Raw genomic sequence first — 69,309 nt, 5'->3', positions numbered from 1 at the left:
CGTCCCTACCTGGAGATACTCTTCTGGCTGCTTTCCCCTTGGATTAGTTTTGCTTGCTCTTGAACTTTGCATAAATGGAATCCTACAGTGCCTACTATTTTGTATCTAGCTTCTTGCAAAGATCTCCTTTATTCCTTTTAAGTGGCTACGTAGCATCTCAGTGCTGCTATTCTAGAATATATTTTGCCAGTTCCTATGGTTTGGGTATAAATAATGCAGCCTTGTACTTCAATTTCCACAAAATGGAGTCCTAGAAGTGGGATCTCTGGATGCATTTTAAATGCTGGTAGAGTTGCCAATTGTTTGGGCTTTCTTTTAAGCCAGCCCCACGTAAGAACATGCCAGCAAAGAATACAGGGTCACTAGCAAAACTGATCCTAGACAGAGCAAGAACAATGCTTGGAATTCATGCTCCAACTGGGCTCTCAGGGATTCTCAGGGTGGAGCCCAGACTCAGCAGTGGGCAGGGCCTATGGTCATCCCACCCTCACATCCCCTCTGGATTCCAGCATCTGCCTGTGGCCACAGTCTCCTCAGTTCCCTAGAAGCTGTCTTTTGTCTTGGGGCCCCAGTCCCAGGATGAGTGGGTCTGCCTTCTGCTGGATGATGTGAACATTGCGCAGCAGCCTGAGCATGTGCCAAGGTTGGACTGAGCTCTGTGCCCAGAAGAGTGACCATAATTGATGGAGGAATTTCATCAGCATCTTGCTGGACGAGGTGCCTCAGGGCAAGCAAAATCTTCTGCATTTGTGTCTGACAGTGTTCATAACATACCATTTGGCTCTACCAGCTCCAGGTAATTATGGTGACACCATTTCATCATTAATGAAGCAGTGCTTTGATAGAGCAGAGAAAAGCCTGGGTTTCATAGGGCCTGCAGACAGAAGATCTGTGATCTTTGCTCCCAGCCTTTCCCCTGTATCTGAGTAGCAAATTATCACCTTCACCTCAACCTCCCTCAGCTAATAAGATTTCTCCACCCCCATAACCCTCCTCTGGATGTCTTTCGTCATTGTTCCTTTTAGATTGAGCCCCTGACTTGGATCATAATATTTCTGCTCATAATTGGTCAGCCTCTCACCTCCTCAATCCTGTTTACTATGCTCCTAGTGATACAGTTCCAGATCTCATTAGTCCAGTAGTTTTCAACCCTGGCTACTCATTAAAATCACTTAGGGGGTTTTTAATAATGCTGGTGTCATGATTGCTTCTCCAGAAATGATGACACAATTGGTTGAGATCATTACTAAGTATTTGATGTGCATATCCTGGGGGCTCTAGCCTGACTTTCAAGTTAGTACAAAATAGAATTCAGAGGGACAAACCTGAGCAGAGACCGTTGAGACTAGGCACCTGAGACAAACCAGCTGTTCTTAGTCATCACTGTATCAGACCAAAAAATGTGATCAAGTTTAGCCTGGAGAAGAGGAGGGCTCTAGTCACAACTTGGGTCCAGGGGAGAGCAGGAATCCCAAGTTCCTGCTGTCAGGTCAGACACCAGGCTCTGGGAGAGCAAGGATGAGTGCCACAGGTGACAGCTCATTTCCTTCCAGCTCTCGTATAGGAAATTGGGGTCCCTCCCCACTCCTGAGTGTCGCCTCCTCCCTCTTCCACTGCTTCCCTTTCTTCCTCTGTGCCTCTCTCATGTCGCCCCTGGGCCTCCAGATGTGCAGAGTCACGTGGCTGGTTCTGGCTTCCTCCTCCCTCCAGCTCCATGGAGGGAAGGACCATCTGTCTTGCTCCCCCCGTAGCTGTCAGTCTGTGCATTTGTGCCAGCCTCAGAGGGAAACAGCCTTCTCTGTCTTCCTGCCCCCTCCCCACATCGTAGATGTGCTCCCCACCAGAGTATCCTGGGGTCTCCACTGTCCTATCGACCTAAAGTATCCAGAGCAACCAAGCACAGCATCTGGAGCTCCTCTACCACTGTCTCCCATCCCACTACCTCCTGAAGGTCTCTGGCCTCTAGTTCTTCCTGTTTCAAGACTTACCTACCTGGAGTCTACCTCCTGGTCCCAGGATTCCCTGGGTCTGGGTCTACACCCTGTTCTGTTTCCTTCCTGACCTTGGTTGTCAGCATCCTGCTCAGTGTGACCCACCTCCCACTGTGGGGGGTGGGAGAGGGCAACACGTCTTTGCAGAATGCCAACCACTTCTCTGATGTTTTGCCTTACTGGCTAAGATAATTGAGTGTAATTTGCTGCTAATGAATGAACGCACTTCTTGTTCCTACTGCTTTTGTAATTGCATCGAGGTCCATTGCTTGCTGATGGCAGTTTTAGTGGACATTCTGGGAACTGAAGCTGGTCAGGTTACTTAGGTCGCTCAGCCTTCTTAGGTGACCTGGTCAGGGGCCTTGGTGACCTGAGACGCATGGCCAGGGTGCTGATTTTCTTGGTGCCTCTCCATGCTGCCCTTCTGAGTCTGCTGCAGTCAGGAGGATCTGGGTCAGCGTAACAGGAGAAGGTGCTGGCGGTGGGGGTTCCAAACCTAGGACACGGGTGGAATGAACTCTGCAGGGCTGAGGAAGGAGAAAGCCTTTGGAGGACAGGTGATGAGGAAGTCGGGTGGTGTATAGAAGGGGACAGAGAGGACTGACTGAGTGGCACAAGTTGCATGTCCCCTCTTTATGTCTGTAAACGTGTGCTCAAGTTCCTCCTCCAGGGCTGGCCCTCTCTTTGCCTGTGCTCATCCTTCACTCTCCCTCTCCTTGTCCTCAGCTCTCAGCATCTTGGTGTTTCACAGCCACATGAAACACTTGCTTATTCCTCGCTCCTTGGGAGAGTCACTCCCTCTCCCCAGAGAGTGGCAGCTCTGAGCTGTCTTCCCCAGCTCAGTCCTGGGCACAGAGCAGTTCATCCTTGTATTCACTGCAGGCAGGGAAGGACCAGAACCACATTAATTCAGGTCTTTGAATGCAACTGACTATAGCTGGAGTTTACTTCTGCACTTGCCATGAAAAAAGGATTTCCCAGCAAACGAATAATGTAAATGATGCTGCCAAAGGGCGCTTAACCTATTTAAAGGAATAATCTATTTAAAAAATCTTTTAGAAGCCCCTATTTACCCAGAAACAATTGATATGGTAATTGCAAGTCATTCTTTTTTCCTTTTTTCTTTTATTTACCAGAGAAGATTACTTAGGCTCTGTTGGCCCACTCCCACGCTCTGTGGCTCTGTGGTGGGAACGCTCTGTGGCGCTGTTGGGGAAGACTACCTGCCAACCCTCAGGGAGCTGGGACTGAATGTTGTGTATCCTCGCAGGCTGCAGGTATAAAATAGGGTCAAGAGTACCGCCCTCTCCTGGTTGACTAAAGTGGAGAGAGATTTCCCAAAGGACAAAGCATTCATGGGGTCACCTCACCTGCACTTCCAGGGTGTGAATTGACAGGTCTATGCAGATGGCAGTAGACTCAGCTAGGATGAAGGGGCAAGATTTGACCTGAGCCTGATAGCAGGGGATGGATGGTCAGATGGAGGTGTGTGTGTTAAGGGGCAGGATAGAGATGGAGGCAGGGATTGTCCATTGCTTGGCTCAAGATGGCACTCGAAGGAGCCCCAGGCATCACGGGGGAAGCAGCGGCCCCCTGAGTGCCAGTACTGCAGATCAATGTAATTTCTTGGCCTACAGATGGATTCTGCTTCCTTAGAGTTTAATTGGCTTGTTGGCTTTGGCTCAGGGAAGAGAAAGAAGTTCTTTCTCAAGGAGAGGAGCTGTATTAGAGATGGCCACCATGTTTCCATCCCTGCTACACTCCCCCCAGAGGCATGATGGGTCAACAGACAGGTCATCAGTCTTAGCCCTCCCCAGGCCCCAGCAAGGGCACTCCCTGCCTGGTAGTGTGGCACGAGGCAGGCCAAGATGGCTGGGTTGAAGGGCTCCTAAGGATGGTGGTCTGGCCCTGTGTGCCTATTCTGCTTCTGCTCTGGTGGCCCTGGAGGGTGGTGGCCCTGGATGAATGTGTGCATTGGGCGGTGAGGAGGGAAGGGAGAGAGTAAGAGGAAGAGGACAAAGAGCGCCCCCCACAAATCTGGAAATGTCAGCGGCTGTGGAAGGGATTTCCCAGTCTCTTCTCCACTGTATTGTTGAACTCAGATGGGGAGGAATTGCCCAGCAATTGAGAACTAAGCTCAGAGTAGTACCCAAGAGGCATCTTCCCCAACTCAGTGCCATGTCCTAAGGATTCTGCTATATACCTTCATGGGGTTCCATCTTAGGATAAGAGCACGGGCATTGGAGGTACCCTACCACGGAGGGAGGGACATCTCAACAAACTGGGGTTTTCCTCTTTGCATCCCCCACAAGACCAGTCTCTCCAAGGGGGTTATAGGTGGTAGTGGTAGCTGTGGTGGCAGCTGAAACCTTTCCTCCCAGCCTCGCTAACCTCCTCTCTGCTCCTGTGGTTTTCCTAATAAACACCTCTAAAATATTTATGAAGGCAACTTCAATGAAGTAGCACAACATTGCTTTAAAGTGATCTTCTTTCAATCGGTAGTTGAACATGGACTCAAATTCCCAAGATCCTGAGGGCAGCCCTTCAGGGTTTGAAGCTCCAGGGTAGGCACTCATGTTAATGAGCTTTCTCAGGGAAGGGGGCTCCAGGCCTGGTGGTAGGGGTGGAAGTGTGACCCTGTGACAGAGGGCAGGAACTGGACTCTGGATTAGTGTTGAGGTGGTCAGGGAGGCAAGTGAGCTTTCTGGAAGAGCTTCTGACAAGGGAGAGAGCTGAGGATGGAGTTACTCTAGAACCATGGGCAGCATCCAAACTCTGCCCTGGGAAACAGAAGCCCAGAAGCTTGGGAGCACAGATTCCTGGGTCAATGCCCCACCTTGTTGATAGGAATGGGAAGGGCTGTACTCTAGGAGAAAGTCATGAATGTCATGGGTTGGTCGGGAGGAGCCTGGGGTGCCTTGACTCCTGAAGAGCTGGTAGCTGAGCAGGGCTACCCCAGCAGCCCTGTGAAAAGTCATGATAGCGAAGCCTTGAACCTAGGGGCACTTAAACACCGAGCCTACCCAGCCCTTTTTTTCTCTTTGGTACTGGGGATTGAATTTGGCTTTGAACGTGATCCTCCCGTCTCAACCTCCCGAGTACTAGGATTACAGGCGTGTACCACCACGCCCAGGGAGTAATTTCAAAATATGCATGTGAGCCCAGATTTGTATCTCTGGCCTGTGAAAGTCCAAGCGACTCCTTCCTGCCCTCCTTGCACAACTCCTGAGCTGTCTTCTCCTGTCCAGCTAGGATGGCACCTGTCCTGGCATAGGTGGGGAAATCGAGGTTCTTCCCTACCTCCTGCCTCTCCCTTGCCAGAAGGAAAACCCTGTCCATATCTCTGTGGCAGGCAGAGAGAAGGGAGAACTTCATGGAGAAATCTGGGAAGGAGGGCTCTTCCTTCACCTGTTGGTCCCCAGCAAAGTCTCTTTCTAACAAGAGCTGTTTTCATCCCCATCACCTAAAGCCCAGAGCAGCTCTAATTAGGTGTCAGCCTGGAATCTGACAGGAAGCATTTTAATTATTAATTTGAAGTGTGCTGAGCATCAGGATGGAGGAGGGCTGGTTCCTGAGCTCACACCAGCCCTGTCTGCTGGGACCTCATTAGTGACACCTCACACCTCTGGGCCTTCCCTTCCCAGCCAGGGCCTCTTTGCTACCTGCCCCCCAACCCCAGCATCCTATCGCTGATCTCTTGACCTTCCCTGCCTCTTTTTTCCTAAGCTCTTTGGCACAGTGTCTTTTCTTCCCATTAGTAGATGGAGGAGACTGAGACCCAGGGAACGCAGGGGTCTGTCCAATGTCACAGTGTGTACTAGCCACAGTCAGAGTAGAACTTTGGGGTTTCTTTTTGGGGCTCTTTGGTTCTTGCCTGCCAGTGAAGGTAGACTTCTGCAGGGCTGCCCCTAACCTATTGTGTGCCATCTTCATAGCACACCATCAAAAGTGACAAAGTTTCTTCAATTTTTTTTTTGTTTTTGTTTTTAGGTTTAAATTTTTTTATGCATTTCTTCAATTTCTTACATGCATCTGACATTTTAAGGAGTGGTTTACTTGCTCCATTTACACCCATGCCTTCTGGGTTCTGGGGTCCCACTGCTTATCCTGTCCCAGGAAAAGTATAATCAAGTCCTGTCAAGGACTAAGAACATCATAGTGCCTGTTTTCTTTCTTGCCTCCAATCAAAAAAGATCCATCCTCAGCTCACTGGTTGTTTTCTGGATTTAACTCCTGACACTTTCCTGTGGGGGTCTGTCTCTTCTGTCACGTGCCATTGTTTCTGCATTCTGGATTCAGGGCCACAAAGTCCTAGATTGGAATGTAACCCAGGGGCTGAAGAATGCCTGGTTTCACTTGTGTCCAACTTTGATATGGCTGGTGAGGTCGAGGTGACTTTCCAGGCTTCCTTCCTTGTGTGGTTGGCAGACCTCCACCTTCCTAGGGCATCACTGCCTCTGCTTGTATCCAAGGCTTCATGCTTAGCAACCTGCATGCAGCTGATGGCCTCTAGTTCATTTCTGCATGCAGCCTTCCTCAGTGTTAGATTCCATGCTATAGTGCATACGGAGTCATAACCCGCTAGTAGAGATAAATATTTATGCTAATTTTATCTAGGAGGAAGCAAGGAATGTTAGAGAAACAGGAGAAGACCTTCCAGACATGGTGATATTTGAGTTGCAACTTGGAGAACTCTTGGCATATCAGTTATGGTGCAATCAATGGAAGCTGCTGTATTTTAAGCAGAAAGGAATTGAAATCAGTGTATTAGATGCTTATAACATTGTTAGATGGGCCAAAGGAGCCATCTTGAGGTTGGGTCTCTAGCAATAACTACAGACTCCTATATTCTGGAACTAACTAGAAATGACTAGCCATGGGGCAGCTTCCTCGGCAATGGTAGCCTGAATAGCGGCCCCCAAAGATGTCCATGTCCTAATTCTTGGAGACTGTAAATGTTACCTTATAACTAAAAGGACTTTACAGATGTGATGAGGTTAAGAATCTTGAGCTGGGGATTATTCCAGAGTATCCAGGTGGGCCCAATAGCATCACAAGTGTTCTTATAAGAGGGAGGCAGGAAAGCAGAGTCAGAAAACAAAACAAAACAAAAATTGGAGATGGGATGAGAAAGCTGGAGCTGGCCTGAAGATAGGAAGGGGCCATGAGTCAAAGAAAGCAAGTGGCTTCTAGAAATTAAAAGGTAAGGAAACTCCAGAAAGAGCACAGTGTTGCCCACCTTGACTTCAGCCTCGTAAAATTGCTCTGAACTTCAGGCCAATTGAGTTGTAAAAGATATTCATGTTGTTATAAGCCTCTAAGTTTGTGATAATTAGTTATAGTAGACAAAAGAACATGGGGTGTAAGGAATTGCTGGAACCATGGGGTTCAAGAACACTCTTCCAGAGCCTGGTCCAGGGATCAGAAACCCATTGCTGCTTTCCTCTCCACACCTGGGAATCAGAAGACTCAACAGGGAATCGCTGCTGCATTTCCATGGTCAGTTTTACCAGCTGAAAATAGCCAGAAGCAGCCATCCATAGCCTCCAACTCTCTTCCATGTCTTGCCAAAGTGCCTATAATTGCTAGAACCTGATTCACATACAGAGCCTCAGCTGAAAGGCCCCCACATTTTTAGCTTTCCAGTCACCACAGTCTAACCAGGCTTGAGGACATGGTAGGAATGGAATACTGAGTCATAGTCAAAGGTGACAAACCCAATGGGGAATAACTAATGATTAAAACAAGCAACTATGTGTTCACACCTTTCCAGGAGATCATGGTGGAGAGATCGCACCAGACAAGGCACAGGTGTTGGAACAACCTTCTGTGTCAAGGTGAGGCTAAGCTATTTGCCCAAAGACCCCCAGCAAGGAAGGGATGGAGATATGGTTTGAATCCGGGTTTCTAACTACTCACAGTACTGAGGAGGGGCAGGGACAGGGGAAATCCTATAGGGCCTTGGAGAATAGCACAGCACAAAGGAACTGTGTGCCTTGAACAAGAGCTTTGTGGTAGGGGCGCAAGGAACAGGGAGGGCATCAGACACCAGAGAGAGCTGAAAGTGTCCTGCTAAATGTGGCAATAAAGGCCACAAGGAACCACTGAAGTTTCATTTTCTTTCTTTCTCTTTCTCTTTCTTTCTTTCTTTCTTTCTTTCTTTCTTTCTTTCTTTCTTTCTTTCTCTCTTTCTTTCTTTTTTCTTTCTTCCTCTTCCTCTCTCTCTCTCTCTCTCTCTCTCTCTCTCTCTCTCTCTCTCTCTCTCTCTCTCTCTCTCTCTCTCTCTCCTCTCTCTCTCTCTCTCTCTCTCTCTCTCTCTCTCTCTCTCTCTCTCTCTCTCTCTCTCTCTCTCTCTCTCTCTCTCTCTCTCTCTCTCTCTTCCATTAAGGGTTTTAAGGCAAAAGAACTACAGGCTGTTTGCATTTTGTAGTGAAGAAGATTTACAGTGAGATCAGAAAACTGAAATGGGGAGAGAAGACTGACCCCTGACCCTGGTCATACACTGAGCCCCACTCTTGCCCTAGACTGACTCCTATTCTTAGGCACTAACTCTGGTTTTAGTCAGGGCAAGTCCTATCGCAGAATCCTTCTCTCATGCATCCTGGGCAGGCAATCAGAATAGTTCATTCAAGGCAGCCCTTCTCTATTGCTATCTGCAGCTCAGAACTTACATCTTTAAAAAGCTTAAAAAGTGTCAGCTTCTAAGATGTGAAGGATGACTGGACAGTGCTTGCTTAGCACTTGATGAATGGAGGAGGAGGAAGAAAAGGAGGAGAAGGAGGAGGAGAGGGAAGGGGAGTGGAGAAGAAGAAGGGGGAAGAGGAAGGAAGAGGGTGGGCCCAGGAGGGAAAGGATAGGAAGGTGAGACCCTAGAACATTCAGCTCCCTTTTCTACAATAAAGGGGGCTCTCATTACAAACCTAAGCTCCCTGAAAACCAGGTGGGGGTAGGGGAGGGTTTAGTGACAAACTGCTGGGCCTCCAGGAGAGAGCTCAGATCCCAGGCCCTACCATAACCACAGACCAGTGGGATCTTAGGGAGAGGAGGGCTGGTGAAGCCTGTTAAGCAGGGCAAGCCCAGCCTGTCCCTCCATGTCATCCACCGGCAAGACACAGGCAGGCTGTGAATGGAGGCAGCAGGCAGAGTTGAATCCTGGGGCTGAGCCCTAGGAAAACAACCTATTTGTCTGATGTTAGGTGGGTGCAGGTCCTCATGACTCTGGGATCAGCAAACGTGGTCAGAGATGAGGTGATTCTCTCAGGTGCTGAAGCCTTGCTTGGCCCGTCTGCGTTCCACCTTTCCTATTGTCCCTTCTAGCTCTATGAGTCACTTGGACCGTGCCTCCTGTCCCCATACAGATTTCCTGTTTTATTTCCAGCATAGGGGGATTGTGTCCTGTCCCAAAGCCTCTGGAGAAAGAATGAATTCTAGCTGGTACCTGGCCTGCTTACCTAGGGCACAGACAGATTTGTAGAAACCCCAGGATGCCACTGGCCCTGGAGGGCCAACAAAACCAACTGTTGGGGAGGATGTGCTTCAGTCCTGCTCCTGCCCTGCCTCTGTGATGATGAGTCCTCTCTGTGCTTTGCAAACTGACCCTGAGAGCAAACACAGAATGTCCTTCTGGGTCCCTTATCCTGAGCTCGGGACATTTCCCAGGTCCAGTGGGACAGGAGGCAGAGAGCCTTTTAGAGAGAAGGACACACATTACTGGTGGCATCCTGCCAGTCCATCTGGGCTTTGCACTGATGTCACTGAGCCTTCCCAGTAGTGCTGTTGGTAGGTCTTACACCTTTAAGAAAGGGAAGGTCCAAGAGTAGGAGATAGAGCCCTAATTCAGATGTAGTCTCTGTCTCCAAAGCCTGAGACCTCACAATATGTCACTTTTGGATAGTTTTCTCACCATTTAGTCCAGGCTACAGGCAGCTTCTTACATTTGGAGGAGTCAGTGATTATGAGCCTCAAGGCCCCAGGATCCTGCCTGCATGGTCTAGGCTGCCATGAACCTGTTCTCTGCATCTGGAATTTTGGAATGGGCTCTCTGACAGGGGTAAGGGGTAGTGAGATGAGAATTATGGCCCTCTGGGACCAGGCTGGGGCCAGAGAAGGGACCGTTTCAGTAGGCACACCCTGCCTCCTGCTCTGTTCCATGTGGGAACCTCTCTGGACCACAGTGCTTGCTTGTTCAGGATGTGTGGAGTTCAGAAGGATGAGGTAAGAGGAGGCTCTGAACCTGGGCCAGAAGGCCCCAGCAGTCTCAGCTTAGAATCAGGACCATGTGTCCTTGTGGTTCTGTGCAGATGTCAGAGTCACTATGTTTCCAATTCCAGGTGGCATCATTCCTGTGGTGTCCTCTGGGGACCTGCACTGAGGGGCTATTTCCATGACGTACAACACGAATGGTGTCCCTGGTAGATACCCTCAGCACCCCCCAGTGAAGGGCTTTCTGATAGGCAGAGTCAGTGGGGTGTCTTAGAGGGCTTATGGAATGGAACACCACCCCAAGGCACCAGTAGCAGGGAAGCTGGGGGACCCAATGCTGATGTAGTTAACTAGACCTAACTTGTCTAGGGCTCCTTTGGGCCTTCAGAATATATACACCTTGTGGGGCAAAGGCACTTGATTAAGCAAAATTCACTTAGCTAACATCTCACAATGTTCCATCTATTACTTGAACCATGGCAATTACTTAGTGAATGAGTTATCTCTGTGGCTCTGGTGGATTGATGGAACAGCAATGAGGGCTACTTGATTTGAAGATTCCTTTATTAAAAAGTGTGAAACCATTCCTCAGCTATGAGACAATGTCTGAATTAAAAGAAAAAAAAGCAAAAATAAAAACAAAAAAAGAACCCCCAAACAAACCAAAACTGGGTGAGTGCTTCTGAAATTCCAGCAGAGGCCAGCTGCCTGAAAGAGCAAGAGATTCAGGCAAAGTGGTCACTCAGGCCTCCACTTCCCCAAGACCCAGCATGACACCCTCTCTTTTTCAATAAGTCTTCAGGAATCATGGCTCCTCCACACTCTGAACCTGAAGAGACATTTAAGCCCTGAGGGCCCAGGAAGGCCATAGAGAGCCGGAGTGGAGGCAAGAAGTACACTCACTGAGAACTTACCATGTGTGGGGACAACCAGACTTCAGGAAGCACGTCAACTGTTCTAGTCCTTATGGGGTTTGCAGTCTGCCAGGAGGGACAGCTGTCTGTGTGTGTGTTGGGGGCCTCAGGGCAGTAGTGAACATGGATGGAAGGTTTACTTAGGAATGACAAGGCAGCTGGGTGCAGTGGTGCACTCCTATAATCCCAGCATCTTGGGAGGCTGATGCAGGAGGATCGTGAGTTCAAAGTCAGCCTCAGCAACTTAGTGAGGCCCTAAGCAACGCAGCGAGACCCTGTCTCTAAATAAGTTATCAAGGTGGGTCTCCACCCCAACTAGAGTTTCTGATGCTCAGCTCCTGCTGACCAGTTCAGTATGTGAGTACCAACACTGAGTTGGTACTCAGTGTTCTCATAGCAACAGATTTTTTCCTAAGAAATCTGAAATCTGGATTTTTATGTAAAATCTTCTTTTTCAAACAATGTGGGAAGTAAAGCAGGTGTGCAGGCCACCAATTCACAACCTCCAGATGAGAGGAAGAGAAATGTCCAGGAAACTGCAGGGTGGGTAGTGTCAACTTGATCTGAGGGGCTCTCTGGGCTCCAGAAGTTTTCAGAGTTCTCTACCCTAGGGCAGGAGGACATGACCCTGAAGCTTCCCCCAGTCTCCAGAAGAATACAAGGAGCCATTTTATTAGGAAGCCCAAGAGAAGGACCTTCCTCAAGGAAATTTCACATCCCTGGAGAGACTCATATGCTCAATGGGCAAAACTGGACTTTGAATGGTGAGCCACCCTGAGAAAGTTATCTTCTCTTGCCTATACCAAGTCTAGAATGGAGTCTGTTTTGACAGGGGCTAGGACCTCACTCTCAGGTACCAGGGACATTGCAATGTGACCCACATTGCAGCGATGCCAGGCCAAGAATCCCAGGGAATAGTCCCAGAGCTGTCTGGGAGTTCACCAAACTGAGCAGCCCCCTCATGCTCCTGACCCACAGCCCAGGGACCTCCTGGTACTCCCCTGCCTGTCTGGGATCACAGGCCAACCCGATCCTCCTCACCCCATGTGTGCTATGCTCATCACTCCTGGGACATACCTGCCTTTCTTGGGCGATTTTCTGGATTTAACCCTTCACACTCCCGGAGTTGTAGGGGCAGATGTGCCTCCTCCTAGCAGTGATCCCACAGTCAGTCTCTGGGGGCAAAGGGGAAAGTTGGTACCCAGTTCCCTGACTATGAGGGGTTTCATAGTTCTGTAATTCTCCCTGATTTCTTGGATCACTACCTATTAGTGAACCTCTTCCCCCTTCCACATCTCCCCAAATTGCACTCAGCTCTGGCTACCCTCTTCATGAAGCCCCCCCCAATCATTCTGTTGTTTGGTTCGGGACAAATTCTCCACTCTCAAGGGTCTCCTGGGCCAGAATGAGTCAAGGAAACACCACAAAGATCAGGGCCCCAGACTTCTTTCCATGGTTCCTCCATAGGCTGTACCTTGTAGCGAGCTGTCCTGATTTCTTGAGGGTGGAGGACAGGTATGGGGTAAGGCCTGGAGAGTGGGTTTCTGTGGTGCTTCTAAGATAATGGCAGGGGAAGCTGCCATGGTGGGTCTGATCTATTGTGGGAAGCTCCTGACCTCTGCGTATACTAGCAGGAACAGGAGGGAAAGTGGAGCTGCAGGTAGGTATGTGAGCTTGAGTGTTCCTGGCAGGGAGTCAGATCCGATCAGCACAGGGCCTGAGCTGTGGGCAACATTAGCCCGAGGTTACCTACCCAAGACCGCTTGGTCTCCTTGGCTGGTTGGCTGGGGATAGGGAAAGGGGGGTGCTCTGTCAGGGTGCAGGGCAGGCAGGTGGGCCAAATCAGGTCACACTGGAATCCCAGCTAGTTTACATGTCTGGAGGTGATGACCTATTGACCTGAAAGGTGGGGAAAGCATTGCAGGCGGGATATTGAACTTGCTCTGTAGGATTAAATTATTTTCAAGAGTTCAAGGTAAATTATTTCACTTACCAATGTGCTAATTATTTGCTGTTCTTAGCTATCCTTTAAATGGGCCCCTATCTTGTTAGTCTCTACTGACCTATCTAGTTTATCAGACTAGACAAACCCCCTGCCTCCTTCCCCGACAGTCAGGAGGATGGAGTGCCTCGGAGGGCGCTGGAGAGCTCTGAAGTCACTTGCTGACGGTGCTCTCGGCTTTCCCAGTTTGCGCCAGTGTGCACCCTTTGTTTGAACAAGGCCTCACTACTGTCTGCCACAAGGGTCACCTCAGTCATCTTTGTTTTAAAACTCTACCAGCTCCAAATGCCTTTCATTTCCACTTCCCCATTCCAAAGGAAGGTTTATTTCAAATCCTTTCTTCTCTCAAAATTCTCTCCTGAACACCCCAGCACTCCCTTCCTGCTCTCAGAGCCCTGTAAGCCCAGACCAGTAAGACCTCGGCATTTATAGTACAGACGGCAGGCTGGTCTTCTAGCTGCACCTGAGGTAGAAGAAGAGGGCACTTTGAACCTGGAGCTGTTTTTCTCTGGGTCACCTAGTTAGTGTCCCAGGCTCACCAGAAACTAGGGGGAGACTCTAGGAGTCCTGCCCAAGCTGAATTGATGAAGGTGGGGCCTGAACCCTGGTGAGCCTCATACAGGCGATCACGTGGCAGGCGATCCATAGATGCTAGCTCTCAAATACAGCGTAAATCATAATAGCCATGTCAAGTCCCAGCTCCACCAATCTCTGCCTGTGTGACTTTGAGCAAAGTCCTTATTTGTTCACCAGTTTCCTCACCTGACCTGTAAAATGAAGACTGTGGTTAACCCATTTACTCAATGAACAATTATTGAGCAACCTATTCTGTACTGGGCCCAACTAAACCTGCCATTTAGTGTCAGTTAAAAGGTGTGACATGGAGCCTGGCATTTACTAAGCTGTCAATAAGTGTCAGTTTTCTTACACAAGTCAGGAGGTTGGGTGGGAGGTGTTGGGACAGGAGAAGGGGAACTCAGAAGGGAGGGTTGCAGGGCTGGGTCTACTGTCTCTTAAATTCCCAGCATGACCCCTTTTCCCTTCTTGTTAACAGAACAAGGGGATGGTTCTGGGGTCTCTGAATAATATGCCCTCCTTTCTGGCCCTTGGTTTCACCAGACCACTTCTGTAGGCTGCATTCTCTGTCCCTTGTTTATAAAGTAGATATAGGAATGCCTCGTCATTCTTAGACACTCTGCAGTATCCCCACCCTATAGAAGTGGTGTCAGGCTAGGATCCCCCATCCCTGCAGAGCATGCCCCAGAGTGGCTGGCTACCTCACCAACCTGGTCCCCTGCTTCATGCCCCTGGCCCCCTTTTCCCAGTCATCACAGGTTGGACCCAGTGTCATTTCCAGCTTCTCAGTGCTGAAACCCCAAACCCTTCAGTTTTGACTTTGCCTGGTCCTTAGTCACAAAGTTTTACAGGGGAGGGAGATGTGTATGTGTGTGTGACACAAGACCTGGCACATAGGTGGTCCTCAATAAAAGTTGATTGAATTAATGCACAATTGATATCCCCTCTGCAAATGGGGTTCGTTCATTCATTCAACATTTATTGAACCCAAGATCCATTCAGTGCCAGGTTCTGAATCAGGGGTTGTGATACTCAGGCTGATAACAGCCAAGTTCTCCAAACACTGAACTGTGTTCATAGACTTTTTTCTCTCAACTCACTTCCCACTCCCCAAGGTCCCCTGGCTCTCGGGCCGCCAAGCCCTCATCCTCATCCTGAGAGACCAGAGCATGGGTTCCATCATGCGTTTGGACTGCAGCAGATGTTTGAGTGCTAAGTCACTGAGTTGGGGGTTGAATTCTCGTCCATAACTCATCCTATATGCTTGTCAGCAAAGTGACTTAACTTTTCAGAGCCTCAGTTTTCTCATTAAAAAATAGGCGTAAGTAAAATGGCTTATCTCATCATTTACTATGAGGAATAAATGAGATAAGGCATGTGCTTAGGACAATGCTCAATTGTAGTGTGTGATCAATGAACAGGAGCTATTGATGACAGCTCTTTTGTGTCACTAGCGCCTGGCTCCCTCTTGCCTCCTTCACAGCAGCCTGTAGCACAAGTCTGTGCACACAGTACGTGGTTAGTGGAATCAGACCTCCTGGAAGCAGACCTGGTGGGTCATTCTGGGGAGGAAACCCAGACACCTGGGAGGGTTTAGAGGCAGGGAAGAGCAGGAAGCACTGCATCTGGCTGGAGCTGGCAGGTCTGGAGGAGGGTCCAGGGATGGCTGCATCTGCCTCAAGGATGGGGAGCTCACTCCCTGGAGGTGCCCATTCTACTGCTCAACAGCTTATTACGTAGTCATAATTATCTTCAAGTGGACACATTCTACATTTCAAGTTAGGAGAAGTGGTAAGGATCCCACCCCAGAGCTCCACTGGGTTTGGCAGTCAAGTACTTTCTGGGCTTTCACCAAAGTAAACTTGTATCCATTTCAAAATTCGCTCCACACTTCCAGGATACACTTGCTCCATTTGGGTACAAGTGACACACACTAGCCATAACCACATACAGTCTCACAGAGCCAGGGCAGGGTGGGGGAATCTCCTAGGAGGGGACACATCTTTATTCAGGGCTCTCTCTGAGAACCCTGGCTCCAGACCTCAGTTTCTTCCTCTGTGATATGAAAACTATTCTATTGGATTCTTTTCCCTGATGGTTGTAAAGATCAGAATCACCTGCTTGGGGCTTCCTGGGGCTGATAGAGGGGCTCTGCCTGCTGGCTTGCAGACGTGGACCGACCCACCTCATCTTTGGATTTCCACTCTGGAGGCTGCAGGCTGGCCCTGTAGGGTTCTGACCTCACCATGGGCCCAAAGAGAGACCCCCACACTTCAGAACACCCTAGATGTGCTGATGGCCTCCTGATGTATCCTCTATCACTCCAGACTGGCCTGCACCTTCTCACTGGCTCCCCATGGCCTGGGCTGGTAGCACATCTCCAGGTAGGGGCAGGGGTGCCGCTGGGCCTGCTAGGAAGGTCCTCCTTAGTTTTCACACAGGGGTCCCCTCTGGATAGTCCCTGGAGGGTTGTCTAACTGCCTTAATTGAAATGTGCAGCAGGGGGGCCCCCAGGAGCCAGGTCCTTGCTGTGCCATTGGCACCACCTCTCCGCTCTGGGTGAGGAACAGTAAATCAAGTGGTAGCCATCTCCTTACTGCCAGCTGCTTTGAGGGACAAAGTGATGTGGTGCTTGTGACTGAGGGATGGCCTCTGGTTGGAAGGGAGCAGCTCTTTCTCCACACACTCATGACTCTTCTGCCTTGGAAAACACTGAAACGTGGGATGGGAGTCGCACTGACCTCAGTCCATCCAGTGCCTGTAGTTTATCAAGTACTTTCACATTCACCATCTTGCTGGAGCCCCATAGTAGCCAGTGAGGTAGGTGGTCTATCAGACCCACTTGATAGATGAGGTAGAAAGACTCAGAGAGGCAAATGAACTTGCCCAAGGTTACACAGCTGCTAGATAGCAGAGCCATGTACAGTCTGGAAACCACTTGCTCATGGGGGGCAGGATGGCATAGGCTCTATGACCTAAATCCAGTTACTTAGCCTCTACTGAGGTTCTCTGAACCTCAGTAATTCTCATTTGAAAGAATGGGAATCATAATAGTTAACTTGTTGGGTTATTGTGAAGATTAAATAAGATAATGCTATAAAATGTATTTGGCATATAGTGACATACAGACCTGCTCTATAAATGTGATCAATGATTGTGATTACCATCCCAAGGAAATTCAGATGCTGTCCCTATTGGCAGGTCATGCCCTAGGTGAAGCCCCCGGTGCCTCTTGGCTTTTCCCTTGTCTCTGCTCAAGAAACTGCTAAGGTGGGCTCAGGGGCTGGGTGTGGAGAAGCAGGGGCCAAGGAGGGCCACTGCACTCACCTCCCTGCTGGCTGCCTGGCAAAGGTGGTTAGGGGCTGGTGTGTGGCCCTGGTTCACAGCCTTGTCTTGACTGCTGCCTGTTGCTCATACACATTTAGTTCTGCTCAGGGCCAAGCCAGAGGTTGGCTAAGGATCTGCTCTGAGGCTCCGATCCTCAGAAGATGAGCTGAGAATGGGAACTGCAAGGATTGGAATGATCCAAGCTCTCCAAACAAGCCCCTACACTGCCCAGCCCAGTCCTGCAACTTCTGTGGAAGCCCAGCTTCCCAGTCCTTGGGAGAGGCTTGCCCTTCCTTTATGTCCCTGGAAATCCTAAGATGCAAGTGGGTAGGGTGGAATTGTATCTATCCAGGTAAATTTTCCTTTGGGAAAGAAAGGCAAAATCTGTCTGCTGTGGAGCAGAAAGATGGGGGTGCAAGTGACCCAGGGCCCAGCCAGAGCGATGCAACCCCTGCGCCCTGAGTCCTACAGTCACTCAACCATCCCAACTGAGCTCTGGCATCTGGCACTGCTCTCTTAGAGCCTACCTTCTGCAGATGAGTCTCTCCCAAGACATGACCCAGCCAGCAGCCACCTAGAACCACTGTGCTCACCACCTGCCAGGTTAGACCACTCCCACCTCACTTACGTACTTTCAGACACCTCCTCAGGGGCCCTGCAATGAGAAGGGATGGAGGATGGGCTCTCACCATGCTTCCTGGGACCAAGGAGGTGAGTGGGCATCTGTGTCTAAGATGAGCTCTGTGAAAGCTTTGGGCCCTGTGGGGCCGGATCCTTAGCATTTTTAAATTTTATTATGACTGTGTTTGTTTAAATATATATATATATATATATATTTATAGCTCTATGTGCCCACCCCATCCCCCTCCCCAGCCCCTAGTTTTTCCCCCTGGCTTTCTGTCTGGTGGCCGTGTAGGGCAGTACCGTCTGCGTGCTCTTGTCTGACACTGTCTGGGTGCTGCTGTTCCTTGTGACCCTTCGGGTCTGTTCTGGAGCCAATGTGGGTCCTGAGTGACGGCCAGTCAGTGGAGAGCGCCTTGTCTTGTGGGGGGCTGGGGAGGGCTTGAGGGGGGCTGCATGGGTCTCCGTATGGGGCAGCTCAGGGGGCAGGCCCACCTCCTCCTCCTCTGCCTCCTCCTCACCGTCCCCCTCCTCGTCATCGCAGCACAGAGCGTGGTAAAGCACTTTGTCACTGAACCGTACCCTTTCCCGTGTCCCTGGGGTCCGCTGGGGCAGCTGGCCCTTAGTAGGGCCAGCACTGAAGGCCTCCTCGCTGGACGAGTCGGGGGTCTCCACTCGTGGCCCATTGGGGATGGGCATGCCGCCATTCATGAGCCGGTAGTCAGGGCCAGCCCCTGGCCGCATTGATTCAGGGCCATCCACGGAGTCCGATGGTGTGGAGACGTCCAGGAAGGAGCAGAACTCCCAGCTGTCCGAGAGGATATCAGCTGTCATGAAGTCCAGATGGCCCAGGTCAAAGGGGCCACCCACACCTGCCTTGTCACTGCTAGAGGTGCTGCTCACAGTGGCCGTGGTCCAGTCATCTGGCTCCAGTTCAAAGTCGAAGTCAGACGTTAGCTTGTCGATCTGGCTCACCACCTAGCCAGGGAAGGGGAGAGGAGATGAGAGGGGCTGGGGGAGGGGCCCGAGTACCCCCTAGGTGTGAGTGTGCCTCTGTCCTGTCCTGCTAGACCTCCTGGCTGGTGACTCTAAAGGATGGGACTGGATTTGAGGTCATAGGTTTATTTGTCCTCTTGAGGTCCCAAAGGGCCAGAATTGGACCAGGATGTACAGAACTTGTTCTGGCCATTCCCCAAGGCCAATTCACCACTCCTCAGTTCCTTGGGGTGGGGGAGGAGAGACTGCTTTCCAGCTCTGCATTCCATCCATTTAAACATCCTTACCCCAAGGTTCTGTTCTTGGGAGCTGCCCTGGTGATCAGGGTTTTATCTTCATTTGAGAGGGGCCATTAAAGAGGGTTGAAGGTGTTCAGCAAGCCTGTTCAGAGGCCTAGCCATCCTCAAAGAGGAAATGATAGAGGGTGACCACAGGAAGGACCCTGTTCAGGCTTCCTAAAGCTTCCTGGACAGTTCCTGACATTGACCGGGGACTCTCCCATGGGTATCCACCAGCCCTTCAGGATAAGAACAGCAGGTGTGTGGCACTGGCTGGGTTACCCCTGTGCCCCCAGAGCCTCCTCCCTCCTTGCCTTCCCTGCCCACCAATGAGGAGAGATCCATCCTGGCTTGTTGGGAAAAGGAATAAAGCGAGCATTGTTTGGTAAGCAATAAAGAAACCATCCTTTCTTGGCCAGAGCTGCTTATTAAATGCACTCAGGAGGCAGTTCAGCTGTGGCGGTCACTGCACATCCTTCCCTGCCCTGCGTAAAGTGAAGCTCTGAGCCCCCATGCAGGTGGCCCTGCCTTAGGACAGCCCCTTGCCTGGGCCTCTGTCAGCACATCAATCAGAGGACAGAGTTCTAAAAAGGAGAGAGAAGATTCAGTCCAAAAACAAAATAGTAAGACAATGAAAGCAAAGCAGAGGGACCCAGAGTCAGAGACAGAGACTCAGAGACAGAGAGACACAGAGAATCATCTGGACCAGAATCTAGCTCCCAATGCCAGCTGGTATTCTTTACCTGGAGCCATAGCAGTCAATTAATTAATCAACTAGGTCCTTAATTCAACAAACATGTACTGAACGCTACTGCTGTCCAGGAATGTGCTAGATGCTTGGCAAGGGGTGGGGTGGTGAGTGGCCCGAGGTGAAAGAGGAAGTGGGCAGAAATGCTGTCAGGAGTAGCTTGGGTCAGTGGTTAGAGGCCAGGGGTGGGTGACCTGGTTGACTCTTTTACTCTCTGGGTCTCAATTTCTCAATTTGTTGACAGGGAGAGGAGATGAACTAGTTTTATCTCCAAGGTTCCTTCTACCTCTGGGATTCTAGGGGACTGTGTTGTAGAGGTGGGTTTAAGAAGTTGTTTGGGGTGTCACTGCCTAGGGAGGTCCACTTACCATGGCCCCAGAAGAGGAATGGCTCTGGCCTGCAGAAAAGCTGGAGGAGTCAGATCATCTGGGGGGCTAGACTTGGCTTAGACATTGCTGTGTGTCTTTGGGCAAGTCACATAACTTCTCTGTACCTCAGCTTCATTCACCACCAAGTGGATGTGAGACTCCCAGCCCTGCCAACTCGCCAGAGTGTCACAAGAAACAATGAGAAGGGCAGTGGAAGAACTCCAAGGAGCTTTGGGAATAAATAACATCATCTCCCGCCTCTGACCACCTACTATGTGCCAGGCTTTCCTACCCTTCCTGCTCTTGAATCTTACCTCCACCCATGAGACCATGATACTCCCTGCTGTTGCTACTGCTGGTTTAGGGACTAGTCTGGGTACTGGGGATTCAGTTCAGGTTAAAATGCAAGCTAGGCAACCACACCCATTTGGCCATTTTCCCCACTATCCCCAGGGCTCTTGAGAAGCTGCTGTAGCCTGAGGGCCGGGCTGCTAGGAGGAATCTGGTGTCCAGTGACTTGGCTGTGACCTCTCAGACAGCAGAGACTAAGAGAGGAAGCCAGGCTTCCTGATGCTCAGTGAGGATGACACCAATGGGCCCCAGGTCTGGACACGCTCTTCCCATCCGGGAAGCCGCAGCTGGCCACCTGCTCAGAAGGCCTTCCCTTTTGACCCTTCCTTCTTCTTTAGTGCCCCTCTTGGGTTCCACCCTGGAGGTATGAAGGAAAGGCAGAGAGGGAACCTGGGTTCAAGTCCTAAGTCTGCTTCCTCTTGGCTGTTGGAACTTAAGCAGATGTGATAATCCACCTCCAAGCTATGATCTGGGGCCTATTAAAAGGGATGACACTCCCCTCCTTGCTTGGTTGACGAAGACTGAACAGATTAAACTGCAGTTAGAACAGTCAAAACTTAAGAACCTGAGCTCTGGAGCCAGAACTGTGAACTTGGTCAAGTTACTTAACTTCTCTGTGCTTGTGTGTCTTCGACAAAGAATTCTCGTAGTACCTACTTGATAGGGTTCCTGTGAGGACTTACTCACCTAATGCTCTTGGGAAAGCATGGGGAAAAACGTAGCCTACCAATATCTGCTATGCACCACTGGGCAAGAGTGCATGCCCAGGTCTCTGGCACCAGGCCAAGAGCAAATGGGAATCAGTTCTTCACCAAATGAATGACACGCTAATGGGGAAATTTCCAAGCCTGGGGCAGAATACTGGGATATGGTAGGCCTTTCACAGCCTTGACATGGGTAATACCAATTTTGCCTAAAGCAGACCTCTCTCTAGGTAGAATAGAACCAGAAGGTCCTATGAGCCAAATGGCTGTGAGGTTTGCAGGCAAATCTGGCCCAGTCTATTAGGTGGGATAGGTCACATCCACTTGATCAATGATATAAGTTAGAATCAGAAAGGAAAGTCATGTGCACAAGGGTACCTGACTTCTATGCAGGGGCCTGGGTCAGTCCCCAAACCTTGGTGCCTCATCTCATGGGCCTCTGGGGAGGGCAGGCGTCGGGCAGGCCTTGTGCTACCTGCTTCTCTGCTTTGGATGTCTTGTAATCTGTGATTCTTCTCTGTGATTTAATAATCATTTTGCCTACCTGTAATTTGGGATTGTCTTGGAGTGCAGGGAAATAATTATATACACAGAAGGAAAAAGAGGGGGAGAGAGAGAAATGGAACCATAAAAATCACAGAATCAGAGAACCTCAAAGTCACAAGCGGTTGGAGAGGCACTGTTGAATTCACCTGTCTTGTTTGTGCTTGCTGATGGGAAAACTGCAGCCCAGAGCCTGGAAGGAGCTGAGCTGAGAGCAAAAGTCAACTCTGACTTCTGGGCCTTATACCTTAAGTCCAAGAATGACCTACTCAGTGCCAAGAGCAAGCACTCAAGAGGAAGGGCAGGGTTGAAGGCTGTGACAGAACTCATTGGGAGCCCCAGGCATAGCCCTATCCCAGGGGTGTCTCCAACCTCTGTTCTAGTCACAGCCTTAGCTTCCCTCTCCTGAACAACTGTACCCACTTAATTTTCCCACTGACAGCAACTTCCTGTCTAGTGCCTTCTCCATCCTTCTGCACCCAGGGAGTTTTCTGATCAACCACCAGGACCATGTCACCCCTCTGCTTGCAGCCCCAAACTCCTGAGCCTCCTAAACACAATCCCTAACATTCCCTTTCCTCTCCAGCAAGCAGGTTCCGTCCTCCCAGGCCAGTCCTCTCGGTACCTACCCCTTAGCACTCCACTGACCTCAAAGCTGCCCCTGGGCCCTCCCTCCTCTCGAATTCACTCCCTCCTCACTTCCAGGGGGAGGCCTCCTCGAATTGCAGTCGAGGACAGTATTTGACACTGCTACATGGTATAAAGTAGTTGATGTCTCTCTCCCCGTGAGAGGCAGGCTGGCTGGGTCCGTTTTGCCCACTGTTGTATCCCCAGCTTGGCACAAGGATTGGTGTACTTCAAAATCACAGCTATTGACTGAGTGGATGGGTTGACTGAAGGCTTAATAAAAACTGCTGGGGGCTTTTTTGTTAAGGAAGTGTTCCACAGTCCTGGCACCTCTGTTTTGTTTGGCCCAGGTCCTTCCTTCAGCTCTGACTGGGCACTCTTCAAGGAAGGCACATCTGTGCTCCCTAAGGTCCTGCAGCCTGGACTGAGGACCCGGGAATGTGGGATCCAGCAATCCCAACCCCCACCTCCCCTGATAAGCTGCTACCTCCTTCCCTCTCTCCCAGCTCCCTGGGCAGCTGGTTACATAACTGGAGACTCTGCATTATTTATGACCACTGATTATTTTTTAATTCTGTGATTACGTTGTTTATTATCTTCCTGGGGGGCTGTGGAGTTGGGGAGAGGCAGAGTGAGCTGACCGTGATTCATGGCTCTCATCCAGCAATTTGGCCTAATTGGCCAGGGAGTTTCAGTGAATCTGTCTGAGTAGGAGAAGGCAAAGGGAAAAGGAAGGAGAAGCAGGTGAGAAGAAAATAATAATAAAAAAACCACGCAATTGGTGCTGAGCTGTGGGTGATGGAACTGACCCACTTTGGCATGGCCCTGTGGTCCCCAGCCTCTCCTTCTCCAGCTGCTTCCTGGCTGGGCCACATTTATTTATCTCAGGCTCACAAGGCCCTTGGCTTTCCCTGCCACCTTCATACACAGGCCTTGCCAATGGGACTGCACAGTGGGGCAGCCAGGAAACAGGCTGCCACCATGCCTGTTTCCTGTGAAAATCAGGTGGGAGAACCCTCTACTGCCACCCCAGGTTTAGGAAAGACTGTGCCCACTCCTCCACCCTCCCTGAGGTGCTCTGGCCAAGGGGGCAACTTTGCCTTTAAGTTATTTCTGGCCCAAGAATTGTTGATGATATGGGGGATACAGGTGGTCAGCACATGGACCACCTTTGAGTCCCCAGGGAGGAAGAAGCTAAGTACCTGCTCAAGGTGAGCTCAACATCTGCCAGGCCAAGGACAGAAAGACTCTGAAACCTAACATTGGAAGGTTTGGGGAGCAGCAGGGAACAGCAGGGAGGCAGATTCCCTCCCAGAAACACAACAGGAAGTTCTCGAAGATGGTATGTGATTCTCACTGAGGACAAACCAATTCCAGACCATGCTCTGCAAGATGCCTTGGAATCCACCCGTCACACCCCGTGTGGCCTTAACTCCTGTTCTCTTCCCTGCTCACTCCGCTCTAGCTGCAGGCTTCCTCTGCATAGGTGCTCTTCCCTTGGATAGCCACTCACCTTCCCCACCCCTCCCCCACTTCCTTTGTGTCTCTCTTCAAAAGTCACCTTATTGGAGACTCCCTTCTTACCCTGTCACTGTCACTATCCCCTTTTCTTGCTGGTATGGGACTGCTTAATGCAGGTGACACTAACAGGCTCAGGCCAGGAGGTCAGGACCTGTCCATGACCCTGTTCCTGGCTAATAAACTGGTGTGGCTCCAGAAAGTACGTGTAGCTGAGGGGCATGCTGGTGCTGGAATTATTAGTAATAATACCTTAACAGAGGGCCAGGGGTGCCTCCATGGTGGAGCATTTGCCTAGCAAATGCTAGGGCGCCATCCTCCACACCCCAAAAATAAAAACAAAAACCTAACAGATATGGAGCTGGTTTGGGGCCCATTGATATGCTAAGTACTTTATATATAATACCTCTTTTAATTCTCACAACAACCCTGGGGCAGGGGGTGGGGTTGGTATAAAATCTGGTATCCTCATTTTACAGATGGGAAAACAAGCACAGAGAGGTAAAGTAATTTTCCCAAGTTCACACAGGATGCAGCTCATATCTGAAGCAAAGACATTTGGTCACATGACCTGTGCTCCTAGCCCCTGGGTTGTGCTACATCTCTAAATTAAGATCCATGGAATTTTGAGGCGCTTAGAAAGCCTGCTGGGACTGGCCTGGTATCCTGGAGTATTGGGGAATCTAGGAGAAATGAGGGCTAATTAATGTTTGACTGTCACATACCTCTGCAGTACAATTTTAGCTTTCAAGGCACTTTTTGCTTTCCTTACCTCACTTAGTCTTTTAAATGGCTTTCCCCACCCATGGGATCTTATCCCTGTTACCAGAGAAGCTGGTGGCAGAGCTGGAGCAGGAGTTAGGGAGAGAGGGAGAGGTACAGGATAGGGAACTCCAAATCCTTTAGGAGTGTCAGTAGTGTTGGTCCCCCTCCTATATGCCAAGCCCCCAATGAATCCTTGCAATATCACTATGAGGTACAAATCATCATTGTCCCCATTTCAGAGATGAGCAAACTGAGGCTCCCGAGGTTGGGGAAGAAGTGCTTTAGTATCTCTCATCCTTCAGTGAATTTCAGGATGTATGCTCAAGAGGATGAGAAGGGTCTTCCATGATTAGTGGTGTCTAGAGGCCAGGGGGCCCAGGGCCTGCAGACAGGAGGAGGCTGGCAGAGGGGAATCAAGCTGAGTCCTTCCTCTCTGCTGCCGCCTTGCTCCCCCATCAAGCATCCTATGTAGCTCACCTGACAGTCTTTTGTGTGAGTCTTGCCTCCACATCCAAGTGTCTTGCCTTCCTGATATAAGAGTAGAACTGGTGGGGACTGAGCAGATGCTGCCCAGGGAGTGGGGTGTGATGAGGGAATAAATGCCTGCTACCTTTTGACCTTGGGTCTGCCCAGATCCCCAAAGGAAAAATACCACACAAAGGGACTGTGGAGAGCCAGCAAGATTAGGTTTACGGTCCCTTAGGAGAATCAAGAGCTAAGATGACAGGCTCCAGGGAGTGAATTCCTAACTAGGGCCTGGTACCCTCACTTGGTAACCCAATTCCTGATATCCCATCCCATAGGAAGTCAGGCATGGCACCTCTTCTGCTGGGCCTTCCTGAGTCTCACCTACTTTGCCCTGCCCATCACTCCACATCCAGAACCTGCCTGGGGGATGAGGAGCTTTGAGCCCCCCCCCATGGGTGCCATTGGCAGCAGGCAGGCAGTGGCATACGGGTAGACTCTGGTTGCCATAGCAACCTGCCAAAGTCTTGGGTGGAGGCACATGGCCTACAGGGTGTATTGGGGGAAGGGATTCATCTTCTTCCTCTGTCCTGTCTCAGGTCTCTGGGCTGCACAGTCCATGCTCTGAAGCTCTGGTATGAAAGGCATGGTAGTGGGTGAGTGTGACAATGGAAGGGGGACATGGAGACGCTCTGCAAATAAATTCCAGTGCCATAGCATCAAAGCCTTCTCTTGAAGGCCCCTATCAAAATGCAAAGAGATTACCATGTAGCCCATCTGCTGAAGACCCAGAATAGGTATCAGGAACCTGGGTTCTAGACACAGTTCTGCCCCTGGTAGGCTGCATGATCTTGGACAAATCCCTGTCTCTCTCTGTCAGTTTCTTTGACAATAAATGTACAGGGCTGTTCTGGATTACCTGTGAGATCCCTTTAAGATCTGGATGACTATGCTGTGGGGAGAGGGGATGCACGTGGTGGAAGATGCTCAGTTAGGAGTAAGCCAAGTTGTATCAAGGTTGAGACACAAGATTAGAGTCAATCTTGGTTCCTTCTGCATGGGCCTGCTGGGGCATGGGTTCCATGCTCCTGCCCGAGATTGAAACTCTGTACAGGTCTCATAGCACTGAAAGAATTGAAGAGTATCCAAAGCAGGTGGGAGAGGGTATTGTAATTCTTAGAACCCATGAGGTTGGAGGAGGAGGGGCTGCTTGGGGGGTGGGGAGCTCTGGTCTATGACTTTCTAATTGTACTGCTAAAGATGTTCAGCCCAGACCATGGCCAACTCAATCCATGCACAGAAGAACCCTTGCTTTTAACTACCTGAGGCAAGTCATTCCCACCTCCTGAGACTGGATTTCCTGGCAGGCTCCATGAGGCTGACCCTGGACAGAGGGGCAGCCCAATGGCAGTACCTATCCAGGAATCTCTGTAAACACACCTGCTCCCCAGCTCTGAACACAGCTCCTTCCGAACAACTCCTGTTCCTAAGCTCAGACCAGGCTGGAATGCTATGTTGGCAGATGGGTTGGTACCCATCATTGCTCCACTGCCTCAGTTCTCCTAAAACCCTCTTCTCCCTGTGCCCATAACTCCAGCTCAATCACTCTCCCTGCTATCTCTGCAGGGGCCCTGGTTACAAGGAGTTGAAACTTGCGTAAAGCCCACCTGGCTGGTGTAATGGCACCCAGTAGGCAAATTCAGGTCAGTGGCTCAGAACGCTGGTCATGCATTTTGGGCTTGAACGTAGCCCAGGGGGCAGGGCCGACGACATGTGTACCTCATTACCCCAGTGATGTGGGAAGCAGTAATTAAACCGGGCTCCACTTAGAAAGACAGAGAGGGACGCACACATTCCCAGCATTTCCCAGTGATTTTTCAGCCTTGGCAAAACCATTCAATAATATCCCTCCTGGCAGGGGAACACATCCCCTTAGAGGAGATCCTTGTCCCTGCCATTTTACACAAGGAAACCTGGCATCCACTAGTGCCTGGACCCATTCTTACCCCAGAGCAGGGAGGGCAGGGGCATCAAACAAGTGCTCTGAACATCTGTGTGATCTCTGAGGGTCTCAAGCAGTGGGAACTGCCTCAGTAGAGCCATCCACACTCTGGCAGAGCCCCCATGACCAGCTCAGAGTCTAGGAGATAGATGGTAAGGTCAAGGGTCAGCCCAAGTCCCAGAAGAGTATCTCCTAGTAAGAAGCTGTGGTGAAATTTAGTTCTTATTGGCCCACCTTGGCAACCCCGAGTGCTAACCATGGAGCTGGGCCCACTGACATGCTGCCCTAGCAATCTTTGCAGCACTAAGCCCCTCCACCTCTAGGGTATGGTAAGAGTTTTGGCAAAGCTGATTTGAGGAAAGGAGAAAGAGAAGGAAAGAAGTCCCCAGCAGAGTGATATCGTGCACATGGCTTGGTACACTCAAACACACATACATGTTTTGGTGCCAAGCCCAGGAAGGCTGGTCTAAGATCTGTGTGGCTCCTGTACAGCCCTTGCTTACCTCCCTCAGCTCCTTGGCCACCTCCTTGAGCTCCCGCAGGATGCCTTCAAGCTGCCCGATGACCATTTTCATGCGCTGTCGAATCCGCTCCCGCTCACCACCACTGCTGGGGTCGTCACTGGGCTGCCCGAGGTCCGGGGTGCCCCGAATGTTCATCCTTCACCACGTGGCCGCAGGCCTGCCCATACTCCCCCCAGCCGGGCACACACTGCGTCTTCCTCCACAGAGCCCCCCTCAGCCGGGCAGAGCTCCACATCTTAACGGCCCCCCAGCCCACCCTGGCACTGGGCAGCCCTCACCCAGTCCCTGCCCCCTGCCACTCCGCCTGCTCTTCCTCTGGGTGGTAAATGAACACCCAGAGGGAGACAGAGTCTAAGAGAGAGGGTCAAGGTGAGGACACAAGAGGGCAGAGGGAGGGGCCTTGGGTCCCAGAAGTGGGCTCCAGGACTTGAGGTGCCTATGGGTGTACAGAGCTGGTCTCTGCCTGAGCCTAGACACAGAGGCAGGGGGATGACTCTGCAGGGACTAAGGGTAAGGGATGCCCTTGGGATGGGGGAAGGTAGCAGTAATCCCCTCACAACTCCTAGGCAGTTGCAAAGGCAGAGGTCTCTGGATGCAACTGACACCTGCAGAGGGACGGAGCCAGGGTCTTCCAGATGTGGAGGGGGCTCCAGATGTGGGCGGCTCTGGAGAGGGAGCTGGATTGGAGGAGGGCAGCCCCCTGCAGAGAGAGCAAGCCTGGCGTCAGCCCTCCCAGGCTGCAGCACCAGCCGGCAATGCTGCTTCCTCCCTCCTCTCCCCTGCCTGCACCTTCCTCGCTGGGGATTTATTTATTTTTTCTTTGTTGGGAGGAGCGGTGGAAGTAGATGTTTTTCAGCATACCCTTCCTCTGGGGAGTCGGGGGGAGCCCCTGCTTTAGAGGCATAAGTCCTCAGCCTTCTCTGGGGCACCCTGGCCGCGGTTTCCCCAACCCCCACTTCCCTAGTCAAGCCTGGTTCCGCTGGTACACCAGAGGGCCTCTCCCGTCCTCCATCCTCCTCCCAGTGCCCCCAGGGTGCCCTCGTTCCCAACGGACCCTCCCTCCCCAAGCGCCGCCTTCCCTCGGAAGCCCGACTCCAACACTCACCAAGGGTGGGGGCACCGGCCTTCCCTCCAAGCAGCGTCGGGGGCCAAGCCCCAAGACGAGGTTGGGGGGCCCCCAAGGCTCCCTAGGGCGGGCTTCTCTCTCTGGACCCTTCGGCCCTTGGCCTCAGGGAGGTTCTCCGAGCCGCGACCGGAGACATCTGGGCGGTGGGAGGGGGCGGGGCCTCCGCGCTCCAGGCAAGCGGGCAGGAAAAATCCCCCACGACACCCGCCAGGCTCCGGGTCCGGAACGAGCGAGGGTCCGGCGGGTTCAGGGCTCTAGGCCACAGGTGACCCGGGCGCAGGGCGGCCGAGACGACGCCCGGCCGGTCAGAGCGCGCAAGCCAAAGTCGGAGGGCTGGGAGGGCGCTGGGATCCCCTCAGCCCACGCCCGGCATTCCCCGGGCTCGGCACTGTCCGGGATTTGCTCTGTCCAGTCCAGATGGGCTGGGGCCGGGCTCCGCCGTGGTCTGCCCTGCTCTGCCCTTAGTGAGCGGCAGCACCAGGCGCCCAGGACGCGCTCAGCCTGGACCCAGAATGTCCGCGCTCCGGCGCCCAAGTCGCCCTGGGCGGCCGCGAGGATCCGATCAGCCCAGCCCGGCAGTCTTCGCGGAGCGAGAACGCTCCCAGGGCTCAGGCCACGATCTGAAAGGTCCAGAATCTGCCGGGTGCCGGCGGAAGGGCGGCGTCTGCCTCTGGGACCCCGTCTTCGCCCGACCCGGCAGAGAGCGCGCGAGGATGGGGGCCTGGCCCGGCTGGGTTCGGCGGCCCGGGCGCGGGCTGGAGCGGCGCCCGACGGAGGAGAAGAGAGGAGGCGAGAGGAGGCGAGGGGAGGAGGCGCGGCGAGGGAAAGGAGGGGAGGGGCGCCCGGTGGGCCGAACCGGACCGGGGCGCACTGGGCTCGAAGCCTCCGCTGGGCTCCCGCCGCCTCCTGCCCGCTCGCTCTCGGCTTCTCTGCTTCTCAGCCCCCGGGCGCCGGGTCGCTGCGGGTGGGACAAACAGGCGCCGGGTCGGGGCTGGGCCTCCCTCCACTGCCTCGCTCTGCCCTGCCCCACCGGGCTCCGCGGGCCTCGGCCGGCTTCCGAGCGCCGCGGCGCCGCGCCCGGTAGCCCCCGGCCTGCCCCGCCGCCCCCCGCCGGACTGGCCGCCCGGGCGGGCGCTGGCTCCCTCAGAGGCCGCCGGGCTCGCTCGGCTCCGCTCGCCTCGGCGCTGTCAGGAAAGGGGCCGGCCCGGCGCGCCGGGAGGGAGCTTTTAAAGCGACACACACGCCTCCCAGCGCCCAGCGCACAGTGCGCGAGCCAGGGGGTCTAGTCCCCCTAGAGAGGGAGAAGAGGCCTGAGCTTGCAGGGCTGGAGGAGGGCTAGCCTGGTCGGACGCTCGCCGCCCTGGGGCGCGGAGGGGCGAGGACTAGGGACTTAGTTCCTTTCCATCTTTCCAGACACCCCATCAGCCTCCTTCGCCCTTTGCCGTGTACTCCAAGCTTCGCTTTGGACTGTTTCCCGCATCAAGACCCCCACTTGCCCCGTCATACCTCAAACCACGCCAGACCTTAGCTTAAATTAGATTAATTCAGAAAATAGAATACAGCCAACCTTTACTGAGCACCCACTGTGTGCCATTGCTCTGGGCTGAACGGGGCGGATTGGAGACAACCGCCAGTATCAAGTATAACTCAGAGGTGAGCATTTTCTTCAGCTCTTCATCCATTTTCTCAACATTTATTCAGTGCCTTCTGTGTACTGGGTCCCCCTCGGCTCTGGGATCACCGAGGAAAAGTAGCATTCAGGAAGCTCACAGCTTACAAGGACACTCTTGAGCAAACGGAGGGGGTGGTACGTGCAGGACAGAGGCAAGTTCTAGAAAGTTCTAGAAGCAATGGTAACATTGGGTGGGGGTGTCCTGGGGAGGGTGAAAGGAGTGTAGGCCAGGGTCTGGCAGATTCTCCCAGAAAGGCAAACTTTGAGCTGCATCTCAGAGGAGAAGTAGGAGTTACCCAGGTGACTGTCAGTGTGGAGGAGGTGGGGATGGCATTCCAAGCAGGGAGGAGGGTGGGAGCAAGGGCTCCAGAGCAGAAGCGGGGGGGTGGGGAGCTTAAGTCAAGGGTGGCCTTTTAGTTCCTGTTTTGACTGCTTTGTGGGAAGTGGATTAGAGGAAGACCAGATCTGGAGAGGCCAGGAGGCCATGGTTAGTTAGGAGCTTGGATTTTATCCTGGGGCACGGGGAAACTATGATGTTGGGCAGGAACCTGATCCTGCCTTCTTTCTGAGTAGATCCCTTTGGGTCACCCTGGATGGTGGATTGGAAGAAGAGACCACAGACTAGCAGATAAATTAGGAGGTTGTTAAAAGTCCTGAGCTGAGGGAGGCATGCCAGAGTGTCAGCAGGGATAGAGAAGGAGGCTGCTTGGAGAAATCTTTTAGAGCATGGCGGCACTTAGAGACTCACTGAACTTTGAGAAATGGGGAACAGTCCAGGATGCCTCTGGCTTCTAATTTGTGAGGATAGGTGATTGTGCCACCAACTGAGTCAGAGAATGGAGGGGAATCCCAGGTCACCTGGGGTGAAGAGGAGGAGTTTGGGACAGGTGGAAAGATACTGAAGGCAGTGTATGGATCCAAGCTTGTGGAAGGGGCTGGACTCCAGAGTAAGTCGTGTTTTGCTTGGGACTCATCATTAGAAGGGTGAGATCAAGCAGGCAGATTGTGTAACATAAGCAGGGTGAGATCAAGCAGGCAGATTGTGTAACATAAGCAGTAGGCCCAAGCTTGGAGAAGTGTCCATAAGTGAACTGGAGAAGGAGCCATCAGGAGGTAGGAGAATAATCAAGAGACTAGAGAGTCCTATGGGCCTAGGAGGAGGGGTTAGCAGGAAGCAAGCCCTCAGTGGTGTCCAAGGCTGCAGAGAGCTGCCTTGAGAGAAGGAATGGAAAGTGTTCACTGTCCATGGTACTTAGGAGGCTACTGGTGATGTGTCAGGGGCAATTTGGTGTGTGTTGGGCATGAGAGGAGCTAAGTTGTTGGGCACTAAAGACTGAATGGCTGGTGGGGAATAGGAGTTGGTGAGTGCAGATGACATTTTCAGAAGTTCAGTTGACAGGGAAGTAGGGCTCCTGAGCTAGAAGCAGATGAGGACCTGGGGAGGTGGGACCAGAGGTGCCTTGAGGCTGGCCCATAGCAGGCTTGGATTTCAGGACAGTGATGATGATGTGGCTACTAAGGGTTTCACTTGGGCTCTGAGTTCTCTCAGAGGTGTGTTTCCAGGGGTCTTCTGTAGGCACTGGGTTGAGGGTCAATTAAGGAAGAACAGAGTTGTCTAGGTGGAAATCCAGCTGCCAGGTTGGGGGGAGATGTTCTCCTGAGGAAGTAGATTCACAGGGCCCATCAATCACTTTGTTTTAAATTGTGATGAAATACATATAGCATAAAATTTACCACCTTAACTGTTTTTGAGAGCACAGTTCAGTGACATTAAGTACTGATGTGGGTGGCTCTAGAAAGGGGGCTGGGTGGGAGGAGTGGAATCATTTTGTGGAAGCTGTAATGTTAAGGGATAACCAACATCAAAAATGGGCTAAGCCTGAAGAGAATAAAGTAAGTTTCTAGTATCAGGTCTGGAACTATCTGTCCTCACCCAGAATGGGGAAGATGTGTTTGAACTGGGAGTGTCAGGAGTCAGTGAGCTTGTTTTAAGAGTAATACCTAATTATTCATCAATGAGAGCTTGAGTCTCATTAATGGAAGAGCAGTGCTTAGAAAAAAGGAGATGATATTTCTTCTGTCATTTGTGTGACTTGAACTATGCCTAGGACCTCAATTCACAGGCCTTGTGCACAGGAGGGCAGCCAGAATGAAAAGGGGAGGGGACTGGTGTATAGGTACCCTGAAGAATGGTTGGTTGGTCAGGGCAGACTGAAGAGCAGATTCGGGAGAAGTCTGTGATTATAGATCTCCAACGGGCTGCCATAGGCAAGAGGGAATAGGCAGGATCTGGGGGTCCTCAGGCTTACCTTCCTGAGTGTTTGGGATTGACCCATCTTTCTTTCCCCTAGTCTCCCTGCCCAGATGTTCCATCCTTTGGATCTCTCCTTGGATTCCCCTGTTGCTGTCAGGTAGTCCTCCCTAATCCTTCAGGCTAGAGAGAGAAATGGAAGCACTCTTTTGGCTCTTAACCAAATGCTTCCCAGGATGTTCATTTAATGTGCTAGCTGTGTGACCTTGAGCAAGTCACTTAACCTCTCTGAGCACGCATGAGGAACCCATAAACATTTCTGTTTTTCTGAATTGGTTATCTTGCCAAAAGAAAAAAGTCATTTCTACTGTGTCTTGGACTCAGAAAAGTAGAGATAATAATACCTACTTTCCAGGGTCATTGTGAGCATGGAATAAGATAATGCATGTGGAAGTACTTGGCCCAGTGCCTGACCCCTGGTAGGTGCTCCAAAGATGGTGGCTACTATCAGCTTTTAGTAAGCTTTACCTCCTGGTGAGGCTGTAAACTCCCCATTATGATGTCTGCTCCTGTCTCTCACATGGACAGGTATAGTGGAGTGTGACAGCTAGTGATTCTTACCTCTCTAACCTGTTTTCCACCATCCTACTTCTGGCATCTTTGTCCTTTGGAAAAATTCCTCCCTGTTGTCACATAATGCTGGTGGGTTGTCAGTTAAAGTACCCACTACTTCCACCCATTCCTATCCATGACCCGACAGGCTTTTGATCCACAATGCACTAATTGCAGAACTCTATCCTCTAGCAACAGTGATTGGTCGGTCCAAGGGATGAGCCCAGGACCCTAGAAAGACCAATCAGACTCTTTCCCTGGGATTGGTATGTAAAACCTCCCAGAGAGCTGTCTTGAGCACTAAATAAAACAGTCCATGTAAAGAGTTCAGTTCAGGGCTTAGTAAATAAATAAATATCAGCTGTTATTACTATCAATATTGGGGTTTGGGATAATTTTCTGAACACAAAGTTTGGGATGAGTGACTAGTACCACAGGCAAACTTTTTATAAGTCCTCAAACAGAGGGATTGCAGAGGGTGAAATCTGAGTCACCCAGAAAAGTCCACTTCAGAACAACAGCATCCCATATATCCTCTGTGGCTGGGCATGGGAAGGACTCATATTGGGGAAGCCATGTCTGAGGACATTTCCACCATCTTTCTGTCCACCTTCACTGCTCCCCCGCCCCCCCGTGGAGTGTCTCAAGAGTTTTCCAGGCTGACCGCTTCCATTTTCTCACCGTCCACTCACTCCTCAAACCTTCTCACCTGTTTCTGTTGTCATTGCATTGCTGTCATTACTTTGCTAGAATCATCCTCCCCTAAACAGAACCTTGTTCTTGCTATCACCAGTGATCACTTTTCTTCCCCTGGCCAGGGTTTCGGGATTCCTGCCCATATGACCTCCTGCTTCCTGGCTCCCTCTCCTTGATGGCAGCATGACTCATGACTTTCCCAATTCCTTTTCTATGACTCTAACTGCTGCTTGTCAGTTGGCCTCAGCGTTCATCTTCTTTCTCTGGTCCCCTACATGTTGAAAGTCCTTGGGATTCTCCGCTAGGTTCCCTTCTCATGCCATAACCTGCCCCAAGGGAGTTAGCTCTTCGTCATATCCTAAAAGTCTTGGATTTCCAATTTGCTCTCTGGATGAGATCATCCTAAAGGTTCAAGTCATATTGTCACCTGCCTACTGGACTTTTCCATGAAGATCTCTTATAGGCATCTCCCATTCCATGTGCCCTTGTCTTTATCCTCAAATGCATCTTCTTTGGTCTTCCCCATCTCAGAGAATACTGCCACCACCACCCCACCACAATCTCGAGTTCACTGTAGACTCTCTCTCACTCCCTCTCACATGCAACTAGTCACTAAGTCTTATTGCTTTATTGCTTCTACCCCCTCAACATGATGCAGACAACCTTCTTCTCTCTGCAGATTATTAGGTCCTGTCTTGCACCCATCACCATAGAACCTGGTCCATCACAAGTACAGTGCTTGCCGCATTGCACTGTCACAGTGAACCTGGCTCTCTCACACCAGACCTCAAGCTGCTGGAGGACAGGCATTGGATTATGCTCCTCCATGACCTTAAAGGCCAGCAGAGTTGGTGGATCAATTGAACCATTTTTCTCTGTGTGTCAGTCTTCAGTTGATTTTTCAATTGAACAATTTGTCTCTTCAGGTCAAAGTCTCTGACTGAACAATTTGTCCCTGTGGGTCAAATCTTTTTTTTTTTTTTTCAAAATTCAACATTTTCCTGGAAACACGGCTACATCTTCTATTATCGTGGTCTACAAAAATGACCATAAGTCACAGAGAACTTGTCTATTGCTATTCCTGGAATTTCAGACCATGCTATGGTCAATACCTATAATTTCTTTTACAAAGTACGCATTACTTTGATAGTTGTGGTTATTACTTGCATATCAATGGGCACTGTTGTAGTCACCAAATCAGGTATCATTGCAACCTTGCTCCAGTGAGGGAAATATGGGTTTTTGGTATTATAGATCCCATCCATCAACCAGATAGTAATGATTTGGGACTTGGTGGCTACCATTCTGCCCAGCTATTGCCACCTGATTTGCAATGCATGGTTCAGCCCGACTCTTCCATTCACTTCCATTCCTGAGCTGCTCTCAGTATCATTTGGCTTCTCCTTAGTTTCCAACATGCTCAGTTAACCCAACTTTCATTTCATGTCATCTCTTGATGCACATACTCAAAATACCAAGTCCTAGTAGAGCAAATGTAAACCAAAGTACAAGACCATGAGAAGACTTTGTCACCATATGTTAGATTCATATTTGACTGAATTATGTGGTATAAAGGATTTAGAAATATGCTTTCAATTCCCCTTTGCTGCAACTATTTAAAAAATGTCCTGTTTGTGATTAGAACAATTTACTGTTTGCTGATGTTTTGACTTTGGGGTATAATATGTTTTAGTACAAATAACTAGAGACAACTTCTTCCATTGAACACATCTGAGAGTAAATAGTTCAATTGATCCAAGTTGGCTATAGTCAGTTTCAAGGTATGTGTGGTGAATATCAAATGACTCTCTAAAAGATTTGCTTATTTTACATCTTTATTAAACAGCATGTCCTTAGATTAAGTTAAGATGAAAAAAGCTGGAGGGAAGGAGTGTGGCACATAGCTCAGGGGACCCTGCAACACCTACTCTGACCTGTAACACTCAGAGGCTGCTCTCTCCAGGAAAGATCCGTATGCAGAGTCCCAAGGGTGACTTAGACCACACACCCACCCTGTGCCTCCACTTCCTTTTCTAAAGATGGGATGTTGGGATATTAGTACAGGAAGATGACATTCTGCAGAGTATGTTCAAAGAAAGAATGCCCAGTGAGTCTGCCAACAGCACCAAAGGGCTGTGTTGTTGCCATCCTCCTTCCTTTCTGGGGAATTTTATGCTGCTCATTATCCCCCACTCTCTGCTCTCCTGTCACTTAAATCTCAATCTCTGTCTATCTTTCTCTCTGTCCTGGTTCTTTTCCATCAGCATTTAACCTGCTCTCTAAACTCTCCCATCTTAAAAGTAAGAACCCTCTGTCCTCTCCCAGCACTGGCCCATCTTTCCTTTTTGCACAGCCAAGCTCATCCCAGAGTTGTCCTCACTGCCTGCTCTCCTTCCCTGGTTCCCACTCATTCCTCTTTCTTTTGCAATCCAGTGATCACCTTTGCCACTTCCTCTGAAAACCTTTTCAAAGCTGAGGTCACTGTGACCTCCAAGCTGCTCCATCCACAGGGCACAGTTGAGTCCTGATTTGACTTGTCTTTCCACCATGTTTGGACCGTCAGCCACCTTCCCTGCGAACCACCTGTCTTGCCTCTGCCTAGAGATGGCAGCCTCGCTAGGTTTCTGCAATGCACATAGACATCTGGCTCGGTCCCTGCCCTGCCCAGCTTTGAACACTGCAGTTGCTCAAGGCTCAGGTCTAGCTCCTTTCCTTCCTCACCTTCCTCTGCCCGCTTGGTATCCCCTTCTCTGGGATGTTAAGAGTATGAAGAGGCGGGGTCTTTGGGAAGTGGTAAGTCACTGGGGTGGAGCCCATATGAATACATTGCTGCCTTTTGTTGCCGTTGCACATGCTGTTCTCTCTGCCTGGGTACTCCAGTCCCTTCTTCATCCAACTAGCTTCTGCTCAACCTTCAGGTCTTGGCTTAAATTTCAGTTCTTTAGAAAGGCTTCCCGGATCCCTTTCCCAGGCTGGGATAGACCCTCTGCTATATTTGCAATAATGTGACATTCTAGTCTTCTCTGCTAGAATCTAGAATCCTTTTCTCTATCACAATGCACATACTCAACAAATACCGACAACAGATAAAATTCAGGGTGGTTAAGTAACTTGCTTGAAGTCACACAGCTCATCAGTAGCAGATCTCATCTTAAACTGTTTGAGATTAGTTTTGGTGTCTTTCCTCTAAGATCCCACCATACACAGATTCCCTTTAGCAAAACAGTAATCACAACTTGTCAGAGCTGTTGAATGACACATCTTCCCTGCTGAGACATGGGCCTCTAAAGCAGGGGTCAACTGTCTTATTCATTCTTGCACCACCCCCCGCAATTTTAGCTCAGTAATTGGCATGTGGTGGTGAAGTAAACTGTGAATGCTGATGATTGGGTCTCTGTTGACAAGCCCCCCTACTTCTTTTCTAGCTTGAATTTCCTACCAACCACCAACTTTTTTCCTTAACTCAGTTATGGATTGTGCCTCCCTCTTATTTTCATTCTGAATTAAGTCTTTGAAAGAAGGTTTTTACTAATAAAGAGTAAATCAGTGAATAATTGATAGGCATGAATGAAAATAAGACCCAAAATTAAAATACAAGAGGCTAGAAATTGTTGAGACAGAGAAGTTGGGCTCCATATAATACGTGTGGGTTGAACTGCCCACAAGTTACGGCCACCTACCCAAACCTGCCTTTTTTGTCTTTGAATGAATTATTATTTATTTCCTCCTCCAGCCGCCCTCCCATCTTGTCTGGGTTCAGTCCCGGCTGGGGCACTTCCCACTCTCTGGCTCACTTCCTGTTCACACTCTGGTTGGCAAACCCTGGGGAGCACTTCTAAGAGGATTGGGGGTCCCTTCAGGGATGGGCAAATGAGGACCAGAGAGAGAAGTGACAATGGAGCTGTCTGTTCCCCAGGTGTGTATTATGGCAGTGCCGGCCGAGCCTGTCTGTACTTTCCTCCAGAGAGCCATGCTACCTTGTCTGGGTTATTTACCCTCCTCTGGATGTGGAAGGAGAGAAGCAGAGTGTGGAGGGCTGAACTGCTGGGAATGAGGGTGGTGGCGGCTGCATGGATCAGAGGGCAGACTGAGGCCAAACTCAGGAGGAAGGGCAGGACAATGGGCTGGGGCTGGACAGGACAGCAGGTTCTTGTCAAACACACAATTTAATTCCAAGGCTGTATTCCTTGTGCCTGGGAGATTTTCAGCTTGCAATAGTGTCATTTACAGATGGATTTGCAGTGGCGAATTACAAGTTTGTAAGCAACAGCTTCTCTGACGCCTCAAAAAAAAAAAAAAAAAAAAAAAAGCTTATCCCTCTGCAAATTACAAATTCCTAACTAACAGTGTTATCCAACTGAATGCAAAACAAATTCATTACCAACTACATTATTCCACTGAATACCAAATGAATGAATTGCACAGGGTTTTGTGTGGTTTGGGGAATGTGACAGGAGATGGGAAGAAAACAGCCCTCCCCGCGACTTTTCTCTTTTTTATGTTTCTTCCAGACCCACTTCAAGCTGACCAAGGGTGTAGGCAGAACTGGACAGGTATCCGCTGTTGGCATTAAAAGGTGAATGGAGGTTGTGGGGGCAATGATGGGGATGGGATGTACCCGGATGACCACCCTGCTGTCATGTGTGTGCCTCTTTCCTATGATAATATTAGAACCACTCTGGTGTTATCTTATGATGCTGTCTTCTGAAAGCTCACAGGCCTAAGTCCTTGTGAGTGGCAAGACATGTCCTCAAAAAGAGAATCATTCCTACTGGTAGTTAGCCATACAGGAAGATGTGGAGTTGTTCAGCTGAGACCAGAGTGAGAAGATGGGTCTAAGTTTCAGTATTGGAATGGGGTATTCCCTTTGTCTCCCCAGGACATTCCTCTCTTGGGATCAGGCTTCAAGGTGCTGAGACATCTAGGTGGATGCTTCTGGGTGGTGGGTGTGAAGACAGTGTCCATAATGTGCACACAGCCTAGGGTCCATGGTGGGAAGTGGAGTCTGTACTTTGTAACCCAGATTATCTAGTTCCGTCTGACTGTATGGTGTATACTTAATTTATGGTCCTACAAACTTACTTCTTTTCTTTTATGTTTATTTTAGAAAATTGGAAAATACAAATAAATAAAACTAAAAAAACTATTGCAAATCACCCATAATTTTCTTACTCAAAATAACCAACCTTGGGGTGAATTAAGTCTTCCAATTCCCATAGAAAAGTCATTCCTTCAGAAACTCAGCATTTAGTGGTGGACCTGACTGAAAATTTGGTGTCGGGTAGAAGAAATGGTCCATAGGGAAACTACACAAGCAATTTTTGAGGAAGAGCAGGAACCTCAGCAATTAAAAGGCTTTCCCTACTCTGCACCCCACCAGGAGCTTTTCTAGCCTCTGTACCCTTCTGGGCTTCTCTTCTTTCTTCTCCTCTGATCATCTCACCTTTCTCTACCACCTTCCTTAGGAGCAAAAGGAATTCCTCTCCTTGTCTGAGAAATTTAAAATTATTACATGTATAAATATTTGACCAAAGTTTCTTTTATTCCCTGAAGAGTTTCCCATCTAAGAAGAATTTCAATGCCAACTGCTAAAATATACTAGTTTAACCTTGTTTCATGAACACATATTTTTAGGAGCAGGGGATTAGTCTTTAAATGCTAATCTAATTTTGTTCATTAACAATATAGAATCAGCATATTTCTATGTCAATAGATAAATCTGTTTTCTGTTTTAATGGCTGATATTAATCCATATGTTTTCTTTGAATAATCTATCTTTTTTTTTTTTGCTATGCATTCAGGCTGTTTCCAATTATTGCTATTATAACACCCACACATCATCTTTGCACATTTATCTAATTATTTCCCCAGGATAAGTTCTTCGAAGTAAAATTTCTGAGAATGCACTTTCCAAAGGCTTTTGTCATATTGTTAAACTACTTTTCAGAAAGTTCATGCCAATTTATACTCTCATCAGCAGCTTATCTCATTGGCCCACTTACTATAAATGATCTGGCTTTGTCTCAGCTCTGCCTTCAGGTTTTGAAGAAAGAGCTCCTGTGGTCAGTGTAGTGGAACCATGGCAACTAGTGAGAGGTTCCCTGAAGGATGTAGAATCCTGGGGTGCTGGAGGGAGAATGCAAGCAATGGGATCCAGTTGCCCTTCCCTGTGTGGGTTCTTTTACAGTGGCCGTGGAGGGATTTGAAATGGACTGATTGAATTTATGAAGGAAGGCAACATTTCCCTTTAAATGACGATGTGGGATGGATGTATGGTAGTGATGACAGGTATGTGATTGATTATTTATTTGTTTATTTTGCAGTTCCTGCTGGGGGTTGAACCCAAGGCCTTGAGCATGCGAGGCAAGTGCTGTATCACTGCGCCACATCCCAGCCATGATGTGTGATTGAGATGGTGTGATACTCGTGAAGGTGATGGTGGTTACCATGAAGCAGATGGTAACAGGTAACGGTGGTGGAGCTGATAAGCACAATGTCATGGATGGAGATGGTGGCCTTGACTATGGGATGGTGGTTATGGTGGTGGTAGTGGTGGTGAGGTGATGGTGAGCATTTATGATGATGGTTGTGGTGGTAAAGGTAAGTGCAGCATGGACAGGGGAGATGGTGGTGATGGTAGTGCAGTGGATGGTGCTGTGGTGGTGGTCACTGTGTTGCTGATGGTGAATTACGAAGGCGGTAAGAAGGCTGTTGGTGACAGCTTTGTTGGTGGTAATGGTGAGTGCAGTGTTGATGGTGGTCTGCGGGATAGAGGAGAACATGAGAAGCTGGGCTGTTGACCCCACTGCTGGCCTCAAAGGGGAGCAAAAGTTGGGCTGGGTCTTTTCAAGTGTAGGCAAGTACCCCAGGACTGCTGGCAGTGATGGAGGTGTGAAGGGCCTGTGGCAGCTGAACCAACCTTAGAACTCACCGTGTGGGAAGGACGCTGGTCCCCTCCACTCCTGTGTGAGCACCATCCGGCAGCTCCTATCCTTACCTTCAGGTGAGCAGTTTGGAGCACTGGTCTAGACTCTGGCTTCCTCTCTCTTCCCTACTCCCTGCCTCCCAGCACCCCCGTGGATCTCCGAGACTAGCTTTTGCTCAGTCATGTTGCCAGGAAAGAGCCCTTCTCCACCTCTCCAGGTGCAGCATGAAGCCTGCTTGGCACTTGCACATGTGCACAAAGCTACAGGATTCTCTCTTCCCAGGCAAGGATGTCTGAGAAAGTTCAGGAAGATGGCAGGGATGTGTCTGAGTGGCCAGCATCCTGGGCATCAAGGAGTTACTCTGAGAATGGGGCTGAGTCTCTCCCCTCAGACTGTCCCTCTTCTCCCTTCTCCTAGGCCGAAGTCACTGGAGCCAAGTGGGGGGCTCACTTTGGTAGGGGAGAGACATTTTCTTCTTCCATTCTCACAGAGTTTCCATGGTGATGAGTCCAAGAAGCCAGGGGAACTTGGTGAATTAGATCGAGTAACACCCCAGCCCCAGAGTGTCCTCCCAGTCTCTGGGCTCAGGGAGGAGGACTCTAGCTCATTGATGAGTTCACAGAAAAAGGAAGGATGGGGCTGAGAGCATGCCAGTGAAGGTGGTCTGCAAAAGAATCCTGCGCCCTCCTTCCTTACTGTGCCCACCCTGGCTTGCTCCAAAAACTTCCTACCATAGAGTTGTGGTGCTGAGTATGGACCCTCTCAGGAAGAGCTAAAATGGCCACAGAGCACCCCCAGGAGGACAAGTCTGATCCCAAGTGGAGGAAGCATTAGTGGCACCAAGGCAGATGAGAAGGTCAAGGTCATTGGGAAATAGATACGAGGGGCGGATATGAAAGGAAAAAAATCAACCTTGCTTAGCGATTGGAGTTTGCCACCTAAAGTTTGGTTTTCTAAAGAAGAGGCAGGGACCGGTGTTTGAGAACACGGACTGTGGAGTCCAAGTGACCAAGGATGCCTTCACCCGAAGGCTGTGGACTACGTGGAAGATCATAGGTACAGCTCCCAGAGGTGCTCAAGATGCATTTGTTTCTTCTCCCCTTCTCCTTCCTCTCCTCCCCACCTCTTAATGCCCACAACCTCCTGAAGAATTTTGAGGTGCAGTGCTGCCCCTTATTAATTAGCAACTTTCCAATTTTTATTTCAAATTATTCCAGGCACTGGACAGGGACAATCGTGCTGTAGGCTAGGGGCAGTGAGGTATTTTTAGTGCAGATGGGGCCTGTAAGCAAGGACAAGAAAAATGTGTGTGTTGGGGGTGGGGGTGGCAGTGAGGGACAAGAGAGTTTGCTACCTTGAAATGTTGGGTCACCTACCAGTCCTTGGGATGTGGCATTTCTCTGAGGGTGAGAGATCAAACACTCAGAGTTCAGCCAGCATTTGAGAGGAGCCATGCATGCTGGTCATTGCATGCTCACATCATGGATGGAAAAAAAAATCTACAAGTTTTGCTTCTCAAATACAGGTCCTGGGAGCATCACGGCTGTGCACCTGCAGACCTGATGTCAAGGGAATTGTGCCACCCAAACAGAACAGGGTCCAGTTGCCACGAGTCTGGAGGCAGAGAGTTGGGGAATGAACCCCTGCTGTTGGAGTGGAGTCGGTTGGCTGGATGTTTCTCTTTGCTGTGGGCAAGTTCTCTTGGGAAATCTGCTTTAATGAATCTGAAGGAGCAAGTCACAGTCAGTCTCTTGAATGTTCGGATACTCTTCTAGCTGGGATCTCACTTTCTGGGAATCTGAGCCTTGCAGGGGATGACAATTTTCCATCAGGGACTGCAGTTCCCTACCCTATTTCTGGTGCAGTCTAGAGCTCACAACAGGCAGGCTCTGCCTCTCAGTGAGTCCAGGCTCAGTGGACCATTTGGAATGGCCCATGTCTCATGGCCCTGAGCTACCATCTTCCAGAGGTACTGGGAATCAGGCCCAAAGGGCTTATCTTACCCTCACTGGGCAGTTCCCAGTCCAAACCCTAAAAGATGTTTCAGGATGCCTTCTTTCTCCCCATCTGCAGATCCAACCTCTATTCCCCATCTTCTCAGCTCCCCACTGGGATCCTGTAGGAGACCATTGAGGGACCTGGAGCTTTTTTTTTTTTTTCCTTAAAATCTTATGCTGCCTGTGAACGCAGGGCCTTGACATGTGCTGACCATGGTTTCTACCACTGAGCTACATCCCAGCCCCTGGGGCTTCTTCATGAACCTTAAGTACCATTGAGCCACTTTCTCACTCCATTTTGGAACTTCTTTATTTTCTCTTAATGTTTTCCATCTGGATTCTGCTAGTAAATTTATTTTGAGACTGACCATCTTTCTGACCTTTCTCCCATTCTCTTGTTTTTCAGTTGATTCTCTTAAGCTTTCTGGATAAACAATCATATCGTGTAGAAATAGTGATAGCAATTTCTCCTCCCTTCCAAATGTCATGCTTCCTTTTATCTTTTAATGTAATAATGCATTGACTAAAACTTCCAGAACAATGTAAAATAATTGTGGTAATAGCAGGTTTCCCTGGTCCCACTCTGACTTAAATACGAATGTCCCTCATTGATGTTTTATTACTAAGAATGGTGTTGGTATTAGTTACAGACATTGTGTGTGTTATTTTATTTTATTTTTTTGTCACTATGATACACACCTGAGAAAAACTAACTTGAAGGAGGGAAGATGTATTTGGCTCACTGTTCCAGAGGTTTCTGTCTATTGTCATTTGGCTCCATTTTTTCTGATCCTATGGTGAAACTGAGCATCACGACAGGGAGGGCAAGGAGGAGCAAAGTGGCTCATCTCATCGTGGTTGGTTGGGAAGCAGAGAGGGATAGAGGGAGAGAGGGAGAGAGGGAGAAAGGAAGGGGCTGTGGATGAATAATATCCTTGCAAGGCATACCCCCTGTGACCCACTTCCTCCAACTGGACCTCACCTCCTACAGTTTCCACCATCTCCCAATGAGGCCATCAAATTATGAATACATCATAATGCCTATAACTCACTAAATAATAAGAAACAAGAATCTCATACAAATAAAAACAAATGAAAAGTTTGATAAGAATAGAATAGTTACAAAAATGTACTAATTACAAAGAGAAAAAAATAACTTTTGTGGAGGAAAAGCCTGGGATCAAACTGAACATCAATAGGGGATGAATGGAAATCATGACCACTTGATTGGATTCTGTGGGAAAAATGCAACATCATTCCTGCCATAGCTGCATAGTCTCAATCTAATAATGAGGTAGCAGCAGAAAAATATAAACTGAGGACATTACAAAATAATTCATCTGTAATCTTCAAGAGTATCAAGTTCATGAAAGATTGAGAAAGAAAGAGTAACTGTTCTGGACAGAAGGAGACTAAAGGGACATGATTATCAAGTGTAACACAGGTATGGACTGGATTATTTTGTTATAAAAGTACTATTGAAACAACTAGTGAAACTTGAATTGGATCTGAGGATTAAGTGGTAATAATCAATGTTAATTTCCTAATTTTGGTGATTGCTCTGATTGTATAAGAGAATGTCCTTGTTCATGGAAAATATACACTAAATATTTGGGGATTGCTCTGGTGTGAATGTATGTGTCCCTCCAAATGTCTTAGGTTGAAACCTAACCCCCAAGGTAATGGTATTAAGGTGCTATCTATGAGGAATAGGCCTCAACAGACACTGAATCTGTTGGTCCTTGCCCAGCCTCTAGAACTGTAAATAATACATTCCTTTTGTTTATAAAATACTACAAGTAACAAATTTATGTTGTTTATAAATTATTCAGTCTAAGGTATTTTATTATAGCAGTTCAAAAGTGACAGAGGTGAAGGAGTATTAAGTTAGCAGCTTACTCTTCAGTGGTTCGGAAAATAAATTTATCTGTGCTGAACTTCCAAAAAAAAAAAAAAAACTTATGATGTGGCCCTCATGGTCCAATCTCCTCTGAACATTACTACTTTGGGGAACAAGCCTTCAACATATGAGCCGTTGGGGGATGTTCCAGATCCAAATCATAACAGAAACAGATAAATTTTATTATGTCAAGGAAATTTATTTTTATCTAAGAGTTTCCATGAGAATGAATGTTCAATTCTATCAAACACATTTTTGTTAGATGATCACACAATGTTTCCCTTTCTGGTAATTAACATGATTAATTATATGGACTGATCTTGGGATATGTCATTATCATCATTTCTAATATAGCTGTGTTGAAATGGGATGTGGGGGAGACCCATTGCCTGGGAGGAATCTGGTTGAATAGTGGATCTGTATTGTGCCTGTGTCCCAGGGCTGTGATCTGTTCATCCCTTGGTCCTTACTACCCTCTATTACGGTATGGGACCTCAGGCAGTTGCACTGTGATGCCTCAGGGATTGTGCTGAGGTTTGGAAGGGCTGGATGGGGCTTAGCTAGTCCCAGAGAAATCTTCTAAAAGCCGATCAGATCAGATAGCTTCTTTCAATGATTCCTTATTGACTTCAGCAGAAACCCCAAACTTTTAGTTAAACTGCCCAGGCTTTTTTACTACTGGCCTCTGCCATGCCTCCCTCACCATCCCTAACGTCTCCCTTCTAACCACTCAAAACTCCTGGCAGGTGGCAAACCCAAGTCTCCCTCTGCTTCTCTTATGCTGCTTCTCTTCCTGGAATGTCCTCCCTCTCTTCCTTCCCCAGGCAGGACTCACTCCTCAGCCCCTGGGCTCACTGCCTCTTTGGTACTTAGCAGGGGAAAGGTGGTTTCTATGTTTCAGTCTATCTCCAGGAGCCCAGGGGGCTGCAGACTGGCCTCACCCACCCCAGGTCCCATCTCCCAGTCTGGAGCCTGTCCCACAACAAGTGTTGCTCAGTCAGCCCTCGGTGGAACATTTCACTCACACTCATGGACACACTCTGCTTGAATGTCCCTACCTCCCAGCCTGTGACCCACAGGGCTTTCTGTCCCAGCTTCAAGAGCACAGGGTACAAGGAGGCCCAAGTTGCCGGCCTCACAGGCGACTGCTGCTCCCTGGAGCCTCTTTAGAAAATGCAGCCGGCCTTGTTTCTTCCTAGTAAACAGCAGCTTAGCACAGCATTGGGGCCCCAGGGGAAATTGATTCCCCCAAAGCTGCTGCCATTGGAGATGCAGGAGGGGGAAGCCAACTGGGCCCAGGAGGATGGGAGGGAGGAGGCAGAAGGGGTTGTGATGGACTGCATCCCCCTGGGTCTCCTGCACGTCTTACCTGATCAGCTCTGTCCCTGCCTTTCCGTTGGGCCTCAGGCTCATCCCCTGCCCATCTGCCCTCTAAGGTCTTCTCACGTCTTCCTTTAGAGGATTCACTTCAACTCTGTTTTCCCCAACCACCAGGCAGCCAGCTAAAGCTCTAACCACTTGGGACAAGATGATATCAAATAGACAGCTACTAGACAGCTAAACCTGGATTGGAGTAGGGGTAGCCCAGGCCTCTTCTTTTTGGGTTTCCCCCAAGCAATCTGAAATTATACAACATGTTCCTGGACAAGAATTTGATGAAAAGTCAGGTGACAGAACTTCAAGGGTCATGAATTTGATGAGAGATCGGTTGTAGAGTTAAACAGAACCTTGTTCCAATTCCGGCTACCCCCCACCTCTTATTAGCTGTATGATCTTGGGCAGGTCATTTACCCTCTCTGTGGAACACCTAGAGAGCTGGTCGTGAGAATTACATAAGGTGACTGGCGAACAGTGAAACAGTTAGCTCAGTCCTTGCCACATATTAGGAACTCTGACGGAGGTATGAATGCCCCTTCCTAGTGTTTTATTACTCAGAATCTTGTTGGTGTTGGTTGCAGATATTGTGCTAGTTAGCTTTTTGTCTCTGTGACAAAATACCTGAGAAAAACAACTTCAAGGAGGAAAACTGTTGCTATAAATCAGAGATCAGAGTAGGCTGGGCCATAGCTGTCACCTGACATGTCTTCACCTTCCTTTGTGGTATGGAGAAACCTAGGCCCAGAGAAGGGCAGCACATCAAGTGGCTGTGCCCTCCCCTCAGCCTGGCCTTAGGTCTACTGAGGAGGGCTCTCTGCTGATAGTAATAGCTTTAGTCACAAAGACCCTGTTGCATGAAGTCTGGGGTCTTGGACTTTGCCCCATGCACATCTTGAGCAGTCACTATTTAATACAATTTTATATTGCACTTACTAAGTGCCAGGCACAATTATAGGTGTATATATATATATATATATATATATATATATATATATATATTTGCCACATATATGTATACCATAATATATACCATGTATAATAACTATTATACATATTAATTTTAGTCCTCTTTACAAACTCATGTGGTAGACACTGTCATTATGCCCCTTTTACAGATAAAGGAACGGAGTAGTTCAATGGCTTGCCCAAGGTCACCTAGTGAGCAAGTGGGAGAGCCACTGTTCATCAGCAGAAACCTCACCCATTGGTGAGGTTCCCCCTCTTGAGACAACACAGTCTAGCCCTCTGGTGGGACCCTGTAGGGTACTGGGCACCAGAAACCTGTCTCCTCCCTACACCCTGATGCAGGGGCTCAGGAGGCATCCTTGGGAGTGCTTGGCAGCTTGTGCCTGGGCACAGTGGAAGCGGCAGCTTTGTCCTACAAATGCCAATCACCAGAGGCCACATCTCAGGCCATAGCAGGTATTTCCCTGGAGAGGACAGAGGAAACTTGGAACAGAAGAGCTCTTTATTATTCAGAATAACCGCACTATTTAATTTACTATTAATAATAGCTCTTGAGTCAACCTTCTCTTGAGAAGTGAGAACTAGAAGGATGTCCCTCTCTTCTCTCCCCTCCTCCCTCCTTTTCTGCCTCCCTTCCTTGGAATGATGTGGACTCAGTCACGAATGATTGAGCTGTTTGGGGGTTGGCGTGGGAGAAATGGAGGCCCTATTCATGCGGCAGCCTGGTTATCCCTCCTCCTTGCTCTGCTGTTCCTGCGTGGGTCCCTGGAGGCCACCACCCCTCTCCGTCAGATCCCTGGGGGGAGAGAGATGGCTTCTGCCCTCCTGGGCTGAGCAGGAGGGTGGAGGCCTGGAGGCTGTGTTCCAGGTGAAAACAAGGGAAGGCTGGACTTGGCGATCCTTGCCCTCCTCTGGAGGCAGGAGTGTGTGCACAGGGGGCCACAGGCAGGGGCTTCCTTTAGCAATCTACCCTCCACCCTCTGTGTCTGTTGAGGGTCCATGGTAAGAAGGAACCTAGAGAACAGGGCCAGGGAGAAGACTTGACCCCAGGCCAGGGGAATGATCAGTGTGAAGTTCAGCAGATGCAGGGGACCCAGAACCAGAGGCACTTGGTTTCTCACCCACAGCCTTCCCAAGAGCTTCTGGAATGCACGGAGACCCTGGAGTGGCAGAGTCTACTGACACAGTAGATAGGAGCATGACTCATGCCACTGTAAGGTAGTGCTTCAGGGGCAGGACAGCAAAGTCTGGGTGGAAGTCATAGGAGGCGAGGACTTAACACTGGATTCAGAGGTGGAGGCTCTCCTGACCCCAGAGGCAGGGGTGCAGAGACTCTCTTCCAGGGTCGTTTGGTCCTGGGCTATTCATGTAAGGCGGCACCTGGGCTCAGAGTTAGAGCATGCTGACTGTCTCCATGGGCTGTGGGGTGAAGGTCTCTCAGGACTGCAGGCCAGTATCTTGTCCCACCTCCCCATCCCTGTGACATAGCCTGCCAGCCCCGTCTCCTCTCTTTCTGACCTCTCCACACCCTGCCCATCTGTGGAGTGGGTTGAATCCTAGACAGCCCTGGGTGATTGAAGAGTGCTCTGTAGCATGTGCTGTGGCCATCTTCAGTCTGGTTGATGTGACACGGTTTTCTTGCTGAGCCAGATCGGGGCTCCACATACCTGCACGCTGGCACTCCTAGCCACACGCACAGCTGGGCTTTCACTGTGAGGGCCCCACTCTTTATTCAAGGAGCAGTCTCGGGTGTCTGAATGGATGCTTGAAGATTCCGTCTTTGCAATTAACACGCTGCTGCAGTATTATTAGCCTCTGATAGGCAGGTCTGCCTTTGCCAGAGACTATAAATATGTGGGGCCAATGACTCAGCAAATCTGTTGCTATTTTTCTTGCAGGTCCGTGTGGATCTGTGTCTGTGTACACCATGGCCCCATCTCCCAGCAGCTCCCATGGCTTGTATCCATGGAAACCAGTCCTCCCCAATACGGTACTCCGCTGACAAACATGGGAGTCTCCCCAGCCCCCTCCCCACCTTGGAAAGAGCATGGACCACAGGGGCTCCCAGACAGCAGTTGCTTCGCAGGTGCAGCAAAGCCAGGCCTTCAAATCCTTCCCCTGCTGGTTTGTGGTCAAGGTTGCATCACCTGCTGAAGCCCGGCGAGGGGGCTCTTACTGAGGCCTGGCCCCTAGTGGGACTGAGCATGGTCGGGCAGTTCCTGAGGGCTGAGGGAGGCAGGGAGGCTGCTGCCTATGGTGAGAGGGAAGCTGAGGATTAGGGAAGGGATAGTGGTGGGGAGGCAGTGGGATAAACACTTGGGGGTCTTGTCTCCTGACCAGGAGTTGTGGGCAGGGAGAGAGCAAGAGCTTCCCATCCTTCCAGGAACATTCATGTTTGCCTCTTTTGTGCCAGGCGGGCTGGGGGTCACCCTGGTGGGAGGTGCAGATGGGCAGTGCAGAGGAGTGGGCAGATGAGAGATACCTCTCCAAATTTAACCTCTGGCTCCTATTAGTGGCATTCCCTTGAGGAAGTTGCCCAGGTTTTCTGGCCTGTAAAATGGTAGGTAGGTCGTACCTCCGTGGCTGGGCTGGGTGAGAAAAATCAAACAGCTCTGAGGACAGTGAGCATCTATTGTACTAACTAGAAACAGCCATCCTCATGTCTCTTGCTTTTTTCCCTTCAGGGTCAAATGGGGGACTCTGACTTTCTCTGTCCTTGATTTCTTCATGTTCAAAATAGGTAGAAGCAGCTTCCAAGACTCTTCAGAAGTGAAGGATTGGATGGTGGACTCATCCCATGAACCTCAACAGACACTATGAAGAACAGCTTGCTTTTCTCTGGCTTAGAGAAAGCAGGGATCAGGCTGATGTCACAGCTGCCGCCTCCATGGCACATGGAAGAGCAGGACACCCAGCCCTCCCTTGAAGCTCCCGATGTGACTAGAGAGACCCAGTGAGCAGCAAGGCCAGGTTTTCTTGCCGCTTCCCTGTGGCACTTTCGCCTTCTGTGACTTGTCTGTCTAGGGTAGGAGAAGGACTCAAGGCACTGGGGTCTGAGCTCCAAGGACACTGGGTCCATTCCTGGTATCCAGACCACTTAAATCCTTGTTCTCGAATCCCCAGGGTGACTGAGGATCTGAAACCATGGAGTACCCTTTCGTTAGATCATAGTGAAATCTCATACCGAGCTCCTGAGTAGCCACATCATTTCACAGATGTGGAAACTGGGGCTCAGAGAGTTTAGGGACTGGTCCAAAGTCACCCAGATGCAGCGGCAGAGTGGGGACTTCAATCTTGCGCCTATCTGCCCCCAACCCTGGAGCGCAGGTGAACCTCCTCACGTCCATCGGGAAGTGAGAGGATGTCATTAGTACACATGACTTCCAGGAGAAAGCCACTTGCAGAACAATGCCTGCAGGAAGGGTGCAGGTGTCAAAACTGACTGTGCAAGTGTGTGTGCGAGTGTGTGTGTGTGCACGTGTGCGTGTGTGATGTGAGTAAATGCATAGAAGGGGGCCTGGAAGGAGATTTATCATGCCATTTGAGCAGTCTTCCTTTCCAGGTAGGAGAGGGGAGTGAGGCAGGGTCAGGGGACATGTCCCTTTATCATTCAATTTATTTCAGAATTGGTTAAATTTCTGTTACAATAAGGATGCATTCGTGCACTGCTCATGCAATAAAGACATTGTCCTCAGGAGATGGGGTGGCCCATCTTACGCCATGAGCAGTGCCCTCTGGGGGCTGTGGCGTGTGCTGACCTGTGGGGAGGCTGCTTCCTGGGAGCTCCTCAGACAGATATGACTTTTTTGGGGGGGCGGTTCAGGAAACTTTGTGCTGTTCCTCTGCCCTTCCATAACCTAGAGAGCAGCTTCTTCACCCATTTTATAGATGGGAACCCTGAAGTCCCAAGACCAAATGTTGAAGAGCTCCATTGCCTTGGCTTGGTTGGTTAATACACCTGCCTAATTGGCAAGGTTCAGACAGTCATGAGCTTTGTCTCCGATGGGCCTGGCTTTGACTTTCCATGGTGAGTAACAGATTCTCTGAGCTTCAGCTTTCCCATCTGTAAAATGGGGTTGATGCAACTCACTTGAAGAGTTGTTGTGAGGGATGCAGGTAATCAAGTTTGCTTAGTGGCCATCACAGGACATGGACTTCATTCATGATCGTTTCCCTACTCACTTTTCTTTTCCCTTTCTTTGTCAGAGGGACAGCATTCTAGACTAACATAGGCTTCGACTTGAATCCTGGCTTGGCCACATAGAAACTGTTGCCACACGTTGAGTTCGGGTTAGGTGCCAGGAGTCAAGGGCTAGAGGCATAGCCCCCTTGATGCTGACTCTGCCACCTACCCCACTTTACAGATGTGGAAAGTGAAAGATCAACGTTAGGCTGCTCTCGTGAAATGACTTAGAAAGAATCCTCTCCTTTTCTATTATCTGGAAGAGTTTGTAATGTAAAGTTCATTTCCTTTTTCTTAAATATTAGGTAGAATGCACCAGGAAAATCATCTTGGCCTGGAGTTTTCTCTGTGAGAAGAGTTTTGATTAAGAACTCAATTTCTTAGTGGGCTGGGGAGATAGCTCAGTCGGTAGAGTGCTTGCCTTGCATGCCCAAGGCCCTGGGTTCAATCCCCAGCACCACAAAAAAAAAAAACAAAACTCAATTCCTTTAGGAGTTTGACCACTATTCCTTTTTTTTTTTTTTTTTTTCTTGTCAGTTTCGGTACATTTCCTCAACTTAAAAAGGTAATAACAGTTCCTACCAGGCAGGGCCATTGGGTGGAGAGACCGAGCTTACTAACTTGTACTTAATTACATGCTTGCTGTGTCTAGTAACAGAATAACACATCCGATCTGTACCGGGAGCACATAGGTCTCCTGCATTGCCCTTGGATACGCTGATGGCTACCTCTTCCGCCAATGGAGCTTATGAGGCCTGGAATGGGACCAATGCCTCCCTGTTGCCTATAGACTGAAAGTTTGTGTCCCTGTGAAATGGATGTTTACATGCTAATCTCCCGTGTAAGGGTGTTAGGAGGTGATTAAGTCATGAGGGTAAAGTCCTCATGAATGGGATTAGTGTCCCCTAAAAGAGACCCCAGAGAGCTCTCTTGTTCCTTCTGCCATGTGAAGACAAGTGAAAAGACCACCATTTATGAACTAGGAAACAGGCCCTCACCAGATACTGAATCTACCAGTGCCTGGAGTTGGGCTTCCTGTGAGAAAAAAATTGTCCATTGTTTAAGCCACCTGAGCTATGATATTTTTGTTATAGCAGCCTGAAATGACTGAGACACTGTTGTGCGTGAGGTCTGAAGTCTTCATAAATGCCCAAGAATCTTGAGTCAGACCAGGAGGTAGGTATGTGAGGCGGGAGGGGCTGTCCAAGGACTCTGACAACACAGAAAGCCAGTGGGTTGTCTCTGTGGACCTTAGACTCTTCATATCCATGAGTTCAGCAGCTCCGGTTTTGAAATGCAGAGTGCCTGACTGGTACTCAGTATTGCTCACAGAGGGAGACAAAGAAGCCCGTGATGCTGAGGAAGTTTCTTGATCCAGAGAAGGGAGGGGCTGAGTGTTTTGAGGTCTCATTCCTAATAAGCCCTCAGGAGCAGGTCACAACCAGAGGGGATGTCCTCTGTCCTTGTCTCCTTGGTCCCTACTTCCAAATTTGATTCCCATAGAAAATGATGATGAGAAGATTCTGCAAAGTACCTCCATGACCACCCCTCCAGCCCCAAGGCCTAGGCCAACAGGGAGCCTTCATCTGACCTACCTGGACACTTGGACCTTTGACTGAGTGGGCAGGAGGAGGAGGCTGAGTGTGAGAATAAGAATCAACCTTGCCGTATTGGCTGCAGTTCTCATCCTGCCCCTGCCCTGTGAAGTTGGAAGGTGCTAGGTTTGTGACTAGAGGCACCCATCCCTGACCTCAACCTTCTGGAGACTGTTGTGGAGGACCCATTGTGGAGGGATGCTCTGGTGCTGTGGCAGCTCGGCCCAGCAGAGCTGCTCTACCTCGCATCAGGGTCTTGGGGAGATCCTCCACAAAACCTAGAAGGAATGAACGAACAAGTGAAAAATGACAAACTGAGTGACCAGGACACCTGCTCTAAGTATCCACCAGATACAGGCAAAAAGACACCTTGAGTGGTGAGAGAAGTGGACACACATATGTAGCGTTCCATCTTTGGTCATAAATGTAGTGCTACGAGTGGCGTGGGTACTGTGGGCACAAGGGGGAAATGCCTAGCCCATCCTGGGCATCCTGGTATTACCTTCCTAAAGGTAGTGATTTCTTCAAAGAGGTGACATGGCTGATTCTTGAAGGACACCTGGAGATAGCCAGCAGGTCAGTGGAGCTGGGAGAAAGTGTATAGGACATGAAAAGCCTGAGTTCTTGCAAGAGGAGGAAGAGACCACATGGTCCCTGAGCTTGGCCTGTTAGAGAAACCACTGATCACTCACCAGTCAGCCTCATTTCCAGGGCATTTCCTGCTCTAAGTGGGTCCTGGACTCAGGAAAAGATCCCTTTCCCCCCTGTTCTCACCATTTAACTGGTGGGGGCTGGTATAACAATTAGGGATATGTGGATTGTAAGCAAGAGAAAATCTAATGAATAGTATTCTAACAAGGAAGGTAGGGGGTGGACAGAGGGTGTTTATTCCATCCAAGAAATTCAGGAATGGGCAGTCCAGGGCCACCAGGCTGTCAAGTCTCTAGGCTCTTTCCATGGTCCCTTCCACTATCTGTAATATGAAAACCTTTGTCTTTGTGCTTTTCACATCAGAATAGCAAGATGGCCAGCAACTCCAGACCTATGTCCAAGTTCCAGACAGAAAGAAGATGGAAAGGCTAAAGGGAATGTTCATTCTGGACCTTTGAAAAAGAATCTCCCGAAGCCCCATGGTGTTAGTCAGCTTTCTGTCACTGTAACAAAATACCTGAGGTAATTAACTTATAAGAGAAAAGGTTTATTTTGCCTCACAACTTTAGAGTTTCCAGTCCATGATTGGGCAGACCCACTGCTTTGGGGGTGCTGGATGGCAACATCAGGGAGCACAGGGAGGTGTAATCCACTCATCTCATGGCCAGGAAACAAAAGAAGAAGAAGGGATGGGGTACCACAGGCCCCTTCAAGGGCATGTGCCCAGTGATCTAAAGAACTTCCACTAGATCCCTTCTCCTAAAGGTACCACTGCTGCCCAACAGCACCAACCTGGGCACTAAGCCTTCAACACATGGGCCTTTGGGGGACATTCAACATCCAAACCATAGGACCCACCCAGTGTCTTCATTTTCATCTCATTGTCTGTGGGTCACATGGACATCTCTCTACCAGTCGCTAGAAGGTGGCTTGGGAGAAGGGGGTCATGGGGAGGCTCAGGCAACCAGCCAGCAGTATCTTCTGCAGGTAGGCATCATCTTAAACGCACGGCCCTCAGCCCCAGGCAAGGTGGAGCCAGTGACTCCAGAAGGTCCTCCCTCGAGTGGGCATTTAACAGATGCTAATGATGGCCCCACTGTGTCCAGTGACCTGGGCTCTGGATCCTGGCAGAAGAAATAAGCTTACAGCACAAGGCCAGCAAAAGGGAGACCAGAGATCAGAGCAGAGAGACCTTCCCTCTGGCAGCCACATCAGTGAGTCCTGGGCCTACCAAGACCTTTTCTTGCCTTTGCAGAAAAGGAGTTAAATAGGACCAACCTCAAGTTCACAGTTGAGAGGACTTGCCCACTTTTATTTGACTGATTTCTAAAATAGCCTCCTCTGGGACCTGGAGAGAGGCCTGCAGATGAGTGAGTTCAGTGGAGTCACCCCAGGACTGCAGAGGAAGGTCTGGGTGGCATGGGAGGGAGTCACTGCTCTCCTGGAAATGTCAGCCCCACAGGGTCAGAGAGCCCAGGCCTGAAGCTCCCCCCACCACACTCAGTACTCCTCCCACTTCACTGATGTTATCTGACAGGGGCCTCGACCTTTAGATCTTGTCATCAGACAACGTTATTCAGGTCTTCTTGAGCTTGCCCAGCATTCACCCTACTCGCTATTTCAGATGCACAGCAGATCTACTCCAGGTCTAAAAGGAAATGCCTAGGAAGGCCTGTGTGACCTTGGGCAAGTTGGTCAACCTCTCTGGGCCTTTAGTGACACCTTGTGGTAGCTTGTGTTTGCTTGAAATTAAAGTGATTGGGTAAAACAAACAAATAAACAAACAAACACTGTATTTCCCTCCTACTATCCCCTCCTACCATGCCTGGGCCTATCTCCCTGCAACACAGAGGAGCAGCCTTGAAGCACCCCTCCCGCCCACCACCCTGCCAGGGCAGCAGTCATAGCTCTGTCCTCTGGCCTCAGTCCTGCACCACACGTCCATTAGCTGTAGGACAAAGACATGGCAGACATGTATGATCACCTGAAATCAGAAAATCTGCAGAAAAGAGAAAGCAAGTCCAGAGCTGCATGAGGCCTCCCCTGGAATACTTGCCTCAGCCTCTGGTTCTCCCTCTTCTGTTGGGTGTGGGATGGTGCCCAGCCCAGAAGTAGGCAGTGTGTGCATGTTGGGCTTTGTCCTGGGGAACTTCCTCCTGGGTCTCCTGCAATGGGATGGCCTCACCCCAAGCTCCAGGTGTGAGATGGCCTCTGGGCCTCCGGGCCTCCGTGTGCAGGGCTTTGAGATGCATGCCTGGCTTGCTTAGTCATTGGTGCTCTGACTTCTGGCTTCCTTTCCTGCAACAGAAGACCTGCACCCCCCGGCCCCATCTTAAAATCCCACCATCCAAACATATTCCTAACTGGAGATCTGCTGGTTAAAAGGGATCTAATGAAACCCCTCCTAGACGCAGCTGCTCATGACTTAATAGGGCTGCCCAGAGGGGACTGGCAGGTTGAGAAGGGCCTTCTAGGCCTAGAGCCAAACGCTAATGGTGGAATTTCAAACCAAGTCTCTCTGGTCCAAAACATTTTCTCTTCCAGTTTATGGGCCTGACCCCCCACCCCCTAAGCATGAGGAGGCAGTTTTGGGCAGGAGGGAAAAGCTGTCCTGAGCTATCCACATGGACCCAGTCCATGGAGATCGTAGTGAGGAAGGCTGGGGGGGCAGAATAATCCGTGGGCAGGGCTTGGGACTTGGTTTGGGCCCTGCAACAGTTGGCCAGGTTCCACCTCATCAAGAAGATTAAGAGTAATTGAGTAGCGGCTCTCACAAGGCTACTTGAAAGATGGAGGTTGGCCTGAAACCCTTCTGTTAAATGTGTTCATCCCTGGGATTTGAGAGATCCCTTCAAAAGGCAAGACCCCATCCAGGCCCTCCTTTGGCTGAAGGAAACCTGTGGGGACCAGAGCAGGGCTGTTCCGACACAAGTAAGCTACTTAATTCTCTCCAGCCCCCCTGATATGCTCCTCCTCCTCCTCATTTCACAGATGAGAAAACTGAGGCTCAGAGAGGCATCGATGATTCTTACTCTAACCATGTTTAGTACCAGGGCAGCATGAGGTCAGGTGGCATAGCAGAAGGTGACTCTGGACCAGAGTGCTTCCTGCTGGGTGGGCTCCAGGAACCACTTCCCCTGTTGGGTCACGGCCAGGAATGCGGGCTTTTGGGGCCAGACTCCATACCAGCTCTTTCTCCCCACCCTACAACACTGTTCCTAAGGTGTGGGCCTGTTACCTTCCCGCTCCTAAACATTTTGTGGCTCTCCATCACTTCCAGGACCAGCTGCTGCCCTCGCCCACCCCGACAGCCTCCTCCCTGAAACACAGCCTTACCGTCCTCAGCACCCCTGGCCTCTGCCCTCCCCCGCCCCTCCACTGCAGCCTCCTTTATCCTCTCAACCTTCCGAGCCCTTCTCCAGGAAGCTTTTCTGTCCCCACTCATCCGTAACTGGGGCACATTAAATAAGCTTTAGGTCGCATTTCTGGAAAAAGTGAGGGAAGGACAAGAAACTGCCTCAAAAGGACTGTGGAGAGGTTGTCACCAGATGAAATAATGTGGAACCAGGGCTCAGCACAGTGCCTGGTGTGTATGAGGATACCAACCAAAAAAAGGAACCTCTTCACCTTCACCACCATCATCATCATCTTTGTGGAATAAGAGCATCTGTGACCCTGTTCAGAGCTCCCAGAGCATCCTTGGTCCCTGTCCTATTGTCTGTGTAATTAGAAGAGTGACTGTGGGCATGTCCCCCTCACCTCAGGTTTCTCTGTGGTCAAGTCTTGAACCCCAGGGCCCAGGACAACAGGGCTCACCCTCTTGACTGGCAGGACATCCTGGATTGCTAGAATTTTCTTGCTCCACTGCCCTCCCCAGGCCTGCTGAGAGCGCTCATTATCTCCCTTCCACGGCAGCCAGGCCTTGGGGTGAAGCCAGCCTCAGCTTTTGATGGGAGGAAGACTTAATTACCTTCTCAGGCAGAGCGAGGAGGATAATGAGGAGCAGATGAAAAGCCGGGAGAGGCGAATCCTCCTCTGGGACCCCTCAGCACCCAGCCTGACCCACCCCCACCTCCAGACTTTGGATCTGGGTTCATGATTGGCCCTACACAGAAACCAGGGATTACCCTGGATGTCTCTGCCATGGTACCTGAAATCTCACTAGCACCTCCTCTTTGGGTCACACAAAGCATAGAAGGAGCTGTCAGAATCTCCCACACCACATGGGTCCTGGGACAACCAGACAAGGAAATGGCAAAGGCAGATATTAGGGCTTCAGTTTTGTATGAAACCCTCAAATCTTGGAATAGGAAGTATAAGACAAATTTCCCAGAGGGGGCCAGCAGGGGTGTGTCCTGGCCTGCCTTCCCCTGGGGCTAGGTTGGGGTCAGTGGCTGGGACTGTGTGCTGGGGCCCAGGAACTTCTTCATCCTTTCAGAGTGGCTGAGACTCTTGGTGTGCTCTTGGTTTCTAGGAGGCAGGGGTGGTGGTGGTAGGAGGGGAAGGTGTCCAGTGTATCTGCAATCTGCACCATAGTGATAAGTGACAGACAAGTGAAGAACATCGTCCCAGAGCAGATCCAGGATCCTGGATTCTTCCTGCCTTGTGGTATCCAGATCTGGGGTGCTTTGGTTTGCTCTCTGACTCCCCTGCCCTGCCCTCACAGCTGCACAGGAGGCTCGCCAGTTTGTGTAGCCTGGTTGCCCTTGGTCCTCCCTGGCAGTGGATGGGGACTTCCCTAGAGCAGGATTTCTTCTACTCCTTTCCAGAGAGGCAGTCGCAGGAGTGGTAGGGTTCTTGGGCACTGCAGTTCCTACTGCTGTTCACTGGTTTTTTGATCCTGGACAAGTTAATTTATTCTTCTAAGCCCTAGTTGCCTGACCTGTAAAATGGGGATTGTAGTAGTATCTCAGGATTCTAGTGAGGATTTTAAAAAGGTAATATATGTAACATGCCTAGCATAACACCTGGCATGGGGCCTACGCACCCAACTGCTAGCTATTGTCACGGTTTTTATTATTAACCCCATTGGACAGTGTTTCTCAAGCTTTTAAAATTCCAAGTTCCTTTGTGATGAGCATACAAGCCTCAAACTCCTCCCCTTAATAGAACAGGATTTAAAATGTCAAAGAAATAAAAGGTTGAGGTAAAAAATAAATCCAAGCACTTATTACATATGCTCTTTCAGACTAGGGAGCACCCTCTCCCCACCACACAACCATAGCTTGCTAGGAGAGTGGGGTTCAGGGTGGGGTGTAAGACCATTCTGACTGCATCTTGGGTTTGGTGCCCTCTGAGAGCTCTCAGGCACAGGGTGGCCTTTTCTGGTGGGCTCCCCTCTCTCCTGCTGCCTCCCAAAGTGACCACTGGATCCTGCTCAGTCTCCCAGTTCTGGCAGCCATGACTTTGAGGGAATAGAAGAAGCTCTTTGGAATACAAATACCTCTCTCTGGACCCTGGGATCCCAGCAGGCGTCCTATTCTCATGCTAATGAAGGGAGAGAGAGAGAGAGAGAGAGAGAGAGAGAGAGAGAGAGAGAGAGAGAGAGAGAGAGTGTGTTTGGGAGGTGCTTGAAAGGGAAATTGACAACTGTGGCACACCCTGCCCAAGCCTGGGCCCTGGATACAGGGCTAAGGCTCTGGGTCCTTCCCAGCAATACTTCCTTGTATCCAGTACTGGGTTCCACCTTGGTGCCCCAGAAGTCCTGCAAGTTCCCCGGCTGGGTAGTTTCCACATCTCAGGGTCTATGAGCTGGGCAATTGCTCCTTCTGAATCAAAATAATAATTCATTTGACAATAATAGCTGCCATTTACCACCCACTTCCTGTCCCAAGCTTTGGGAACACACTCTGTGCATGTTGTAATTCCATACAACCCTCAGTGGGCAGCCTGTGAAATGAGGCTCAGTCAGGGAGGCACTTTGCCTTGGATCTCACCACTGTGGTGCCAGAATACAAATCCAGGTGTGCATCTGTCCCCCGGGCTCCAACTCCAAGGTTTTGTGTTGCCAACTGGAATCATGGGGCTGATGGCCTTGGAGACCTGGTGAACCACAGGTGGCATCAGGGAGGACTGAGAGGCCTGGGGATGGGGTTTGGGATAGGCAGAAGTTCTGGCCTTGGGAAGTGCTGGCATAGGTGAGACCCAAGTGTCAGAAAAGGACCTTAGTTTGTGTCTCAGGTCCAGCAGGCAGCCTCCCTAGGGCTGAATCTCAGATTTCCCAGGAAGGTCAGGCTGGGGCGGGGCAGCAGAGTTAGGCAGGAACCCTGGAGCTGACACGAATTTTGGATAGGTGATCAGCTGATTGCTTATGGGATATGCTGTAGGCAGGCTGTGGACCTGGACAACAACCCTTCCCCACTTTTTAGCTCAGTGAACTCCTACTCAGCCTTCAAGGCCCAATTTAAACACCACTTCTTCAGGGAGGCCATCCCTGACCCCTTTAAGTTAAATTCCTCCTGTATGCTCCTACTTCCCCAATCTCTGTGGTACTACTTAAGTGTGGCTCTGCTTCCTCCCTGGCCTGGGACGTCCTTGAGGGGAGAGCCCTGCCTGATTCATCTCCACGATCCCAGTGCCCAGCCCAGGGCTTGGCACTCAGCATACCTCCAGAAATGTTTGTAGAGTGCACAAGAGGCTGCATAGAATGGTTCCAATGGAGATAGGAACCATTGCGATGATCTCCTCTCCTGCATTGTCTTCACCAAAAGGAGGTCACTGGATCCTAAGCAGGAGGGAGCCCTTAGTGCATGTGTCCCAGGGCCCAGCACCACATCTTCTCTGCTCATTTCTGGTTTCAATGCAGCTGCAGTGGACAGTTCTGGGTAAGCTTGGGCTCGCTCTGCCCATGCTGGCAGGAACTTATAAGAATACCTCTGAGACTGGTCACTTTTTGCCTCAGGGTCTTGTTCGATGCCAGGAAAGCTTGCCTGACCCAAAAATAGATGCAGGCTGGAAATGCAAGGGAGCTGACAGTTCTGGCCCAGACCTCAACTAGTGGGGATAGGAACCAGGTGGACAGTTCTAGAGAGAACCTGTTCACTTCATAGAGGTCAAGGCAGAATGGAGCCTCTGCTCCACCATGCAAGCTGCACACTGGCAATGTCCAGACTGCTCTCTCCCTTTCTCTCTGGGCTCTGGGACTTTCCATTGACAGAACCCCATCTTGTTTTCCAAGGGTTCTCTGGGGTATGTGGGGAAGCTCCAGTGGAGAAGAATTATTCAGGGAATCATGTCCTCAAATTAAACTCCATGGTCCCGGAGGGAGGGAGAGGATGGGGCCAGTGATGCTGGGGTGGGGTGGGGAGAAGTTGCTGGGTGTTTGATCAGAAACCATTTTGCCTTAATTATATTGTGCATATTGAACCAACAACTCTAAGAACAAAGGGACAGGGTGAGGACAGAGCTGGAAAGTGGCTGGAAGAGGTGTGCAGGGTGTGAGGCAGGTAGGAGGTGTCCGTGGATTCATTTGGGGTAAGGGATTTGGGGTTTAGGGTTCCCTTGGTCAGGCAAGGACCGCCCTGCCCAACCTTGCCAACTGGAGCATAGAGAAAGTGGTAGTGAGAGGGCAGGAACCAGGTCTCTGCTGAATTGACCACCTGCTAAGTACCAGGCATCAGACAAGGTGTTTGCCAGATCACACTCACTCACGGGCTGCTCTACCTGCACCACCAAATGCAACCCTGGCAGAACCCTTTGAGGTGGGCACAATGGCGATCCTAATTTCCCACAAGGGAACTTCACAGACAGGGAAGTGACTTCCCCAGGGTTGTATGTTGATTTAATAACTCCACGCACCCAACTAGGACCAACCTGGTCTTTGAAGTGAACGGGAGAGGGGACTTGAGGCCAGGTCATTGGGGAGGAGTGGAGAAGTCATTTGGGAGGATCTGTGACATTGGCACAGACCTTATCTGTACAGCAAGGCAGTCACCCTGTAATGAATGCATTCATCCACTCCATCACTCATGCCAACATCCGGGCCTGCCCAATTGTAAAGACAGAATATGACCCTGTAAAAGAAGCCCTGGGTCCTCAATGCCAGGTGGGAGTAGGATGGAGAGGCTCTAGGAGGGCCAGAGGAATCAGGAGGGCTTCTTAGAGATGCGTGGGTGGACCTCAGCTGGACTTCTTTCCCTCCCTGGATCCAGGATGCTTCCTCAGGAAACCAGGAAATGCCATCTCTACCTTGCTCCCACCTAGGGGCTGCTGGGAGGACCCAGAAGGTCCATGCTCTAGGTAAGTGTCCTGCTGAGGGATGATTAAGATTCTCTTTAATTTCCAGTCTGGAAAATGGATTTGGTTGACCTGGAGGAGAATAGGCCACTGCTTTTGTTAGACCTACCCAAGGTTCCTGGGGAGGATCCTTAGGACAGCACCTCTCCCCTGATAGAGTGGGTGAGGCCAGTTAACGGGGCTGTGAATTTGGTTGGGCAGACAAAGCTCTCCCTGCTCATGCCTGTGCTGTTACAGCCGCTGCCTCCCCAGAACCCTGACTCTAGGCTCTGCTTTACCTGGTCATCCTAGCTGCCGGGTGCCTTCCTGCTGTGCATCCCAGGACCCATCTGCTCAGATTCTGTGCTCTGTTGCTGGAAGAGGCACATCCAGACTGCGAGCTTCCAACCAAACTGAATTTTCCCTCATCAGCATCCCACATTGTGTAAACTTTCCATATCCTTACCAAGGAAGTCACCATCTGAGCCCAAGTCTCAGGAGTCCAGCAGCAACTATTTGCTCAACAAATGATGAGGCAGGCCTTTCTTCTGCATGTAGACTTCATCAGGGCTCAGGGTGTGACTAGGGTTGAGGCTCAGTGTGTGTCCAGGGTCAGTTCATTCTGTAACCAGGATCAGGGCTCAGTGTGTGACCAGAGTTAGGGCCTGGACTGTGGCCAGAGTCAGAGCTTAGTGCATGATGAGAGTGGGGGCTCAGTGTGCTTAGTGGGCCAGGAGTCAGTGTGTGCCCAGGGTGGGGACTCAGTCTGTGATCATGATCAAAGTTCAGCCTGCAGCTGCTGTCAGAAGCGAATGTTTTCAGGGGATGGATTTCCCCTTACAGTCAGATTACAGGGACTTGGGGATGCCTGCTGGAGCAGGGTAAAGTAATCCTTAAGAGAACAGCTGTGGAGCAACACAGGCTGGTTTAGATCCTGGCTTACACTGCCAGCTCCCACCGTGGCAACGTCCTGAGTCGCTAACCCTTGGGCTGCTCACCTGTAAGTGAGGATAAGCGTATGTATTTGTCTTGGTTCATTTTGGGCTGCTGTAACAGAAGACCTGAGATTGGGTAATTTATATAAACAAATTTATTAGCTCACCGTTCTGGAGGTTGGGAAATCCGAGAATAAGGGGCCCTCTTGCTGGGCCATCCATGGCAGAAGGTGAGAGATGAGAGAGAAAGGTCATAAGGGGGCCCATCTGTCCTTTTATAAGGAACCCACCCCTTCAGTGATAAACCTGCTCCTGTGATGGAGGCATTAATCTATTCAAGAAGGCAGAGCCTTAGGGCCTAATCACCTGGCATTGGGCCCCAGCCCCCCTACCCTGTTGCTGGGGAGACAGGCTCTTGGGGGACATTTTTGTACCACACCTCCTAGAATGGGAAGGTGTAAGAAAGCAAAAAGCACCTGGCTCCGAGTGTGGCGTTCAGTAGGTGCTGAGGAAGTATCAGCCCTGCTGCGTACACCATACACCGTTGTCAGCTATAGGAGCTTCAGGATCCGGCCACTTTACACTGGCCCCTCTGGCCCTTCCTGGTTCCAATAAAGGCCAGAAGGTCAAAGGGGGCATCTCCTGCTCACCATACCAAGGGAACACTGGGTCCTGGGAAGCTCAGCTGCAGCCAAGAAGGCCTGGGTGGGGAAGCTTGTTGGGGCAGAAGCCCCCTCTGAGGACCACCAGCTCTTCTCAAGGGCCTCAGGGACTCTGCCTGCTGCTGCCCACACTTGCTAGTCAGCACATGAGCCTTGTAGCCCCTGTCTCTTCAGTCCCCCAATTTGGGGTGAGGACCCCAGGCCCCTAGATGACAGTTTGCAGGGCTCCTTCACATCTGCCCCAACTTAAGTGCCCCTGGCAGCCCTGCCCCCAGCCCCTCCACCCCAAGACTCCAGGATTCTTCCTTTCTTTTTGGCTTCCTCTTTTCTTTCCTCTATTTGGATTTTTGTTTTTTTAAAGAGGACAGAATTTTAACCACCAACCAGCCCTCCCTGCCCCATCCACAAAACTGATCATCTGTTCTCCATTTTCCCAGAGGAGAAATGAAAACAACTGACTGAAATGAAAACAATTGCAATGGGCATGATGGGGATGGGAAAGGTTGTGTTGGCAAGAGAGAGCTGTGGGCCGCAGGAGTGGGCAGGGAAAGGGCTATTCCTGCAGGACCCTGGTCACTAATCTCAGGTGGTATAGAGGCCATCCTGTCAGAAACAAAGGATGAGCTCAATCATCTAGGACTCCCTCTTCCTGTCTGAGAACCCTCATCTTATCAGAGAAGTGTCTTGTATTCTAAGCCAGACTATTGGGGGCACATCTCAGCCCTGCCTCTTCCAGGCTGAGTGACCTTGGGCAAGTTCCTTAACCTCTCTGTGCTTCAGTTTGCATATTTGTAAAACAGGCTATTGTGAGAAGAAAAGGAGCACTGGACCTGGCATCGGGCCTATATAATTGCTGGCTATTATTATCAAAGGGAGTGGACCCCAAACATTTCGGATAGCTCACTCCTATCAGTAAAAACATGTAAGCACACCTCCATATATACTGAAATGAATTTGTTTTTAAAATTATGTGTGTATTTTCTGTGCTAATCTATTGGTTACACTATAAAACATAAAACAGCCTGGGTGTTTCTCCTGTAATCCCAGTGGCTCAGGAGGCTGAGACAGGAGGATCACATGTTCAAGGCCAGCCTCAGCAATTTAGCAAGGCCCTAAGCAACTTGGTAAGAACCTGTCTCAAAATAAAAACAAAAAGGGCTGAAAATGTGGCTCAGTGGCAAAGCACTCCTGGGTTAAATTTCCAATACCAAAAATAAAATAAAATATAAAATGGTAATTTTAAAAGGATAAGATAAAGAATAAAATACAAATTAAAACTCTGAAACTTTCTCCCCACACCCTAGTGGTTCCTTTTGTGCCCCCACTGTGGGTAGGCATGGCACTTTGGAAATGTTTTCATGGGCTAGCATCCCAGGCAAATTGTAGAAAAGCTTCTGACAGCCTGATGTAGGAGTAGAAGCTTGGGGCCCCCACCTGGAAGCTAGGGAGTGCTGATGTGGGTGATTAAATCATTTGAAATAATCCATTTGGAACAGCAGCTGTGTCTAACATGGAGCATGATAACTGCTCCACAAATAGAAAGGTGGCCAGGGAGGCAGTTAGGGGACATGTTCCAAGGGCATGGGGCAGGTAACCTTGATCCTCACTACCTTCTTGCTGCAGGTGACCCGCCAGGTTCTGTGCCGGTCAGTGGCAATGGATCAGTCCACCCCTTCCAAACCCAAATGTGCCCTCCCTTTTCTGTCTCTGAATCAGTCTCTCCTCCTCCAGGAAGCTCTCGCTGATGGCTCTTTTCTCCTTAATCTGCTCTCAGAACAAGTTCTCTTAGGTTTGAGCCCTCCTTCCTCCTTCCATCTTTTCTTTCTCTTTCTTTGACCTAATGTTGGCTGTGCATCCAGCTTGACTCTCTGTTCTGTGTATGCCACATCAAACATACCTGTTGTTTTTGCTCTCTCGGCACTAGTTCCCTCCTTTTCTAGAAGCCATAGCCATCTTTGCCTTTTATGAAATTTTCTTATCATTCCAGCCTATGATATCTGGGTTGGCCTCATTCCCATGGCTCTAAGAAAAGGTGCATCACCCCAGCTGAACCACTCAGAGTTGCAGTTGTAGTCACATGTTTCAACCCAGGCCAATCAGATCCTGCTCTGAGACTTTTGCTGAAACCACTGGGAATAGGTGCTTACATTAGAATGCAGAAGCTGGAAGCATTAATTGAGAACTGTGGGGTCCATTTGCCTCCACAAGAGGAGGGTGGCACAGAGAAAATCACCAGGATTCCTGATAACCTCAATTGCGCTCTTGATTCAACTATACCTGAAACTTATTCCTTTTTGTGAAACTTATTCCTTTATTAATTCTTAGACCATTTTAAATGTTGTTTTTATTTAATCACGTGCACCTGGACAATCTTGACCAATGCGTTCACATGCTCTTTGATTATTGTAATAGTCTTTCAGTTGAGCTCTCTGCTCTCACCCTTGTCCCCTCAGCCTACTTTCCGCACCGTGGCAGGCCATCCCTCTTCTCAACACCCTTACTATTTGACGCTGTGGCCTATCAGGCCCTCCCTGAGCTGCCCTCTCTTACCAACCTAACCCCTGCCCTGTTTCTCTCCTCTTCCCTCACTGTTCCCACCACACCAGCCTCCTTGCTGTTTCTTAAGTACTGAGCACCCCCACTTCCAGGCCTTTGCATTAGCTGTCCCTTCTGCTCATTACAGCCTGCAAGCCTGAATGGTCCTCAAGATTGACTCCATCATGGCTTCACCACCTCACTTAGCAGTAAATCCCAATCAGCCAGCAGAAAATACCATCCCCTTCCCCACCCCCATTGCTACCTATTTCCTAGGCTAACTATATTTTCCCATGACACCTGGGTTTAATTGTTCTTTCATTTACTGTCCACCCCTGCCAGCTAGATGGTGAGCCCTTTAAGGGCTGCAGGGTGTTCCCTGCAGCACCCTGGGGCCTAGGACTGAGCCCATCCCACAGCAATTGTTTAGTAAACATTGATTCTATTAATGTGCTTCTATTTCTGTCACATGAAACTGAGCCCTCTCCTTCTCCTCCTCCTCCATCTCTCCCACTGGTCAACTCTCCATCTTGCATTCTCCTTCACAACACCTATCACGTTGGTAATGACTTGAAGGGAGGGGGCCTATCTTCCCATTACCTATCCCCTGTCTGGTACATCCTGAGCACTCAAAACAAGTTTGTCCAATAAGGGTCCAAACAGCGCTGGTTAAGAGGGAACCAGGAGAGGGGCCTGAGAGCCACTCGGGCAGCCCCTTGGGAGGTGTCCAAGTCTGTTTGGAATGAGCAGGCAGTTCGTTTGCTCCCTAATTACCAGCCTCACTGTGGACATCGTCAGAAGACGCATCTTTCCTAATTGAAACAGCAGGGTGGATCGCAGGCTCTGGGCAGCATCCTTCACCTCTCCTGGCAGGAGCCTGAGGCAGGCGAAGGTGTTTCATTAGAAGAGAGTAGGGGGAAGGAGGCGGTCACAGTGCCCATTGCCTCCTAGAAGTGTTACTCAGAGACCTACAATTTAGACGCGCAATGAAACGGCAAATACAAGAATGAAATCACTGAGTTGCTGGACTGTCCCTCTATCTCAGAGCCTGGTCCTCTTCCCACCAGCTCTTTCCTATGTAGCCAAAAACTCCAGCCAAGAGGTAGCTCTGCTGAGTATCTGCTCAGGTGACGTGTGGCCTCCTGCTCTCTGTAGGCTCAGAGGAAGTCCTGCCTGAAGTCTCTCTCCTCCCTGAAAGACAGCATCCTGACCCAGGCTGCTATGCTCAAGGTCTTAAGGCTTAAATGACTTGTTGGGGTTGCTGGTTCCACTTACTGCATTTCCTCTACTCAGTGTCTCCCTTTTTTCTTACTCATAGAACCTCACTTTTCTTCCAGGTTGCCCAAAACTCAGCTGAAAGATTATGTTTCCCATGCTCCCTTGCAGCTAGAGGTCACCAGTGATATGTAAGATCAGAGAATGATAGTACCCCTTTTTCATTCCCTCCTTATTTCTGCTTCTTCCCTAGAATGTGGCTATGATGATTGGCCACATTCATCATCTTAGGCTGATGAGAATGAAATCTGTATGCTAAGGATTGTGGGTGAAAAGATAGAAGGAACCTCAATTTCTGATAAACATGAAGCTGTCATACTACCTTGGACCATTTACCTTGACCTATTTGAGTAAGGTGACTGAAAATTACCTTAGTCTCTGTCTCAGGCTTTAGTCACTGTAGTTCATTGCTTTGGGGCCTCAGGGTACAAACCCATGACATGGCCCAGAGAATCTGCTTTATTGAGAAGCCTTTTGCTTTTACTTCTGTTAAATCAAATTTCTGCATCATGAAGTAGAAACGAACTCAGGACCTACCTTTGCTGGGTCCTAGGGGAAACTGGAGTCACACAGAATGGATTATCACCAATATGGATGGGATCAAATCTAGGCCCACGAAGGGCCTTAGCCAGGAGGTGCTCTGGATCCAGAGGAGGTGGCGGCCTGTAAACACTAGAGGGAGTTTCCTGGAGCAGGGTGAGTACTGGATCCAGACGCGCCCACTGAGAGCAGCAAGCCTTGGGAAGAGCGACAGAGAGGACTGGGTCACCTGAGACAGAGACTAAGATGACAGTGTGAAGGGGCCTGGGCCTCTGTGTCTGTTGCCGACTGAGCAGAAGGAATATGTTGCCTAAAAACAGGGATCACAGGAAGACCAGGCTCTGGGGGAGACTGAGGAGTGTGAATTCATAATCCCTTTCCCCTGAGAATGTTAGGAGAGCCTCAGCGACCAGGCCTAGCAGCAGGACCTGGGGCCCAAGAACTTGTGGGCTATTTAAGAGCCCAGGACACTAGAGAACTCCATGCTTCCTGCCCTACACCAGGTGCCTGCCAGTGGGGGGCTGAAGAAGCCACCTACCTGCTCTGAATCCTTGCCCGTGCTTCTCTTTCAGTGTTTCCTGGGCAGAAAAGCATGAACTCAGACCCCTGACTTTCCCCCTGGCCTCGCTCTACCAGCAGTTCCCCCACCTGCCTGTCTACTCTCTCTCTCTTCCCCCACCTGTAAGTCTCCATTTTCTGGGACTCTCAAAGAATTCAGGTACTGTGTCATCAAAGGCCAGCTGGTTGATGTCATTCCTTTCTAGCCTCCAGGAGAAACCTGCTCCTGTGCAACCTAGGCCAGCTCAGAGGGCCCCTCCTCCCATGGCTGGCCACTCTGAACAGTCCTCCTCCCCCTCTCACCTGTCCTTTTTCCCGCCTCCCTCACCCACGGTGACAGAGGTCAGAGAGATATAAACAACCCACAGCTTTCAATTAATTTTTAATTGCAACTTGAAATTCTTAATTGCAGCTGAAACGCTATCTGGTGGAGGCATGATGGGGGTGGGGGTGGGAGTGACCCAGTTAGAGATGCAAGGCCCCTGTTGGACCTGGTGCTGAGCCTGCAGGGGGGAAGTGTAGGGAGGCAGAGGGTAGCCTGGCCCATTACCCCAGGAGTGCATGGCAGAGCCAGAGGCCTTGGTATTGGCTCGTCCTCTGGGGAGGGTTTCTGGGGAAGCTCCATTTGTCAGTGTCTCGTTATGGCCACGGAGGGTCCTGACAGGACAATGCCACAAGCTCCATTTGGTCAATTATAGCCTTGTATTGGAGCAGGGCCCAGAAGTAGCCCTCTGGGAATTTGGAGGGTAGGAGGACTTTGGGGACCTTCACTGTTCCCAGGGAGGCTCAGGCCCTACAGAGGGGGCACGGGTGACTGGGGAAGGCTTGAGGTCAGCACTCAGAACATACCCAGTTGGAAGAGGAAACGTGGTGCACAACTGGAGGCAGGATGATCAACTGTCTCCATTTGCCGGAGACTGAGGGGTTTCCTTGGATGAGGGACTTCTGGTGCAAAACTAGGAATGTGCCAGGCAAACTGAGGTGAGAGGGTCACCCTAGTTGGGAACAATTAGCCTCTTCGATACCACTTATCCTGGAGAGGGGAAGATGCACTGAGGCTTCCCCTGGTGGGGTGTGGCGGTGGGGCTCCTGAGGACAGGAGGAAGAAGCAGCTTC

At 50.0% G+C, this 69,309-nt stretch overlaps 1 protein-coding gene across 2 annotated transcripts; it reads right to left on the bottom strand.

Annotated features, from left to right (window-relative positions):
• Positions 1-10,759: 10,759 nt before the first annotated feature.
• On the bottom strand, positions 10,760-29,833 carry Insyn1 (inhibitory synaptic factor 1). 2 transcript variants are annotated; one of them, XM_047541326.1, is made up of 3 exons: positions 28,628-29,833; positions 27,502-28,222; positions 10,760-18,611 (listed from the first exon to the last, which is right to left on the bottom strand). In XM_047541326.1, the coding sequence occupies exons 2-3, from the start codon at positions 27,655-27,657 to the stop codon at positions 17,889-17,891; spliced, it is 879 nt and encodes a 292-aa protein (XP_047397282.1). In that variant the 5' UTR covers positions 27,658-28,222; positions 28,628-29,833; the 3' UTR covers positions 10,760-17,888. The 2 variants fall into 2 exon arrangements, with proteins under 2 accessions (XP_047397282.1, XP_047397283.1); XM_047541327.1 differs by lacking the exon at positions 28,628-29,833 and having other exon boundaries at positions 10,760-18,441; positions 18,537-18,611; positions 27,502-27,639.
• Positions 29,834-69,309: the final 39,476 nt, after the last annotated feature.

The sequence above is a fragment of the Sciurus carolinensis genome, chromosome 2, assembly GCF_902686445.1.
Source record: "Sciurus carolinensis chromosome 2, mSciCar1.2, whole genome shotgun sequence".
Lineage (NCBI taxonomy): Eukaryota > Metazoa > Chordata > Mammalia > Rodentia > Sciuridae > Sciurus > Sciurus carolinensis.
This window is presented reverse-complemented; position numbering and strand designations above follow the sequence as displayed.

Excerpts from the sequence above, each read along its gene's own strand:
- Insyn1 (XM_047541326.1), bottom strand. The coding sequence starts at position 27,657 with ATGAACATTCGGGGCACCCCGGACCTCGGGCAGCCCAGTGACGACCCC. Across the intron at positions 18,612-27,501 it reads TGGCCAAGGAGCTGAGGGAG|GTGGTGAGCCAGATCGACAA; the intron begins GTAAGCAAGGGC and ends TTCCCTGGCTAG.